Genomic DNA, 72089 nt, shown 5'->3' with positions numbered 1-72089 from the left:
GATTTGTGATCTTCCCGTCCGGACATGGAGCACAATCGTAACAACAAAATTTCTCCCCCTCTATCTTTTTCCTGCTGTAACCAGGATCACACTTCTCATTACAGAGAGAGAAGGGAGGAACCTACCCTTGAAACAAGGAAATGGCTCTGAGTGAATGTTTAGGAACGCTTGTTTAAAAATATGTAAATAGCAGGGGTGATGACTTGGAGAAATAACAATGATGTTCCTCAGTCAGCTTCATGTGATGCAATAGCTACCTCCATGTTTCTCGGCCACTTGTATACAGAGGTACACTGCCTTCAATACTGGAAGTAATACATAGCCATCGTGAATAGTGGTAACTGACAGCTACTGTATGTCTTCCAATAATTTATCTGTTCCTCTTTTGAATCCATGAATTTTGGTGGGCATCTTTCCATCATTTGGTAGAGAATTCTCAAATGTTACTATGTGCTTTGTGAAGAACTACTCCCTTTTACTTCCTAAAAAGCAGTGCCCAAAGCTAATGATGGGGGTAAAAATTGAGGAAAACATGAATGTGCTTAAAACCAAGAATGATGTCTGGTAAGGTACCCAGTCAACTATCTGCAATGTGCAACTATTGCTGTACTCCAGGGCTGATAAGTGTCATTTAGCCCATCATTGGCTTGTAATGTCCTTTTGTTCATGGAATGGTGGTGATAGTAAGAAGGACCCATTAGGACATTTATTTCCAGGAAGTACAGCCATTATCCCCACTTTTGTTCTATGGGATTTGGCTCCTATTTAGTCTTTATCCCAACGCTTGTGAATGTTGCCTGGTCAATCATCTTTCTCTGATTTGTATTCCAAACTCTCAGGTTTGTGCAGCTGAGATACCCTTCTTGTCCCCAGAGAAATAGAAGCATTCTGGAGAAGTCACTAGGTGCCTCAACCCCTAGTGGTAAGATGTCATGCTGCTTCCCCCGGGGTAAGAGGAAAGGGTCCATGCTGAAATCACTGAAGGACTAGCCTCCTTCCCACTGAAATCACAAGGTTCCTTGTTTGACAGAGGAAGGCACCACCATTGGATGCTTTGCCTTCCATTGTCAAGACTTCCTGTTTTCCTTCTGGAGGAACCCAATTGCTATTTGTTAACAATTCCATTTGCTCTTCTAACTCCCCCAAAATCAGTTTGTGCTTTTCATTCTCTGTAAACCTCAATAAATTTGTCATTGCAGCATTATCCAGCAGTGCCTGAGCATGGATCTCTTTTGGTGGGAGATGTTTTATTAGCCATCAATGCTCTATTTTCGAGTGGGTGGGTTTGGTGGTGTTGGGGACATTTGCTGCTGGGTTGGGAAATGCTAATCCTCCCCAATGCTGTGCCCCCACTAAAAAATGACTTGTTCAGATGCACTCAGACTTTATAAAAGCCTCCATTGGAATCAGTGAAGAATTTTAAAAAGTCCAATTGCAGCGTGTGTGTGTGTGTGTGTGTGTATTAGAGAGAGAGAGAGAGAGACCTTAGCTAGACCTACCTTTTGTTCCAGGGGAGAGGAGTGGAGACCTTGCGTTGGGATTAATGCGAGATCTCACCCCTGTTTATACGTAAGGTGCGACGACCTCAGGAAGAGAGGCATCATGCCTGCTATTTTTATTTTTAAAGGGAGAGGAGCGCACAAATGCTCATGCGCTGAAGGTAGGTGCTTTTAAAATTTTCATTTCATTTCTCCGCTCTCCCACCCTAACCCCGATGGGCGCAACTCCCGGCTCCACGCAAGTAATCCAGCTAAGCAGGGTGAAGCCACAGAAACGGGCCAGACGTTCCGTGGTCTTGGGCTCAGCCCAGGTCCGCAGAAAAATCAGGCACAAAGGGGAGGGCTCTATCCTGGGGCAAGGGAGGGATGATCCCTCCCTGATCCAGGGATCCCCTGTGGGTCATCTGGATGCACAGGGATGATCCCAGGGTTCACCCCGGGATATAGCCTGGTCTAGCTAAGGCCAGAGAGAGAGAGATACATACACATACAGCTCTAGCCTTATGTGGGTTGGATGAATTGCCTTCTGACAATATATCCAAAAAAAAATATGTTTACTCACTGGTATCTGTGTTTGGTTTCAATGGAACTTACTCCAAAGTAACTGTGCATTGGATTGTATCCTTCTCTCACCTTAACCTGGGCCCCCCAAACTACAGATACATATTTCCCAGTCAGAAAGTCTCTTTGGCATCAACAAGACATTGGCCCTTTCTATACCTAAGGGTTATCCCAGGAAAATGGAGGGGTCATCCCTGCCTGCTCGCGGGATCCCCTGTGTGTCATTTGGATACACAGGGGTGATCCCGGGACAATATCGGGGGGGGAAAGACAGGTGTAGAAACGGCCTTAGTTCTTGGCAATATAAGATTGAAATGTCAGTCCCTTTTTCTTTTAATGGAATATAAACAATGCCTCAATTCTTTCAGACTAGTGGAAGTCTTCTCTACAAAGTATGACTGACAGGAATGGGCCACACTCAATAGTAAGGGGTCCCTCCACTTCTCAAACTGATTAAAGTTCCACATTGATCAAGAACTGTGTTGGTTCATAGGTAATGCAACAAATCCATACCTGAGTGAAATACTTATGCCACTGAATTCTGTCGTCATTAATGGTGAACTTTTTGGCAGGAGGAGCCTTTGGATCCAGCCTTCCCAACTTAACTCTGGCATAGGAGTTATTTGGGAAAGTCACCAAGTTTGTAATATCAAATCCAGCCACTAATTCTCCATGTTCATTAAATTTAACTTCATCTCCTGCATTATTGTTGAACGAGATCCTCTGAATCAAAGAGTGAAGCTAAGATGAAAGAAAAAGGGATCAGAGTGATTAAAACAAATGTTATTTCAAATACCTTTTCAAGATAGAATGAGACGCATGTTTAGGAATGAAGTAATGTTATAATCTTTTTAATTTTTTTTGCTTTTTTAAGATCATCAGTTACTGTCATAAGGCTATTCATGATAGAAAAAAAGAATTATTTCCTCTCACAGCATTTAATTAACTGTTGGTTAAGTGACAAAGATTTCCAGATGGCCTCTATTTTAGTGGGCTTCACAGGGTCATTAGGCAGATTTGTGGAATATTGGTCTTTCAATGGGTACCAGTCATCATGCATATTGTAACTGGTTGGCCTGTGCCATTCCTCTCCTGGGATTGTTTTAAAATGGAAATCTCCTAAAGATGAGAGTGGCTTAGACACAGCTGGCAGCAACAGAGGCCATAGCTAGACCAAAGGTTTATTCCTGGATCGTCCGGGGGTCAAAGCTGTTCATCTAGGTGACACACAGGGGATCCAGTGCTCAGGCAGGGGCAAACCCTGCATGATCCCAGGATAAACCTTAGGTCTAGCTGTGGCCTGAGACAAAACCAGGAAAGAAAGCTTAAGTTAAATAGATTGGTGATCAATATGAAGGGGCCTTCCTGCAGCTGGAGTGACCTGAAAACTCTGAGGCAGATATGAAGCCAGGATTGTCAGGCAAAGAGCTTCACCAGATACCTGTTTGGTATTAAAGTCAGCATTGTGTCAGTGTTTCCCTGTCAGCTGGCCAAGCTAGGACCTTCAGGTCTGCAGCCACACCCTTGTTCTGCCTTATGCTCACTTGCAAGTTGCCAGGGTTCTTTCTATGTCTTGGACCCCCTGAGTAACTCCTTAAGGAGCTCCGTTTCCTTAAGAGTCCCAGATTCCTCCCTTTTACCCTACTTTCCAGTGACGTGGGGATTTGGCTGTAGACATGGGGTAAGCGACTGTCCATACCCTTATGGCTTAACATAACAGTTCAGTATTTAACTAAACAACCAAATTACAATATATGTATTTAGTCAACAGAGCTGAGCGGTACAAATGCATTAAAAGAAAAGAAAAGTTGCAAAAACGCAGGTTCTTTTACCCTAAACTGCACCTAATGTTCTTCAAGCTGCATCTTTCTGCTCCTTCCTTATAGTGTGGTCTGGATGGCTCTCTCATTCTTTTATACCCTCTTCCCCTCAAAATGAAAGTAACTTAACAGTCTGAAATGAAACTTAACCAGGGAATTAATCTTAACTGTAGAAATGAAACTATCCTCTCAGGGATGCCTCCTGCCAACAGAAAAACTCATGAAGTTTAGGTCCCAAACCTTTATAGTGATAGAAACACTCTGTTTATGATAACAGATATTTGCACCTTTGATGGCCAGAGCCAGTTTGCCACTGAATACCAGTGGTTGGGATCAAAAGCAGAAGAGTACCCTTGCCTTCATATCTTCCTTATGAACTTTCTAGTGGCTGGACGCTATGGGAACAGGATGCTAAAGTAGCAGGAGCACCTGACCCTCCCCAATAAAATTCAATGCCTTTATTAGGGATGGGCGAACAAGTGATGACTAAACCACTAGGAGTCTCTGAACATTGTCTTACTGTCATTTTGTACCCAATTCCCATCTATGTTTGAGATGATTGCTCATCTTGCACTAACACAAAACTGTCACAAATCAAGTAGCGATCCAATGGGAGGTTTGTGCAAATCTTCCCAAACCTGCCCCAATATCCACAAAATTCCTTCATAGACTTAAGCAGGTTGATTCAGTCTACTAAGAAAATATGTGCAAATTGAACTGGGAATTGGAATCGAGAAGACATGGAGCATGTGTTTGATAATTCTTGAATATTTGTAGTGAATAATTACTTGTGCTCATTTTCAGATTCACCTTCGATGCCTAAGGCGAGGCACGCTTGAATAAATTGTGAACAAAAACAATTATTTTTTATTTATTTATTTATTTATTTATTTATTACATTTTTATACCACCCAATAGCCAAAGCTCTCTGGGTGGTTCACAAAAAATTAAAACCATTAAGAATGTAATAAAACATCCAACAATCTAGAAACCCAAATACAAAATACAAAAAGCACAACCAGGATAAAACCACACAGCAGAAATTGATATAGGATTAAATTACAGAATTAAAACAGCAAAGTTTAAATGTAGGTGTTAAAATAGTGAGAAAATAAAAAGGTCTTCAGCTGGCGATGAAAAGAATACAGTGTAGGTGCCAGGCGGACCTCCCTGGATAGCTCATTCCACAGCCGGGGTGCCACAACCGAGAAAGCCCTCCTCCTAGTAGATTCTCCTACATCCCTACCTTTTATGATAGAAGAGTTATGACAAAGAAGTATATCCCACTTTAGATACAAGGGTGGAGGGGAAAGAAGGGATCATTTTAGCTTTATCAGTTGTTGGTATTGATAAGAGAACTTTCAAAATCATCCCTGGACAATAAATAAGGCTGTAAATATTTGTGACATCAAAATCTGAAGAGTAACAGAAGGAATTATTATTATTATTATTATTATTATTATTATTATTATTATTTATATAGCACCATCAATGTACATGGTGCTGTACAGAGTAAAACAGTAAATAGCAAGGCCCTGCCGCATAGGCTTGTGGCGATTCGGCTCGCTGACCCCCCCCTTGCCTGGCTTCCAGCGACCAAAGCGAAGCCACCTTCCTCTGGGTACAACCCCAGCATGACTCCAGAGTGAGGACACATCGTAGAATAGCCATGTTGACCTTGCTCCAGCAGGAAAAGTTGGGTTAAGTCCCTGACTTTTCCGCTGTGTATCATCATCTCTTTGCCCCACAGTGGCAACGAATTGGCAGCTGTGTCATATAATCACCGCAGCTCTGATTTGGAGGCACTGTGGGGCAAAAATGACATTTAGACAGCCCCAGGTAAGTAAATTGAGAAACATAAGTGGGATGAAAAGGAACGCTCAAGCTTTGCAGAAATTGGGGGTTGTTATACTTGAGTATAGTTGTCCCTCCATCAAAGGGCATTCATGTTATAAAAGAAGAGCTTTCTAAGTAAGGAAACACTACCTGCCAGGGTTCCACATTCTGAGGGGCCCATCTGCCCTCATCCTCCATTGCTTTGTGGTTGGTTCTAGATGAGTACATGCCATGAAAAGCATGTGCCAGAGCATAGACAGCATTATAGATACTGTAGCTGTGGCCAGTCATGCTCATTTCAAAGAAAGGGGCAGTAAGGCTCTCTAGCCTCTCCTCTCCAGAACAGGATTCACTCGATTCATTTGGGCCATCAGGATTTGGAATGGAACAGTCGAATGCTTGCTCCCAGAAATCTTTGATAAACCCACCACCATTTGCCCGAGATGGGTGGATTGTTTGGAGAAATTCTTGGAAGCCTTGAACTTGCTTGGATTGAATTGTGAAAGAGATGCTACCATGGAGTATCTGCATATCAAAAGCCTTTTGAAGGGGATGCAATGTGATATCAATTTGAGCTGTCATAATCCACACTTTCCCTCTGGAGCTCATCTTCTCATATTCAGCAGCTATTAGAGAAGGCAAAGTTCTTATCAATACAATACCCTTCAGCCGTGCAAGGGATCTATTTTCTCCATAAATAACAACTGCGTTGGCTTTGCTCTTCAAGAAAACAGGAATATTAGTAAAATAGAGATTACTTAGTTCATCTAAGCTGAGAAAATTGGGGTTTTTTGGAACAATATCTGTGAATGCCGAACAGATTCCATTCTGGGAAAGCATCGGCTCCAAGACCTGCAAGAAACGCTCTCCGCCTTCATTATCCGATGTGATGAGCCCTACCCACATCCATCCAAAATGAAGAAGTAACTGGATGATCCCCAGGTACTGAATATCCTCATTGGGAACCGTGCGGTAAAAAGGAGAGTAGTCAGTGTGATCACTTGCTTTTCGTTCAAAGGAGCCATATGAAATCTAAAAAAAAGAAAGAAGGTGGGAATATCTAATGGCTTCCAATCATAGATACATAGATAGATAGATATAAATAAATATTCCCATTTCTAGGGAACATATTGCATTTCAATATAAACAGTTAAAGGAAATTATGCAAGCAGAATAAAAACATAATAAACAACATGGGTTGGAACTTGGATCCAAACTAATTTTGTTGAGCGTAAATCCATTTTTAATCAATTGGACATAAGAGATAACTCACTTGCCCTATTGATTTTCATGGTACCTAGGTTCAATTCACTTAGGCCTCATCTACAACAAGCAGGATATTGCACTATGAAAGCGGTTATAAAAGGCAGGAGCCACACTACTGCTTTATAGTGGTATTGAAGTGCACTAACTACAGTTTGGGGCCCATTGGCACATACCATATTCCACTTTCATATTGCTATATCCTGCTTGGGTAGATGAGGCTTTAGTTTGTATCTAATCCAAAGATGAAATTACAGCAAACATCTTTAAAATAATGTGGGAATTACACAGTTTTGGGAAATTCCCACAACTTATACGAACATATCCTACCTGTGGAATCTTATAAAGACTTAAGATATCTGCAATGAGTGAGGACATCTCAGAATTGAGTCCTCCAATGACTCCTATTAGATTTTTCTTTATGTCACATTTATAGTTAGGAACAAATGTGTGTGATTTGCAGAGCAGGTCCAGAGTGTTACCGTAGGTCTTCCTGGAATCATAATAGCTGTCATAGATGTGGAAGCCAAGTGTGACATTGGGCAAGATCTTGGGATTGTCATTGATCTCATGGACTGCAAACACCAAGGCCAAGATGTGTTGGTAGAACTTAGTCACTACACTGCAAATAAAGTGATATTTTTTCTGTTTCATTGAAGAATTAAAGAGTGCACAAAATAATTTTATCTCAGTACTGGTCCACTATGCAGCTGCCAAACTATTGGGAGAGGGCATAACCACAAAATCTATTTATGCCTGAATCTTATTGGAAAGTTTGATTCACTTTCTTTAATGTGAGTTTTGATCATAGTCAGCATTTCTTGCCAAAGATTAAAATATTCTTCTAGGAAATTTAAAAGAGTGAACGGATGCTGAAACACAGTTCATCTTACGTATCTGTTGATTTTGACAAACATATGCTTTGGTACAGGTGTCATTTTAAATCCTGCAGTTCATACAGCACATTTGAGTACCTTTATCATTTATTTATCCTTTGCAACTTAGAATCCACAGAGGAGAGAAGACAGAAAAAGACAGGAATGTTTCCATATTTGCTGCCATTTTAATTTTGCAAATGCCTTTAAGACAATAATGGTGCAAAAAATCTTGTCCAGAATCCTTTCAGGTCATGCACACCTATCCAAAGGTAGAATGACTTTGAAGTAGAACCTGCCTAGTAGAGTGCAAATTGAGTGCATTTGTCACATAGCACCTTTCCCGACGGCAAGGTTCAACATTTATTCACTTTATTAGCTTATGATATTTCTATGCCACCATTCTGGGACAAACCAAGACAGTTTCCAAAATTTCAGAACATGAAAACCAGAGTCTAACAAGACAGTAGGACACTTAGACTAGAGTCAAATACATGGCAAAAACTGAAGGATGTTGCCAATGTATACTCTGTATACTTGATTCTATGCATTCACTTTTCTTTACAAACAAAATTAGTAGTAAATTTATTCTTTTTTAAAAACAAAACAAAAAACAAGCCACATTTTTTCAAAAGATAAAATACAGTTTGATATCATAGAAGCAGAAAGAATCTATAAAATGAAATTGACATTCATGAGATAATAAATATATATTTATCTATCTCCTTACAATGGAAATATAATCAAATCCTGTGAAGGGTGTTGTTCAAATAAAATTATAGGGAACATATAATTGATATGAGATGCAATTGCACCAATGCTGACTTCACTTGGCTGGTGCCACTCATGTGGAATAAGAAGCTGATCAGTCGGTGCACACTTCATAGTACTCACTGTGCACACTTGGTGAGGAAGGAGGAAGACCAACAGAAGCAGCAGCATCAGAAACCCCAAATCCCTGATACCAACTCTTTCCTATAAATATTGAAATATTTTGGTCACTTCACTGTACCATTATTACTACCTGCTTCATGATTGGTTTGAAGAAACTGGCTTGCTTAGACTTTGAGTTCTGTTAATGTAGTTCCTAAAGAGACAGGTGTCATCCTTATGCTTAGCTTCATGACTGTTCTAAAATTAGGGATTGAATGCTAATAGAGAGGCAATTACGTCAAGCAACATCTAAGCAATTGAAAAGGGTGAACTATGCATACCCAATGACAAAGCCCGGCCTGCTGCTACCATGTGATTGTACCAGCCAGTGGCATAACATGGATTTAATTGATATGGTCCTTGTTGGGCTGTTATTTTTCTTTCTAGTGCCTTCTGGGAAGCCACAGGAACTGTAGCCAGATGAATCAATGACAGTGATTTTGATAATTACAGGGATGATAATAACTTCAGTGATGTTTCTGACGCCCCTCATGCATGAAGGCAACATGCCTGATAATTCTTGCCACAATGTTCTTCTCATTAGTGGGACAGGAACTAGATGTTAAGCTCAGAATAACCTACAGTGATCTTTAGGGTGGGGTCAAGGAGGAAACGGGCATACTTGGAAAATCTTAGGCTTTGTGAAAGATCTTATACTTTGGTTTTTGAGCTTCCCAGCAGGGTGACATTAATCTCACTGTGGAGAAGGAATGCATATATCTCATTCAAAGTTATCACATGGCTCATCTACACCAAGCAGGATATTCCACTATGAAAGTGGTATGAAAGTGGTATATCAAAGGCAGGAGCCACACTACTGCTTTATAGCAGTATTGAAGTGCACTGCAGGATCTACACTACTGCTTTATAGTGGTACTGAAGTTCACTGACAACTGTTGGGGCCCATAACACATCTACACCTGTATGCCCACCCTTCCTGGCACAGTTGGAAAACTCTCTGCTATTATTGTCCCTCTATCTCCTCTATGGTTAATATGATTACAATACTAAGAATAATGTCTTTAGTACATACAATAGCCATTTCCAGAATTGACTTTTAAAAGTAAAACTTCTTTATTGGAATAATTAAATATCAAGGCTGTAGTCATATACTGTCGGGGGTCTATGATGACTATTCCCTAATTTAAGTCCTTCAACCTTGATCAAAGACATCAAGAAGAAGTAACCATAATGGGGAAAAATGTTTTCACCTGTCATGCATGCAAGGTATTTCATTCTACACTTATTTGGTTAAGAGGTGAGATGCTTCCACAAAATAGCCCAAGGTAAGATTTTGTGCAGGACCACTTATTTACATTAAAAAAAATCTTCCTAGGAAACACAGTGAACTAATTCTATCTACAGAGAAAAAGAATAAATATTGGATACTTTAAAGATGCCTCTGTATTATCTGCTTCTTGATGTTCAAATCAGGCCTTAACAAAATAATGTAGCATTTTGGGGAAAAGATGCAAACCAATAACCCAGCACTGGAAACCAAGATGGAGAAGATCTCCACAGCCACCATATATTTCCCTCTTGTGCTTAGGTAGGTTGGAACAAAGGACAGCCAAACACTGCAAAACACTAACATGCTGAAGGTGATAAACTTGGCTTCATTGAAAGTGTCAGGTAACTTCCTTGCTAGGAAAGCTACAGTGAAGCTAAGAATGGCAAGGAGTCCCATATAGCCCAAAACACAATAGAACATGGTGACTGAACCTTCGTTACATTCCACATTGATTTCTCCAAACACTGAGTCCATGTCCAAATTTGGGAACGGGGGAGAACTAGCCAGCCAAGAAGCACAAATGACTACTTGAGCAAGAGAACAGCAAATGACAATAGACTGTGCCAATGTTTTCCCCACCCATTTCCTAAAAATGTTCCCTGGCTTGGAGGCCATGAAAGCTACAACAACAATAATGGTTTTGGCCAAAACTGATGAAACAGCAACAGAGAAAATGATGCCAAAAGTGATTTGTCGAAGGAGACAGGAAATCCTGTTTGGCTGTCCAATAAAGAGCAAGGAGCAGAGGAAGCAAAGAAGAAGAGACACGAGGAGGACATAGGTAAGGCTCCGGTTGTTGGCTTTGACGATGGGAGTGTCCCGTTGCTTAGTGAAGATAGCAAGCACTAGAGCTGTGACCAGAGAAAAGAAAAGAGCCGAAGAAGCTAAAATGATTCCCAAAGGTTCTTCAAAAGAAAGGAAGCTTTTGACTTTATGAATACAGTGATCTTTGCCCTTGTTGGGATACTGGTGTTTTGGGCAGCTGTAGCAAGAATCTTTGTCTGAAAGATGAAAATATGTGAATGTTAAAGCTTATATTATTGTTCTCAAGCATAAAATGCTTTCAAGGAGTCCACCTTATCAAGTTCTCACACTTCATAGTGATGACAGATCCTATCAGAATGTGATTGTAATCATGCATACTGCATTTGCAGTTCTGATGGGAGGAAGACCCTAAACTGATATTCTTTAACAAGCAATGTGATATTAGTGAGACAATGATTGCAGAGAGGCAGCACATTCAGTAAGTTTTCACCTCCCTATAGAAAATATTGTCCTCCCCCTGACACAACACAGACAGACCAGAAGTGGGTAGCAATATTCTGTCTACCTGACCTTCCCTCCTATTTTTGAAAGAGATTCTACATGAGTACTACATGGATTGCTTCAGAACTAGTAGACTGCATGTTCAGCACTTCAGGGCTCTGAATAATAACAACAACAACAACAACAACAACAACAACAACAATAATAATAATAATAATAATATATTTCTTACCCACCTCTCCAATTGGATCGAGGTGAGAAACAACAGCAAGCCTAAAATACTGATTAAAGACATGGTATACACTGTTTAAAAACATCCTTAAAGCATCCTAAAAATATCCTAAGGTGGGTATAGTTAATTTCTTGTGGTCAAACAAGGTTTCGGCCAAGAACATTGATTACAAAATCTACAAGTAGTTTTGAACCTGTAAAAGATAATGAAATTACCTAAGAATTACAAAGAAAGATGTGGTTCTACTTTATATATATATATATATATATATATATATATATATATATATATTCATTGGGGTTTTGTTCACTTTTGTAGTCTCCTTGCTTTTCAAATTTTCAAGTAAATAACAGGATATAATTGGGGAATGGATAATAAAAAACATCCTTTAGCCTCTTTTTCAAATTGTCCAAGTCCAGAAATAGTAGACATGTGTGTCCCCCCTCTAGATTAGACACTGTCATAAACCTCATATAATATTGAATCTGAATTATATATGATGACACAGTAGATGTCCTACCTGTCTGATTTGTGATCTTCCCATCTGGACATGGAGCACAATCATAGCAGCAAAATTTCTCCCCCTCTTTCTTCTTCCTGCTGTAACCAGGATCACACTTCTTATTACAGAGAGAGAAGGGAGTCTCCTACCCTTGAGAAAATAAAATAAAAGAAAAGAAAAGAAAAGAAAGAGCTCTGAGTGTATGTTTAGGGATGCTTGTTTAAAAATATGTACATATCAGAAGTGATGACTTGGAGAAATAACAATGATGTTCCTCAGTCAGCTTCATGTAATGCAATAGCAACCTCCTGCTCATGTTCCTCCGTCACTTGTACACAGAGGTGCACTGCCTTCAATATTGGAGGTAATACATAGCCATTGTGCGTAGTGGTAATTGACTGCCATATCTTCCAAGAATTTATCTGATCCTCTTTTGTATCCATGAATTTTGGTAGCCATCTTTGCATCATTTAGTAGAGAATTCTCAAATTTGACTATATACTGTGTGAAGAAGGGCGCCCTTTTATTTGTCCTGAATCTCCCACCAACGAGCTTCATGAGATGACCCTGAATTCTAGTGTTATGAGACAGGAAGGATGACGGGAGTGCAACAGCACGCATACAGCCTCTGATACTGGAGGTAGTATACAGCCAGCAGCACTAGTAGCCATTTTTAGCCTTCTCCTCCAGTGCTTGTGGGTGTTATCTAGTTGATTGAAGTTGTAATTTTATTTTATTTATTTATTTATTTATTTATTTATGCCGCCATTCAGCCAAAAAAGGCTCTCACGGCGGCTTACAAAAGTATTTCTTGACAGTCCCTGCCCACAGGCTTACAATCTAAAAGACATGACACAAAAGGAAAGGGGATTGGGAGGGAGGAGGAGGAGGGGGGAAAGGAAAGCAAACTCAGGCACTACAATCTTAGTTGGAAAGTTCAGCAGTTACAGTTGGTAGCAGGAGGGAGGGGGCTCTCAGCTGGAGCTGGACCCAGGCACGGTGGAGAGGTGCCTGGCTGCTGCTTCCTCCCTCTCTGGTGGCCTCTGCAGAGACAGTAGGTAGCAGGAGGGAGGGGGTTTTCAGCTGAAGCTGGACCCAGGCACGGTGGAGAGGTGCCTGGCTGCTGCTTCCTCCCTCTCTGGTGGCCTCTGCAGAGACAGTAGGTAGCAGGAGGGAGGGGGCTCTCAGCTGGAGCTGGACCCAGGCACAGCGGAGAGGTGCCTGGCTGCTGCTTCCTCCCTCTCTGGTGGCCTCTGCAGAGACAGTTGGTAGCAGGAGGGAGGCGCCATCTTTCTCTGAACTGTATCCAAACTCTCAGGTTTGCACAATCTGAGATGCCCCACTTGTTCCCAGAGACATGGGGCCATGCAGCTGAAATCATTAGGTGCCTCAACCCCCAGAGGTAAGATGCCATGCTGTGGCTGAAATTGTTTGAGTCTCTCCTCCCAGAGGGAAGAGTCCAAACTAAAATCACTGAAGGACTAGCCTCCTTCCCACTGAAATCACAAGGCTCCTTGCTTGACAGAGGAAGGTACCATCATTGGATGCTTTGCCTTCCATTGTCAATTGACTTCCTGCTTTCCTTCTGGAGGGACCCAAGCCCGATCACCACCCAGCCGGTGGTGGGAGCCAGAAATAGAGGAGGACATGGCGCATGCTCTGCACACAAACAGACTCATGAGGTGGGGGCAGAGCCAAGTGAATAAAGGCTCGCCTCCATGAGGCTATCGGACTCTTTCAATTTCGGCACCACCCTCCCTCCCTATAAACCAGTATGGGAATAACCAGTCATCCTCTTTGCAAGTGAGGCTGAGTAGGAATTTCCCCTGTCATTCAGTAATGTGCAGGTTTTCGCCTACTCCATACTGGATCCAATTGTTAGAAGTGGAGGATAAATAAGTTAATTATAAATGGCAGGGTTGTGTGGGAATTTTGGATAGTCAGGATAGGGACGGTGAGCACTCTGGCACCTTTATGGTGATTGGCAATCCAGAGGTCCTGCTCCTCGGGGCTTTGAAACCTTCGTGCCAGAATATGGTTTGTCTTTGGGGACCTTCTTGTCTCATCTACTCGACTGTGCAGCCTGAGTGGAGTTGACGTGGGTCGGTCTCTCCAAACACACAAGTGTGGTTGGAAAGGGGGCCGGCTTACCTGATCCCCTGTTTTAGCTGAGTGGCTCGCCGTGGGGACAGGCTAGTCGCCTGAAGAGAAATAAGCTTGATTCCCGCACGGTCCTGCACAGATCCATGGAGGGGAGAATCTCCATGTGTAAATAAAGAGGCCCTATTTAATCCCAAGCTCTGGTGTCTGTGTGTTTATTTCTAGGACTTCCTTCTCCACTCGCAATTGATATTTGTTAGCAATTCCATTTGCTCTGCTAAATCCCTCAAAATCAGGTTTTGTTTTTGATTCTCCTCAAACCTCAATAAATCTGCCATTGCAGTGCTATCCAACAGTGCCTGAGCATGGATCTCTTTTGGTGGGAGATGTTTTATTAGCCATCAATGCTCCATTTTCCAATGGCCAAGTTTAGACTATCACATGGGGAAAAGAAGCCATTGTGGCTTCTTCTTCTCACCGTGCACATGCTGCATTGTACCACTGGGGGTGTTGGGATCATTTGTTGCTGGGTTGGGAAATGCTAATCTTCCTACTCAAGAATCACTTGCTCAGCTGCACTCAGACTTTATAGAAACCTCCAGGGAAATCAGGGGAGGATTTTAAAAAGCCTGATTGCAGATTTGTATATTGGAGAGAGAGACAGAGACTATGGGCTGATCTACACCAAGCAGGATATTCCACTATGAAAGTGGAATGAAAGTAGAATATAAAAGGCAGGGGCAGTATTGAAGTGCTCTGCAGGATCTACACGACTGCTTTATTGTGGTGCTGAAGTGCACTGACAACTGTTGGGGCCCATAACACATCTATACCAAGCAGGATATAACACTATGCAAGTGGTATGAAAGTGGTATATGGTATGTGTCAACAGTTGTCAGTGTGCTTCAATGCTGCTATAAAGCAGTACTGTGGCTCCTGCCTTTTATATGCCACTTTCATAGTGGAATATCCTGCTTGGTGTAGATGTGTCATGGGCCCCAACTGTTGTCAGTGCACTTCAATACCGCTCCTGCCTTTTATATACTACTTTCATACCATTTTCATACCACTTTCTGTCTCTGGATAGTGGAATATCCAGAGACAGAGAGAATGAGAGAGATTTGGCCTTATGTTCAGGATGAGTTGGATGAATTTTCTTCTGCCAATACATTTTTACTCACTGGTATCTGTTTGAGTTTCAATGGAACTTATTTCCATGTAAGTGTGGATTGGGTTTCATCCACCTCTACACCCTAACTCAGGGCCCAGAAAACACAATGGTGCTTAATTCTAAGTAGATACTTATTTCCGAGTCAGGAAAACTCTTTGAACTCAATGAGACTTAGGCCTTAGCTATACCTAAAGTTTATCCCGGGATTGTCCTGGGGTCATCCCTGTTCATGTAAATGACACACAGGGGATCCTGGGAGCAGGCAGGGACTACCCTGGGACGACCCTGGGATAAACCTTAGGTCTAGCTAACGCCTTAGTTCTTGACAAGATAAGATTATAATGTCAGTCTCATTTTTTTTATGGAATAAAATAATGCCAGAACTTTTCCTGACTAGTGGAAGTCTTCCCTATGAAGCATGATTGACAGGAATGGGCCACACTCAATAGTAAGGGGGTCCCTCCACTTCTTAAACTGATTAAACTTCAATATAATTCACTGATCAAGAACTGTGTTGGTTCATAGGTAATGCAATAATATCCACACCTGATTGAAATACTTATGCCACTGAATTCTGTCATCATTAATGGTGAACTTCTTGCCAGGAGGAGCCTTTGGATCTAGCCTTCCCACCTTAACTCTGGCATAGGAGTTATTTGGGAAAGTCACCAAGTTTGTAATATCAAATCCAGCTACTAATTCTCCATGTTTATTGAACTTAACTTCATCTCCTGCATTATTGTTGAATGAGATCCTCTGAATCAAAGAGTAAAGCTAGGGAGAAAGAGAAAGGGATCAAAGAGAGCAAAAAGATTTTTATTTCCAATACCTTTCCAAGATGGAATGTGATGCATGTTTATGAATGAACAAATTTTATGATTTAAAAAATGTTGCTGTTTTTTATGATCATCACCGTCTTGGAATTTTAAGTATTCCATTTAATGTTCTGATTAGTGGGCTATTTGTGATAGAAAAAAAAATTCTTCTTCTCACAGCATTTAATTAACTGTTGGTTAAGTGACAAAGATTTCCTGCTGGCCTCTATTTTAGTAGGCCTCACAGGGTCATTAGGCAGATTTGTGGAAGATTGGTCTTTCAATGGGTACCAGTCATGATGGATATTGTAACCGGTTGGCCCCTGCCATTCCTCTCCTGGGATTGTTTTAAAAGGAAAGTCTCCTAAAGATGAGAGTAGCTTAGACAAGATCTATACCAAGCATGATATGCCACTTTGAAAATGGTTTAAAAATGGTATATGGAGTGTGTCCTAGGCCCCAACAGTTGTCAGTACTGTTATAAACTATTTCAAAGCACTACTGTAGATCCTGCCTTAGACACAGCTAGCACCAATTGAGACAAAACCAGGAAAGAAAGCTTAAGTTAAATGGATTGATGATCAATATGAAGGGGCCTTCCTGCAGCTGAAGTGGCCTGAAAACTCTGAGGTAGATATGAAGCCAGGATTGTCAGGCAAAGAGCTTCACCAGATACATCTGGCTAGACACAGTGCTTTTATTAGGGGTGGGAGAATTAATAATGTTTGAGACTACTAGGAGTCCCTGAACATTGTGTCACTGCCCATTTTATACCTGATTCACATTCATGTTTGAGATCATTGCTCGCTTTGTGCAAACAGGGAAGCTGCACAAATGAAGTAGTGATCAAATCTCCCCCCCGAATTTGTGCAAATCTCCCCCCAAATTTGTGCAAATCTGCCCAAATGCGCTCAAAATTCCTCCATAGACTAAAGCAGATTGATTCAGTCTGCTGAGATTTGTGCAAATTGAACATGGAACGAGACGACGTTACGTATTTGTTTGACAATTTTTGAATGTTTGTGGTGAATGCGTACTTTCATTCATGCTCAGATTCACATTAGATGCTTCAAATGAGGCATGCTTGAATATTTTGTGGAACAAAACAAAATTCTCCTACATACCCAACATTTATGGTAGAAAAGTAATGATATGGAAGTATATCCCACTCTAGACACAGGGGAAAGGGGGAGGGATCAGTGTAAATTTATCAATTGATGGTACTGGTGAGAGAATGAGGTTGTAAATATTTGTGACATTTATATCTAGAAAGTTATAGAAGGAATTGAGAAAAATAAGTGGAACGAAAAGGAGTGTTCAGGCTTTACAGAAATTTTGGGTTGTTATATTTGACTACTGTGTGTCAGACACTGGGCTCATCTACACCAAGCAGGATATTCCACTATGAAACAGGAATGAAAGTGGTATATAAAAGGCAGGAGCCACACTACTGCTTTATAGTAGTACTGAAGTGCACTGACAACTGTTGGGGCCCATTGACAAATACCATAGACCACTTTCATACCACTTTCATGGTGTTATATCCTGCTTGGTGTAGATGTGTCAAGGGCCCCAATACTTGTCAGTGAACTTCAGTACCACTATAAGGCAGTAGTGTAGATCCTGAAGTGCACTTCAAAACTTCTATAAAGCAGTACTGTGGTGTCTGCCTTTTATATACCAGTTTCATATTGGAATATCCTGCTTGGTGTAGATGAGCCCACCATCATAGTGCACTCAGGTTATGACAGTAGACCTTCCTTAGTAAGGAAACATTACCTGCCAGGGTTCCACATTCTGAGGGGCCAATCTGCCTTTATTGCCCATTGCTCTGTGGTTGGTTCTAGATGAGTACATGCCATGAAAAGCATGTGCCAGAGCATAGACAGCATTATAGATACTGTAGCTGTGGCCAGTCATGCTCATTTCAAAGAAAGGGGCAGTAAGGCTCTCTAGCTTCTCCTCTCCAGAACAGGATTCACTCGATTCATTTGGGCCATCAGGAATGAAACAGTCAAATGCTTGCTCCCAGAAATCCTTGATAAACCCACCTCCATTTGCCCGAGATGGGTGGATTGTTTGGAGAAATTCTTGGAAGCCTTGAACCTGCTTGGATTGAATTGTGAAAGAGATGCTACCATGGAGCATCTGCATATCAAAAACCTTTTGAAGGGCATATAATGTGATATCAATTTGAGCTGTCATAATCCACACTTTCCCTCTAGAGCTCATCTTCTCATATTCAGCAGCTATTTGAGAAGGCAAAAATCTTATCAATACAATATTCTTCAGCCGTGCAAGGGATCTATTTTCTCCATAAATAACAACTGCGTTGGCTTTGCTCTTCAAGAAAACAGGAATATTAGTAAGATAGAGATCAATAAGTTCATCTATGTTAATACAATTTGTGTTTTTTGGAACAATATCTGTGAATGCTGAACAGATTCCCTTCTGGGAAAGCATCGGCTCCAAGTTCTGCAAGAAACGCTCTCCGCCTTCATTATCCGATGTGATGAGCCCTACCCACATCCATCCAAAATGAAGAAGTAACTGGATGATCCCCAGGTACTGAATATCCTCATTGGGAACTGTGCGGTAAAAAGGAGTGTGATCAGTGTGATCACTTGCTTTTCGTTCAAAGGAGCCATATGAAATCTAAAAAAAAAAGGTGGGATACATATTTCTGAAATTAAAAGGGACTATCTGATGTCTTCCAATCACAGATAGATCAATCAATAGATATAGATATATTTTTTTACTTATTTCTTTGATAATTTCTTTTTCTTTTCATCTTTTCACATACTGAATTTCAATATGTGAAAAGATTCCCTGCCTCTGGATGTCAGGCATGTGCCAACTTTGTATTCCTATCAGTGCCTCCTGAAAACATCTATATTCCAGGAAGCCTTTCCTTAATGACCAGTTCACTGTAAATTTTCCTTCTTTTAAAATCTATTTTAAAGTGTTTATTCTGTTTTATCTTGTACACTGCTCTGAAGTTTTCAATTGGGAATGGTATATACATATTGCAATAAATAAATAAAATAAATGTTTGTTGGGTCTGCTGGGAAATCGGAGTGTGTTGAAATGCTTCCTCATGCATTGCTTTCCTAGGTGAATTGAGACCCACAACCCCACTTTCCTAAAAGAATCAGCCACGTGACACCAATCCACCAAAGAGAATCATATTTATTCCTTCTTCTGAGCCTCTAATAATGTGAATTAAATAGCAGGTTTTTCTCTTCCTTCCAACATTCTTGAGGGAGACAGAGAACTCAGGTCACCATAGGAAAAGGAGGTCAAGGCTCCTGTATCTTTAGCAGTTAAAAGGGAATTTCAGCAGGTATCATTTGTTTTCATGCAGCACCTGGTGAAATTGCCTCTTCATCGTAACAGTTAAAACTGCATCATAACAGTTAAAGCTCCCTCTGGATTGAGGCAGGGAACAACGTTAGATACAAATACCATAAAATACATAAAACTGATTAAAACATATATAACTAATACGACATTAAAATAACTGTCAAATAACTTAAAATGTGACTAGGTAGGCCTGCCAGAAAAGAACAGTCTTTATAGCCTTCTTGAATTCAAAAAGACTATTAAATTGATGAATCTCTCCTGGCAGGCCATTCCACAGTCTGGGAGTGGCAGAAGAGAAGGTTCTCTTGGTAACAGTTGTCAGCCTAGTTTTGGCTGATTGGACTAAGTTCTCCCCAGAGTACCTGAATGTGCAGGGTGCATTGTATGGGAGAAGGTGATCCTGCAGGTAACCTTCACCCAAACCATATATTAAGGACATGTAGGGCTTTAAGGTATTAAATGTTGTTCCCCACCTTGATCCAGAGGGAGAGGAGTGTCAGAAATAAATAAATAAATTATTGTTGTTGTTGTTGTCGTCGTCATCATCATCATCATTATGCATACCACAATTTCTGTAAATATTCCTTGCTACAAATTTGTGCAAATCATGGCTCATGGACCTAAAAAGAAAGACATGAGCTCTTGCTGTCCACCTGTGAACCATATTGCGACTTAACCTGCATGGTGGGAGTCCAGCATTCAGAGTGCAAACAGGACACCGGGTAATTCACCCATCCTAGTTTAACTTTTGTCCCAGATAAAGCGGTGAGAAAAACATGATTAAAGTTAGAACAATTAAGCACATAGAGGAAAGCACTTGCTGAGGAATAATCAGCCAAACGTGCCTTTTCTTAATTATGAAACATAGAGAATTGCAGCAAATATCTTTAAAATAATGTAAAAATTATATGGTTTTAGGAAATTCCCACAACCTACATAAACATATCCTACCTGTGGAATCTTATAAAGACTTAAGATATCTGCAATGTGTAATGATATCTCAGAATTGAGTCCTCCAATGACTCCTATTAGATTTTTCTGGATGCCGCATTTGTAGTTAGGAACAAATGTGTGTGATTTGCAGAGCAGGTCCAGAGTGTTACGGTAGGTCTTACTAGAATCGTAATAGCTGTCATAAATGTGGAAGCCAAGTGTGACATTGGGCAAGATCTTGGGATTCTCATTGATCTCATGGACTGCAAATACCAAGGCCAAGATGTGCTGGTAGAACTTAGTCACCACACTGCAAATAAAGTGATTTGTGTTTCTTTGTTTCATGGAAGAATTAAAGAGTACAGAAAAGGATTTTATCACAATACTGGTCCACTGTGCAGCTGCCTGACTATACAAATTGGGCATAACCACAAAATGTACTTGTACCTAAATCCTATTGGAAAGTTGGATTCACTTTTTTAATGTCAGTTTTGCTCATCTTCACCATTTCTTGCCAAAAATTAAAACATTAGTTTAGGCTCAAAAAAGGCTGGCACACATTTCATCTTATATATCTGTTGTTTTTGACAAAAATATACTTTGGTACTCTTGTGATTTTATATCCTACAGACCATACAACACGTTTGAGTACCTTTATCATTTGCTTATCCTTTGCAACTTGTAAACCACAGAGGAATGAAGACAGACAAAGGCAGGAAAGTTTCAACATTTGTGGCCATTTTAAATTTGCAAGTGCCTTTAAGACAAGAATGGTCTAAAATCATGTCCAGAATCCTTCTGTCTGGAATAGAATTGCTTTTCACTCTATATTTCAGTACTTTGGCAGTGACCATCTGATATTATATCAAATTATATGATAGAAAATTATACAATAATTAGGGTACAGGGTTCGGGGCGGATGAATCACTGAGGCAGAGAAGGAGGCAAATGTTAGGATAAGCAGAAAACAAATAATAAAAAACTGATCATAGAATCATAGAATAGCAGAGTTGGAAGGGGCCTACAAGGCCATCGAGTCCAACCCCCTGCTCAATGCAGGAATCCACCCTAAAGCATCCCCGACAGATGGTTGTCCAGCTGCCTCTTGAAGGCCTCTAGTGTGGGAGAGCCCACAACCTCCCTAGGTAACTGATTCCACCGTCACACTGCTCTAACAGTTAGGAAGTTTTTCCTGATGTCCAGCCGAAATCTGGCTTCCTGTAACTTCAGCCCGTTATTCCATGTCCTGCACTCTGGGAGGATCGAGAAGAGATCCTGGCCCTCCTCTGTGTGACAACCTTTTAAGTATTTGAAGTGTGCTATCATGTCTCCCCTCCATCTTCTCTTCTCCAGGCTAAACATGCCCAGTTCTTTCAGTCTCTCTTCATAGGACTTTGTTTCTAGACCCCTGATCATCCTGGTTGCCCTCTTCTGAACACGCTCCAGCGTGTTCCCTTTATTAGAGTTTGATCTCAAATATACTACAATCAGCATATTCAGTCTGGTAGTTAGTTTGCATTGGTGTATTTTTGTCTCCCCCCCTTTCATATAATACACACCATAGAACTATATATGTAGAACTATATATGTGGCACTTTTCTGGTTCTAATTTGTACTTTGTGATCTGAGCACTAGATTATATATTCAGGCAGCTTTGTTCCCATGAATTCCCCTTCCCTTTCATTTTATGCATAACTCTCCAAAGGGAGAATGACCTTGAACTAGCAGTGCAGAAATTTGGTGCATTTTTTCTCGTAACTCCCTTGTAGATGATAAGGTTCAACATTTATGTACACTTGCAGGGCATTTATTCAGTTTATTAATTTATTGTAATTCTATGCCATATTTCTAGGACCAAGCAAAACAGTTTCTAAAATTTCAGAACATGAAAACCAGAGTCCAATAAGGATGTAAGACACATAGGCCATAGTTAAAATCTCATAACAAAAATTGAATGATGTAACAGGTTATGTTGCCAATGTGCCCATAATGTCTATATACATGATTCTGTGCATTTCACTTTTCTTTTGAATCAAAATTAGTAGCAACTAATTCATTCATATCTTCACACACACAAAAACGCATATTGTTTTTCAAAACAATCTCCCCCCCCCACCAAAAAAAAGAGGTTAAACCAGTTTGCCATTGTAGGAGCAGAAATAATCTCTTAAATGAAATTGACGAAAAAGATACACAAAAATAAAGTTAAATAATTCCTTACGATGGAAACATCACTGAGTCCTGTGAAGGATGTTGCTCAAATAAGTTTACAGGGAACGCATATGTGATATGAGATGCAATTGCACCAATGATGACTTCACTTGGCTGGTGCCACTCATGTGGAATAGGAAATGGATCAGTCGGTGCACACTTCATAGTACTCACTGTGCACACTTGGAGAAGAAGGAGGAAGACCAACAGCAGCAGTAGCATCACAAACCACCAAACTCCTGATGCCAACTCTTTTCTATAAATATTGATTTTTAGTGGGGTCACTTCACTGTGCGATTTTCACTAGCTGCTTCATGAGTAGTTTAAAGAAGCTGGCTTGTTAAGAAGTTGTGATCTACTAATGTAGCTCCTAAAGAGACAGGTGTCATCAAAATAATGACTTGATTGTCAGTTGGGAGGCAATTATGTTAAGCATCATCGATGCAATGCAAAAGGGAGAATTATACAAACCTAGTGATAAAGCCTTGCCTGCTGCTACCATGTGATTTTATCAGCCAGGGACATAGCATGAGTTTTAATGCTACAGACCTTGTTGGGTTATTATGCGTGTATTTTTTTCTTAGTTCCTTCTGGGAATCCAGAGGAACTTTAGTCAGGGGAATCAACAACAGTGTTTTTTTTGTTATTATAGGGGTGATAATCACTTCTGTGATGTTTTTGTGCTCTCTCACTCAAAGAGGCAACATTCCACAAAGTTCATTTATTTATTCTTAGGCCTCATCTACACCAAGCAGGATATCACACTATGAAAGTGGTATATAAAAGGCAGGGGCCACACCAAGCAGGATATAGCGGTATGAAAGTGGTATATGGTATATGTCAAAGGGCCCCAACAGTTGTCAGTGCACTTCAATACCACTATAAAGCAGTAGTGTGGTTCCTGCCTTTTACATACCACTTTCATACCACTTTCATAATGCAATATCCTGCTTGGTATAGATGGGGCCTTAGAGCAATGGAAACATTAGGCTCATTATCCAGGAGTTTTTGTTGTAGTATGACGAGAAGTATTGTGGCGGCATAGATTTTGGAAGTCTTTGAACTTCTATAAGTTCTATAAGTTCACAACACAGATCTTCAGCATCAATATCTTTGTTTCCATTAGGGGTGTGCACGGACCCCCCACTCCGCTTCACTTTAAGATCCACCATTTTCGGATCGGCCCGCTCCGCCCCGCCCCCACTCCGCCTGTGCCCACTCCGCTCCGCTCGGAGCTCCGGATCGGAGCTCCGGTCCCCCCCATAGGAGGGGTTACCGGGCCCTGCCGCCATCGCCACCCATGCGGCGACAGCGGCAGAGCCCGGTAAGGAGGAGGGGGGCCTGCTGGAATCACGGGCTCAATTGGAGACGCTGACGGACCGCGGACGGAGGCAGGTAAGGGAGAGGAGGACAGGGGGTTACCGGGCCGTGCTGCTGTCGCCGCATGGGCGACAGCGACAGCGGCAGGGCCCGGTAAACCCCACTTACCTTTCCGGCAGAGCTCCGGATCGAAGCGAAGGATCCGCCTTCACCTCGATCCTCTTCGCCACACTCCGCTGGCCCCCCAATCCTCTTCGCCTCCACCTTAAGGGCAGACAAAGCCCCCCGCTCCGCTACTGCTTCTCCGGTCCGATTAGAAGCGGAGCACATCCCTAGTTTCCATTATGCATTAATGATTTTTCCAAATTCTTGCAGTCCTTAAGTACTTCAGTAGATTTTTTATTATGTTTTTTTTCTTAAAACAGAGAATTTGTATAAAACTGTGACCCTTAAAGGTCAGTACTGCTCCCCTCTGAGGTCTGAGCCCTAAGCGGCTGCCTAGTTGACCTAATGGTAGTGCCGGCCCTGTTTGGGGCCAGGCGCTGTCTTTCAGACATACCTAATTCATAGGTGTCTCATGAAGATAACTGTATGAATGGGAGGGTGATGGCCATTGGAATCTTCCTTGTTCTTCCTTGGCCAAATCCAGGGGAGTGTCTATATAGTCTGTTCGCCCTGTCGTGGCAGTGCATTGACACTGTGTCGCTTATATGATACAGCTGCCAACTCTCATCCACATCAAGCCTCTAACCGAAAATTATTGTTTTTTCGCAGTGTGGTTTTGCCACAATTTTTGTTGCTTCAAGGTCACCACATTGTTTCTCAGTCTGTCAGTGGTGGCTTTGATTCAGGTCCAGTCAGTGGGTGTTTCTGGAGGTGGATGCAAACCCAGGGTAAGTCCAGGCTAAGCACAGGAAGATACAGCAGGGAGTGGGCTTAACCAGCTGAATCATCTAAATTTATCATTCCTGCTCTGCAGCAGTGATGCTGAAGGTTTTTGAGGGAACCAGCTGCAAAGCAGCAGCATATAGATCTGCCTGGAGTCTCTGGTCCAAAGTATTGTTCCTTGGGGCAGGGAGCAAATGATTTCAAGTAGGAATGGAGAGCCCCATGAACGTCATCCACCTCCCCACCTCAACTATATGATTCTTGTTCTATACATCAGTCTTATACTGAGAAATGTCTAAAACAAATTTATGTTGGGACCACAATACCATTGTGGCTTGGGACCACAATACCTGATGGAACACCCCTCCTGACATGAACCTACCCATACACTGCATTCAGCATCCAAGGTTCTCCTCCGGGTGCCTACTCTGAGGGAAGCTCGGAGGATGGCAACAAGAGAGAGGGCATTTTCTATGGAGGCCCCCCAACTGTGGAACAATCTCCCTGATGAGGCCCGCCTGGAGCTGACATTGTTTATCATTTCAGCACCAGGTCAAGACTTTTCTCTTCTGCCAGGCATTTAGCAATATGGAATTAGCCTAGTTTGTTTTTGTATGTTTTTGTTGTTTTAAATTGTATGTTTTTGTGATTTAAAATTTTTGTTTATTGTTTTTAAGTGTTTTTATCCTGTGTAATAGGATAAAAGATCCTATCTTTATCCCAGAGAGTCTCAGCTATGGGGCAGTATACAACTGTAAATAATAATAATAAATAATTATCTGAAACTTGGCAGTGTAGGAGAGGTGTGCTTGAGGGTGGTTCATGCTGATTTTGATTTGAGATAGAATGGGCAATAATTAATTATCTATAGGATTTTAACATTTGCTGAGCTCCCACCAGCAGTTTGAGAGGTCTCCTTGCTTCCCCGCACTCCATGGTATGGCAGGAGATTTATTTTGTTATGAAATTTCTCCATTTGTACAGAGTCTTTTGTAAAACAGTTTGCCACATTGATCTGCCTGGATAAAAGGCAGGATAAAAATAAATAAATAAATATTCACAGAGAAAGTTTATTTTAAAGGACACGTGCTGAGTATGTTCACAAATGAATAATTTTCATCACAACTCAAATCCAAAACAGATTTAGAACCGTACACCCTCTGGAGACTCCAACACATGTTGGAACTTGCTCACTATCCCTACACTTTCCCCCACTGATTGGATATGAAGAGCAACAGTGGTGGTGGAAAATGAGATGGTGGACTCAAGGACACTGGGAACTTCCAATCTTGTAACATCTGTGATATGCTGGAAGATATAGGATTTTTTTCTGTCTAAACATGCAGAGGATTGAGCCCTTAGATACACAACACACTGTCTGAGCATCCATCCACCCCTACACCATTCCTGGCATAGATGGCATGCTCTATGCCATCACTTCACTTCTATCCCCTTTATGGTAAGTATGGCAGACTGGCAGGGCCACAACTTCAGTATAAGGAGTGGTGTGGAGTACAGAATAGGTGAAGTAGCCATGTGATTCCTTATGACAGCCAGAGGATTGCCAGACCAGTCAAATGGTTATAGCCCAGGATCAGATTTTATTCAGGCCCACTGAGTGATATTATATAGATACTTCAGAGAAAATGTGATTAACTAATTCTATTAGCAGAGCCCTTGGAATGATATCAGATCATCTAATGCTTGTGTCTTATTAGCTGCTCTCTGTTGTTCAAATCAGGTCTCACCAAAATAATATAGCATTTTGGGGTAAAGATGCAGCCCAATAACCCAGTACTGGAAAACAAAATGGAGAAGATCTCCACAGCTACCATGTATTTCCCCCTTGTGCTTAGGTAAGTTGGCACAAAGGACAGCCAAACACTGCAAAAGACTAACATGCTGAAGGTGATAAACTTGGCTTCATTGAAACTGTCAGGTAACTTCCTTGCTAGGAAAGCCACGGTGAAGCTAAGAATGGCCAAGAATCCCATATAGCCCAAAACACAATAGAACATGGTGACTGAACCTTCATTACATTCCACATTGATTTCTCCAAACACTGAGTTTGTGTCCAAATTTGGGAATGGGGGAGAACTAGCCAGCCAAGCAGAACAAATGACTACTTGAGCAAGAGAACAGGAAATGACAATAGAATGTGCCAATCTTTTCCCCAACCATTTCCTAAAAATATTCCCTGGCTTGGAGGCCATGAAAGCTACAACCACAACAATAGTTTTGGCTAAAACTGAAGAAACAGCAATAGAGAATATGATGCCAAAAGCTGTTTGTCGAAGGAGACAGGAAATCCTGTTTGGCTGTCCAATAAAGAGCAAGGAGCAGAGGAAGCAAAGAAGAAGAGACATGAGGAGAAGATACGTAAGGCTTTCATTGTTGGCTTTGACAATGGGAGTGTCCCGTTGCTTAATGAATACTGCAAGCACCAGAATTGTGACCAGAGAAAAGAAAAGAGCCAAAGAAGCTAAAGTGATTCCCAAAGGTTCTTCAAAAGAAAGAAAGCTTTTAACTTTGTGAACACAGTTATTTTTGCCTTTGTTCGGATATTGGTGTTTTGGGCAGTTGATACATTCATCCATATCTGAAAGAAGAAAATATGCTATTAAAAATATTATAATTACTCTGAGGCTAGGATGCACTTCTCCGGGAATTCACCTCATATACAGTGTTTGCAGCCCTGACAGGCAGACCATAACATTTTTGTTTTATTTTTAAAGACAAGTAATATAATAGGAGTCAGTGGGGTAGAAATAAGAGACACTTAGGTTTTCTTCTTGTTGAAAGCTGCATCCCTCTCCATCCATGACAGTGACAGATTGGTGCTGCCTTCTGGGAACCCCATGAGTAGTAATAATATGTCTACCTTACCTCTAAGAGCTGCTTAAGAGCTGGTAATTGCTACTTACACCTCCAACACCAGAGGTCTCTGTCCCAATTGTGGTTCTGGGGAAAACAGGGCCTGAACTCTAATGCACAATAAACATGTTCTTTAACTTCTTTTTCAAATTGCCCAAAGTCCAGCAATGATGGACTTTTATATATCATCTGTCTTATACCTTTTGTCATCAATTCCACATTGTTGTCTGGATATGTAATACAAATTATATTGGTTAACAATATAGCTCCTACCCATCTGGTTTGTGATCTTCCCTTCTGGACAAGAAGCACAATCGTAGCAACAAAACTTCTCCCCCTCCTTCTTTTTCTTGCTGTAGCCAGGGCGACACTTGTCATTACACAAAGAGAAGGGAGGCACCTGCAGTTAAAGAAAAGAAATTGCACAAAGACTACATTTGGGGAACGTTGCTTTTTCGAAAAAGGATGTGCTGGCAAATGACAGGGGTGATGACATGGACAAATAACAATAAGGGTAGTTTTTAGCTCTGCCACCCATCCTATTTTGACAGGACTACCTTGGGTAGGACTACCTTGTAACATTAAAAAAATGTTCTTATAGCTATGGTGAATCAGACCAATAGCATATTGAGCCCAGAGGTCTGTGGGAAGCCCAAAAGAAGGATATGTGTGCAACAGCACTCTTCTGCTCATGTTCGACAGCAACTGGTGTACACGAGCATACTGTCGCCAATACTGCAGGATACATATAGCCATCATGACAAGTAGCCATGGATAGCCTTCTCCTCCATGAACTTGCTTAATACCTTTTTAAAGTCATACAAGTTGGTGGCCATCACTACGTCTTGTGTTAGCAGATTTTGTAATTATCTATCTGCTGTGTCAAGTGTCTTCCACCATTCACTTTCATGGCATGACCCTGGGTTGCAGTATTATCCACTTCCTCCACACCATCAATGATTTTTTACACCTGTATCATCTCTCCTCATTAGCACCTTTCCCCTAAGCTAAACAGTCTCAGACATTCTAACTTTAGCTCAATGAGGACTTGCTCCAGCCCCTTGGTTATTTCTGTTGCCTGTTTCTCCAATAACCTTTTAGAGTGTGGTGACCAGAACAGTACACAGTATTCCATAGATTTATATAAGGTCAGTATGATGTTAGCACTTTTATTTTCAGTTGCTTCCCTAACTTCCTTTTTCACAGCAGCCACACACTGGGTTACCCTTTTTCACTAAAGTATTCACCACAACCCCAAGATCTCTGTTTCACTCAGTCATCACCAGCTTGGATTCCATCAGCACATACATGAAGTTTGGGACTCTTTTTAACTAGAAGTGCATTTCTGCCACACCAGTCACAGCCTGGGCATGGGGAAGCCTTTGCAGGTGGGGGAGAGAGAGGAGACGTGTCCACCAGCTATTGGCAAAGCACTGCATAGAGCCACCAGGCTGGGAGGGGTTTATTTGTATATATAAAGCTGACTTTTCCCTCCCAGTCTCCTCTTCGTTGTGCAGTTCCCTCCCTCCCTCCCTCCCTGTAGGCAGTGTGAGCTTTCTGGTTGCCATTGGGGGACCAAGTAGGAAGCTTTTACGCATGTTCTGAATTGCTCATGAGTTTTTTCGCCTACTCCACACTGTAAGACAGCTAGGAGGTATTAAATAGGTTGAATTGTTGATTCTCAATTTGGTCACATTTGTTATAGGCAGCTAGGGTATTCCAGAGAGGAATTTAGGATTGGTGAGCATTCAGGCACTGCTATTGTGATTGGTAAGTTCTGAGGCTCTCAGCTGTGAGCCCCGCAGCTTAGCTGGGAGATAAGGCTTACCTTTGAGGACAACTCTTCTCAACCACTCAGAGCCCTGGGGCCTGCATCAAGGTTGACACTGGAAGGTCTCCCTACCCCACAAGGGGTAGGCCTGTGGGGAGGGAAAATGTGGCGCCGCTAACCCACAGGCCATGAATGGCTCACCCAACTTAGATGGGCCTGTTTCAGGCCTTATTAGATGCCCTATAGGGTATCACCCCCTTTGCAGATTTTAAATAAATGCGGCCCTGTTTAAATCAAAACTGTACATGTCTCATCTCTTATTTATCGACCTACGTGTCACAATGATGACTACAGTCTGAGAAATTGACAATGCAATGTGGATCACTTTGCACTTGCTTACACTTCTAAAAAGGTTGATCATTCAGTGACTAAGAACTGCATCAGTTAAGAGATAGTGAGGCTATTCCCACACCTGAATGAACTGTTTATTCCACTGGATTGTCTCAGCAGTAATGGTGAACTTCTTGCCATTAGGAGCCTGTAGATCCAGTCTTCCCACTTTGACTCTGACATAGGAGTTATTTGGGAAAGTCACCAAGTTTGTAATATCAAAGCCACCGGCTAATTCCCCATATTCATTGAACTTAACTTCATCTTCTGCATTATTGTTGAATGAGATCCTCTGAATCAAAGAGTGGAGCTAGGCAGAAGAGAAGGTGAAACAGTGGGATTATAAAGTGTTGTAATTACAGTATATTTATTTACGTGTGTGTGTGTGTGTGTGTGTGTGTGTGTGTAGTATTCAGGTTGAATTTTTCAAATAGCTTTTCTAGTTGGATTTAGATTCTTGCTTTCTGTGAGAAACCAGGTTCATGAATGTTCATGAAGTAATTTTTGATGGGGAAAACAGATGATGACGATGGTGGTGGTGGTGGTGGTGATGATAAGTCCTCTAATGAAACAGATCAGCAGGAGATTCAGGACAGAGAAGAGCACCACTTATCACAACATATAATTATTTTTGGATCCTTCTGCCCGAGATGTTATTACGGCTTCTTGCTTTGATGGCTTAAATTGAGGATTTGACAGATTCATAAAGGAAAGGTCTGTCAATGGCTACATGAGGTTCAGAGAAACTATACCACTGTAAAACAGCTTCTAGGGCCAACAACAGAAAAATCAGATGGCCTTCATATTTTCATAGTGAACTTCCAAGGGGCAGCTAACTGGCCACTATGGAAATTGGATGCTGGAATAAATGGACCACTGGATCCTACCCAATGAAATGCAATACTTTTATCATAGAAGATACATAACAATGGAAAATATTCCACTTTAGATACAGGAGAAAATGTGATTGGTGCGACTTTTCTCAGTTGGTGGTGTTGATAACTTCAAAAATGTTTCCTGAATAATAAATGAGGCTCTAAATATTAATGACATCAATATCTTGAAAGTCACTTAGGGCTCATCTACACCATGCAGGATATTATGGTATGAAAGCGGTATATAAAAGTCAGGAGCCACACCAAGCAGAATATAGCGGTATGAAAGAGGTATATAATATGTGTCAAGGGGCCCCAACAGTTGTCAGTGCACTTCAATACTGCTATAAAGCAGTCGTGTGGCTCCTTCCTTTTATATACCACTTCCATTGTGCAATATCTTGCTTGGTGTAGATGAGGCCATGGGGATTTGAGGAACATAAGTGGGACAAAAAGGGAGTGCTCATATTTTTCAGAAATTGGAGGTGTTATACTTGACTAGTGCATGCCACACCATCAAATGATACTCAGGTCATGAAAATAGAACTTCCCCAATAAGGAAACATTACCTGCCAAGGTTTTACATGATGAAGGACAAAACGTTTCTCATCTTCCATTGCTCTATGATTGGTTCTAGATGAGTACATGCCATGAAAAGCATGTGCCAGAGCATAGACAGCATTATAGATACCGTAGCTGTGGCCAGTCATGCTCATTTCAAAGAAAGGGGCAGTAAGGCTCTCTAGCCTCTCCTCTCCAGTACAGGATTGCCTCAATTTATTTGATCCATGGGCATTTGGAATGGAACAATCAAATGCTTCCTCCCAGAAATCCTTAATAAAGCCATCCCTGTTTGCCCCAGATGGGTGGATTGTTTGAAGAAATTCTTGGAAGCCCAGAACCTGCTTGGATTGAATTGTGAAAGAGATAGCACCATGGAGTACCTCCATGTGAAACATTTTTTGAAATGTAAATAATGCAATATCAATTTGAGCTGTCATAATCCACACTTTTCGTGCAATTGTCATCTCCTCAAATTCAGCATCCGTTGGAGCAATGAGTATTCTAACAATGAGAATACCCACCAGCCGTGCAAGGGATCTATTTTCTCCATAAATGACAACTACATTGGCTTTGCTATTCATGAAAACAGGAATATCATTAAGATAGAGATCGATGATCTCACCCATGCTAAGGAAATTGATGTTTTTTGGAACGATTTCTGTGAATGCAGAACAGATTCCATTCTGTGAAAGCATCGGCTCCAACATCTGCAAGAAACGCTCTCCACCTTCATTATCCAATGTGATGAGTCCTATCCATTTCCATCCAAAATGAAGAAGTAACTGGATGATGCCCAAGTATTGAGTATCCTCATTGGGGACCATGCGGTAAAAGGAAGAAAAATCGGTTTGATCTCTAAATTTTGGTTCAAAGGAACCATATGAAATCTGAAAAAAGGAAAGGGTTGTGTGAGGGGGCACAGACAGTTTAGAAATTGAATATGAGAATGTGAAGACTTCTTTAGGTTAAAAAAAGGGTTTGATAACATCTGCCCCTTTTCATCTAGAAAGATCCCCAAGGTAACATATGATATTTATACATCCCTTTAAACCTTCAAATTATAATTACATGTACGTATTTTCTTCCTCTTTTCCTAACCGATACTTTCTTCCAAATGTGTTTACATTTCTGTATGTAACACAAACCTGATTTCCTTTTCTTTATTAGTCACTCTGTTCGGACTTCATCACTGCATATGTGAAGCACTCAATTCCCACTAATATATTATTTACACACACACACACACACACACACACACACACACACACACACACACACATCTATCTATCTATCTATCTATCTATCTATCTATCTATCTATCTATCTATCTATCACATTTTACACTTGTCCTTTCACTGCACATTTACCTATTTAGTATCTGTTCATCTTTCCCTTAGGTTTTCATGTACCTGGCTGAATTGGTTTTATCTACAAAACTGTAACTGCGCTCTAACTGCAGAGTGGATGCAGACATTAAATAGCACTACTTCTTACTCACCTTCACTGTCTGAACTGACTATTGAATTTACTCTCTAATTCATTTCGCTTATTGATTGGTTTAGTTTGATTTGTACACCCACGGTGGCTAGTTCTCAGTCCATAAGACAACCTGTCCTCCTATCCCGTTAGTCCAAAGACTACTCTGAACTTTTGATTTGAGGCTTTGTCAAAATCTTTTCGGAAGTGCAAATATATAATGTCAACTGCATCAACCATGTCCATGTGCTTCCTGAAATGTTTGAAGCATTGTTAATTTTTGGAGACTCCCCTTTGCACAAGTCAAACTGATTCTTCTTCAGCAAATATTTATTTATTTATTTATTACATTTATATCACACCTTTCTTTTCACCAAGGAACCCAAGGAGGCATACATTATCCTCCTCCTCTCCATTTTATCCTCACAACAACAACCCTGTGAGGTAGGTTGGGCTGAGAGTCTGTGACTGACCCAAAGTCACCAAGAGAGCTTCTATGGCTGAGTGGGGACTAGATCTCCTGACTCCCAGTCCAACAATCTAAACACTGCACCACACTGACTCTGTCTCTTTAGGTCATATGCTTGATTATTCTAACTTCAGTTATGTCATTCACCAGTTACTGGATCCATTTTTTAAAAAGTGCAGTCCAGCTTAAAAATGCAACTGTCTTGCAAATAAAAGGGCATATTAAAGAACAGTATCCCACTTTAGGCACCAGATATTGGAAGAAAGTAAAAAAGAAGAAGAAGAGTCCATTAGTTTGATATCATTGAATGATGGAGCTGCTAAGACAACTCTCATGAAAAATAAATTAATTTTGGGCTTTGTAGCAATATCTATGGAAAGAAATGGAATGAATTTGGGAAGATGAATCAAAACAGATGAGCAAACCCACATACTATTGAGATCATTCAAGGGCCTTCTTATTACTCCATATCGCACCACCTCAATATACTAAGGCCATGACAACAGTGTTTTGCCCTTGAGGAAACAACTTACTAGGGTTTCATTCTCTGAGCTGACAGTTGGAGGTATCTCCAATGTTCTGTGGTTTCCTTAATGTGTGAGTGGTATGAAACCATTGTATCACCATGTTGACATCGTTGCAGAAATTTTAGTTCAGATTTGTATTCAAAATATGGGCAGGACAGTTCTCCAGTTCCTCCTCTTTAGTGTATGTTTAGTTTTCTTTTGTGGGCATGGGAGAGTGTGGTCCTACTGTGCAGTTGAATGCTTTCTCCTTAAAATCATTCAGTAAACCTGCAGTGGCATGACTCAGCCATAAAGCACATGCATTGCATACAGAAAATTCCAAATTCAATCCCTGGCATTTCCAGGTAGCCCTGGAAAAAATCTTGCCGGAAACTTTGGAGAGACACTACCAGACAGTGTCTCAATGTTACCACATTACATCAGCATAATTTTGAGAGATTATTAGGTCAGGTCCACTTGAGAAAGCACCTCCAATTGTGGAAGTTCTAGCAGTCATAGCATTATTATTATTATTATTATTATTATTATTGTTAATAATACAATCATTAATACTATATTTTATTTGTATGTAGTGTTAATATTATGAGTAGTACTAGCATGATTAGTATAACTTTTTTTATTTTTACATCAGCTTTCAGGAAGTTTACATTAAAAGATGTGCTAAATAATTAAATGCAACATAAATAATAATAATAAAATCAGTCAAAACCCCTTTCAAATAGTAGGGGTTGGATCCAAGCTAATCTAGTTACTCATGATTTCTATAGAAATCAATGGGATTTAATTCATTACTAATTTGTCCCAATGATTTTAATAGGAGCTACTGAAGGTTCAATTAACCTAATCTGGATCCAGTCCAAAAACCAAATGGCAGCACCCATCTTTTAAACACTGTAGGAATTATACAGTTTGCAAAATCCCCCTACAAGTCCTACCTGTGGAATCTTGTAAAGACTTAAGATGTCTGCCATGTGTGAGGATGTATCAGAATCAAGTCCTCCAATGACTCCTATTAGATTTTTCTGATTGCCACATTTGTAGTTAGCAATAAATATCTGTGATTTGCAGAGCAGGTCCAGAGTGGTGCGATAGGTCATCCTTGAATTGGAATAGCTGTCATAGACATGGAAGCCAAGCGTGACATTGGGCAAGATCTTGGGATTCTCATTGATCTCATGAACTGCAAACACCAAGGCCAAGATGTGCTGGTAGAACTTTGTCACCATGCTGCAAATAAAGTAATTTGCTATTTCATGAGAGAATTAAAGTGTGCAACAAAATTATTCTATCAAAAAATTGGTCCACTCTGATGGTCTCTGAATCAGCAAAGATTGGTCCTAACTACGTCCAATTGGAAATTAGGATTTACTTGCTTGAATGTCAGCTTCGTCATCTTTAGCATTCCTTGTCAAGCTTTCATCTATTCCTCTGGGGAATTTAGCATACTGAACAAGAGCTGCCACATATTTCTTCTTATGTATCTGTTGTTTTAGATGAACTTTGGTAGTGTTACCAGGTTATTCTAGAGTTCATACACCACATAGTACCTTTATCATCTAGTCATCTTTTGCAGTTTGGAACCCATGTAGGAATGAAGATAGACAATGATGGGAAAACTGGAACATTTTAATCCACATTTTAATTTAGCAAACTTCTTCAAGACATGAATGGTGCAAACATCTGTCATGAATACTTTAATCAGCTCATTTCCATTCTATAGTACATCTCTTTGCCAGAGAGTAGCTCCATTTAGAGATATGAAATGAAATGTCATGATAGAAATTCATGAGAATAAGGTATCATTTCCCCAATCCCTAAATCAAGAGTATTTGCAGGTGGTGAAGTGTCAATGTTCATCAAGAGTAGGGTTCATGATCTTTCATGACTAAGTGCTATTGGATGAATTGGATAAATTCTTGAGAAAAGGATGATGATGATGATTTATACCACACCTAGAATACTCTAGGTGACATGATGATTGGGATGAGAAGCTATCTAAATATACATTAATATGAAAACAGACAGCTAACGCAACAGTCAAAGAAAAAGCAAAAATGGACACAACCATTTTAAATACTAAGAGAAAATAGATGTATTTTCAAATGTAAATATTGTTTCACCCTGCTGTGGAAGACATTAAATAAACAATAGATATTAAACAAAACTCATTAGGTTGGATCCAATTCGTCAGTTGCACACAATAACCTTTGACATCAATGAGAGAAATTAGTCAAGCTTACTGATTTCAATGACAGATAAGTCTGGATCCAACTAAATGATCTGAATAATTCTATTGTTAATGTGGTATAAAAGCCATCAGAGCAATACACCAGCTCTTATCTCACTGTTTGCTTCTTTGTTAAGAAACATGGATTTGAGGTAAGATCAACACTTAACTTACATACCTGTAGGCTGCAATTATAGGGTAGTACCTAATGTTAGTTGTATGTAGAGTAGACCAGTTGAAAGGAATGGAACTGAAGTGAGTCACAACTTAAGTCTCATTGATTTTAATGGGTGTACTCTACATAAGACTAACATTGGATACTACCCCTTGCCAGCAGTAAGCACAATTGAACTCAGTGAGATATATTTTTGAATAGACACATATGGGATGGTACAATTAGTCTGTGAAATAATAATAATAATAATAATAATAACAACAACAACAACAACAACACTAATAATTCTTATAAATCTCTTTCTTCTTCTTCTTCTTCTTCTTTTTATTATTATTATTATTATTATTATTATTATTATTATTATTATTATTATATTACGGAATTCACAACTACAAGATGTAGTGATGGCCACCATTTGGATGACATTAAAAAGGGGTTGGATAAATTCCTGGAGAAGAAGGCTATCAATGGCTACTAGCCCTGATGGTTATGTGCTACCTCCAGTATCGGAGGCAGTAAGCCTCTGTGCACCAGTTGCTGGGGACCATGGGTGGGAGGGTGCTGTTGCACCATGTCCTGCTTGTGGGTCCCTGGTTGACAGATGGTTGGCTGCTGTGTGAACAGTGTGCTGGACCAGATGGACCCTTCTAATGTTCTTATGTCAAAGCACTATGGCAGGGAAGAGTTAGTGTAGGCAGAAAAAAGCATGAGAAATACAATAATAATAATAATAATAAACCTTGTAAATTAAGATTTGCAGAGGAAAGTCACAAGTAAGTACAAACTATACAATCTGAACTCTGCCTGGTTCATCATTTTAAAACCAGAAATAAAATGGGTCGATACCACATTTGGCAGAATTTGTTCTGAAATATATTTGAAGCAACTTGTTGGGTCCAGGTCGATTGCATGCTCACGGGAAGATGATTTTCCATGGTCTTTGTTCTGCTTATTTTATAAGGGACTTTTCTGACAGTGTGCAAATTTGGTGCAATTAACAACACATAAAAACTACCCTATCCCTAAACACTTTCTAAATGGTAAGGTGTGTATCTCACTATGGGAGAATGCGATCACATAGGCTGGATGATGTAACAGGTCTTGAAGCTCACACAGCTATAATATCTGTGTCCTAGATTCTGCACGTTTTCCTATTCACAGCAATGCTTTTTCAAAAACAAAACAAAAATAAAAACGTATTTTTTCCAAAGGGAAAAGAGAGAGAGAGTTATGAATAGCAGTACTAGAAGTTTAAGAAAAAGGGATTTTGATACAAAGCCAGATAAATATAAACACTTATCAAAGAATTATGTGGGTTTGAAGAATAAACATATTGGGAATGTAGGGGGAAAAGAAGAGATGGGGAGGCAAAATGTAGAATCGGTAGAAAACATTGAAATAAAAAGAGTTAGTGCCCTTTTACTTTGGAATTTGTTCTGAAACATATTACAAGCAAAATGGTTTTCCTGATAGCTTGTAAGCTGATTTATCAGGGTGTTTTGTTCCATATATATATATATATATATATATATATATATATATATCTTCATTTCAGATAATGCACACTTCTCCAATGGATGGATGGATATTACCCACAGCCACACTGTCTAATTGCACAAATCAATAACAGCAAAAACTAAAAGGTACTTTGGTCCTAGTTTGGAATAATATCTCAAGACGATTTTCAGGATGTTTTATTCCTCTTCCTCCTATCAGATAATGTGCACCACTCCAAACTTAGGACAATATTGAACTGGAACTAGCCTCACAGTGAGCAAATCTTTTAGAGTTTTCCACGAACCTCCTTCTAGGGTAGAGTGCAAAGACAGCACAAAGTTTAAAGGACATAACCGGTTTTGTTGTTAATGTGGCCATATTGTCCGTATACAAGACTCTGTGCATTTCGCTTTTCATAGCAACCAAATGTAGGAGCAAATCATTCATTCATATCTTTACAAAATATATATATCCTCCTCCGCCCGCCCCCAAAAGATCTAAACAGCTTGCTGACATATAAGCAGAAAGAATCTGTAAAATCAAATTGACACTAATGAGACACTTGGTGGGAAGCGTGGAGATCCTTACAATGGAAGCGTAATCAACTCCTGAGAAGGGTGTTTATCAAATGAAATTATACTGAACACATAATTGATATGAGATGCAATCGCACCAATGATGACTTTATTTGGCTGGTGCCACTCATGTGGGATGGGGAGTGGATCAGTCGGTTCACACTTCATAGTCGATGCTGTGCACACTTGGTGAGGAAGGAGGAAAACTGCCAACAGTAGTAGCAACATCACAAAGCCCGAACTCTTGAAGTCAAGTCTTTCCTCTAATTGTGGATTGTTTTCTTTCTCTCTCTAGAGCACCATTATTCCAAGCTGCTTTGTGGCTGGTTTAAAGAAGGTGTCTTGGGTAAAGGCTATATTAGCTCAATGGATATACTTCTTAAAGAGGCTGGTGTCACCCTTAGCCTCAAAGTCTCTTCTAAAATTATACCTTGAATGCCAGTCAAGAGACAGTTATTTCAAGCCTCATCTATACAACAAAAAGTAGAACAATACAAATCTAGTGACAAAGCCCTGCCTGCAGCAACAACCTAATGGCACAACACAGTTCTTTTATTTATTTGTGATATAAACATGGTTGAGTCTTTCTAGTTCCTTCTGGAAAGCCGCAGGTGCCATACCCAGGCAAATCAATTAGAGTCATTTTAATAATTACAGGGTTGATAATCACTTCTGTAATGTTTTTGGACTCCCTGTCATATCATTAGTACTAGAACTGCAGAGACAAACATTATTGTCACAAGTTATTTGTTTGTAGTGGGACAGGAACTGGTCAGTGAGTTCAGAATAACCTAAAGTGATCTTTAGGTTAGATGTCACAGAGAAAGAAATGGTTCATCTTTGGAAAACCAGTGAAAATGCTTCATTTATTTGATCTTAGAGTTTCTTTGGATAGTAGTTTTCTGAACACCAGGCTGGATAAGGGATGCATACATCTATTTTAAAGGTGTCACAGTTATGATCAGCAATAAAAGCAAACACAGGAAACTGTCTTATACTGTGTCAGACAATTGGTCCATCTAGCCCAGAAGTTTTTTCTCTGCAGAGCAACTTCCATCTCTCCCACGCAAAACTGAGGACTACATGCTGGACTCATAGCAACATCCCAAATCTCATGCCCCACAGAAAAGAAATATATTTTCCTCCTCTGTGTTTAGGCTTTAAAATCTTTCTAAAAATTGGTAACCTCCCTCTTAATACATATTAATTTATTTTAAAATATTTGACTCCATTAGTCCATGTCACCCTTTTTGACCACCCTCATCCCAGAATGTTCCCTCCTCTTCCCAAATGTCCCTCCCTCCTCTGGCATACCGTATTTCTTCGATTCTAAGATGCACTTTTCCCCCTAAATAAACAGCTCTAAAAATGGAGTGTGTCTTAGAATCGATGCAATACGGTAAGAGGAAAAGAGGAAGCTCCTGCAGCAGCCTCAAGCCATGCAAGCGAGGAGGAGCTGCTTGGGTAAGCACCTGGTTTTTTGTTAGTCAAATTTATTCGTAAGTCCCATCGATTTCCATGGGACTTACTCGCATGTCGTCATCCCCTGGTGCACAGACAAGTAAAGGGCGGGACTGGAGAGTTAAGCATTTTAGCTCCTTAATTGCGTCTTCTACTCTCTCTCCCCTCCAGAAAATATTGTTTACTCTTTGTTTCAACGCCCCCCTTCTTCCCGCGCAAACGGCGGTTTCTTCTCTCACAGAGGGAAAAAAGAAAACGACACAACCAAGAGAAGAAAGCGCGGAGGGGGGGGGAGGAGGTTGTCTGGGCAGTGAGAGAAGTATTTCTTCGATTCTAAGATGCCCTTTTTCCCCAAATAAACATCTCTAAAAATGGGGTGCGTCTTCGAATCGATGGCATCTTAGAATCGAAGAAATACGGTAGCTTGTTTGTTCCTAAACTGGACTTGACTTCTTTTCATGCAGTCAACATTTTGGTCTACTTATCTTTTCTTCCAGACATGGGGATTTCTAAACCACAACCTCACCTTTCTATAACCTGGTCCTAAAGCTTGCTGCAGTTCAGATTTAACCAAATTTGAAGTAGACCCCTAATTATTATGAAATGATACTGATGTCCATAGTTGAATTAGGCCCCTCCACACACCCCATCTCCCATTTACATCAAAGTCACAAATTTTGCTTTACAGACTCCCAAGAATAAATCATTCAAGAGTAAAATGTGTTTATTTGATTTATTAACCAAGAAGACAACAGATAGATTCTCTGGAGCAGGATCTTTAATGCTTATTCCTAAAGATCCATACCCGACCAGTGTCGTGGAAATCAAGAACATCACAAAATTACTGATTCATATGCTTCATTTTATATACACATCACAACCCCTTCATTTGTTAGCAATGTAGGAGGAGAACAGGTGTGATCCTTCAACACATAAAGAGCAGACTAGGGCCACAGCTAGACCTAAGGTTTATCCTGGGATCATCCAGGGTTCGCCCCTGCCTGAGCACTGGATCCCCTGTGTGTCACCTAGATGAACAGGTTTGACCCCTGGATGATCTCGGGATAAACCTTAGGTCTAGCTGTGGCCCAAGTTCAGACTTCACAGTTCAGTAACTGAAAAATCAAACAGAATAAAGACAGATTCTAAATAAGAACCTTGCTATTTCTAGTCGAAAAACTTGTTTCCAATGGTGAACAACCAGATGCTTGTGTATGAAGCCCACAAGTATGGCATGACAGCAACAATCTTCTGCCATTATTGTTTTTCAACAACAGGTAAGTTGGAAACATTCTGCCTCTGATCCAGGAGGCAGTATAGGATCACCATGAAAAGTTGCCATTGGCTTTACATGCTATGAACTTGTCTAATCTCTACTTCAAGCCTTTAACACCACTTTTTAAGACTTTATCCTTATCAGCTGGTCCCTTTTATTCAACTCAGGCTGCACCAAAATTATGTAGCATTTGGGGAAAAAGATGCAACCTAACAACCCAGCACTGGAGGCCAGGATAGAGAAGATCTCCACAGCTACCATGTATTTCCCTCTTGTGCTCAGGTAGGTTGGGACAAAGGACACCCATACACTGCAAAAACCCAACATACTGAAGGTGATGAACTTGGCTTCATTGAAACTGTTGGGTAACCTTCTGGCTAAAAATGCCACAGTGAAGCTGAGGGTGGCGAGAATACCCATGAAGCCAAAGACACAATAAAACATAGCAACAGATCCTTCATTACAGTTTGTTATGATTTCTTCAGACAGTGAATAGATGTCCACATCTGGAAATGGGGGAGAAATAACCAGCCAAAGGATGCAAATTCCTCCTTGAAGAAAGGAACAGGAAAAGACAATAATATGGGCCAAACTTTTCCCCACCCATTTTTTAAAAATGTTTCCAGGCTTGGCAGCCATGAAAACCAAAACCACTGTAATGGTTTTGGCCAAAATAGAAGAAACAGCAATGGTAAAGACAATCCCAAAACCTGTTTGTCGGAGGAGGCAGGTCACTTTATTGGGTTTTCCGATGAACAGCAAAGAGCAGAGGAAGCAGTGCTGGAGGGAAATGAGGAGAACATAGGAAAGGCTCCTATTATTGGCTTTTACAATGGGAGTATCCCTGTATTTAATGAATATTCCAAGCACCAGAGATGTGATCACAGAGAAGAAAAGAGCCAAAGAAGCTAAAACAATTCCCAAAGTTTCTTCAAAATGGAGAAAGTTTAAAATCTTTTTGACACATTGGTCTTGGGCCTTGTTTGGAAAGTGATCTCCTGGGCAACTGGCACAATTCTCCATGTCTGAAAGAGCAGTAGATATCTTGTTAAGTCTGCAATCCCATATCCACCTAGCAGAGATTAAGACCTAATGCTAGCAACGGGATCCATAGGATTGTGCTATAAATCAACTATATTCAATACAATAAAAAACCCTACACTTTATTAAAAAGACAAAAAGAAAAAGAAAATCAAGAAGATCATTATTTTAAAGTCCAAGTTGATATCCTGGTGATATCTGTAAACCGCCCAGAGAGCCCTGGTTATGGGAGTGGTATATAAGTGAAATAAATAAATAAATAAATAAAAAATCCTGGTAATCGCCCCGGGATCATCCCTGAGTGTCCATATGACGCACAGGGCATCCCGGGAGCAGGGAGGGAAGATCCCTCCTTTGGCCAGGGATATCACCTTACAGTTGTAGCCCACTTTTTCTGGGTACAGATTGTGTGGCCCATCATCACTGGTATGTCCCGGCTCCTCATGAGTAAACATGCGGAGCCAGGAACCGGGCACGGAGCTCCTCAGGAGCTCTGTGCCCATCAGGGGTGGGATGGGGGGACCTGTCATTCGAGTGCTCGTGTGCTCCTTTACCTTTAAAATGAAAAATTCAAAACGGTGGCCATGATGTTGCATGCCACGTGTAGATAAGGGTGACAGTCTCACGATCATATAATCATGAGATGTTCGCCCTCCACCCACCTCGACTAGCCATGCCCCAAATGAAATGGAACATTGAGAAACAATAGTTTTCTTCCAGTACAAGAAGAATACAAGAAATGAAATGAAATAGAAAGCCATAACTGTGACTACAAATAGACCACCAACTTCTTTTCTGAAGTCACTTTTTTCCCCTTTTTTTGGGCAGAGGTGTTTTGCATTTTTTCTTTAAACTGCTCTTACTCAAAAATTCACCAATCTTCCTGAAAATGTCAGGAAGTGTAGAAGAAGCACATCTTTCTAAGAACTGAAACTGTCAGAAATTTTGTAAAGGTTATTACAATGCTCCTAATAGTCATTGAACATGGTGGAATGCTGAATTTACTGATTAATAGGGATGTGCTCCGCTTCTAATCGGACCGTAGAAGCAGGAGCGGAGCGGGGGGGCTTCGCCTGCCCTTAAGGCGGAGGCGAAGAGGATTGGGGGGCCGGCGGAGCGTGGCGAAGAGGATCGAGGTGAAGGCGGATCCTTCGCCTTGATCTGGAGCTCCGCCGGAAAGGTAAGTGGGGTTTACCGGGCCCTGCCGCTGTCGCCCATGTGGCGACGGCGGCAGGGCCCGGTAATCCCCCCCGCCCTCCTCTCCTTTACCTGCCTCCGTCCGCGGTCCATCAGCGTCTTCAATTGAGCCCGTGGATCCAGCAGGAAGTCTGGGCCGCTTGCGGCCCAGACTTCCTGGTGGAACCGCGGGCTCAATTGAAGATGGTGACGGACCACGGACGGAGGCAGGTAAGATCCCCCTCTCCCTTGGTCCCTTGCCGGGCTCTGCCGCCATCACCGCATGGGCGGCGATGGCGGCAGGGCCCGGTAACCCTCCCTATGGGGGGGGAACGGAGCTCCGATCCGGATCCGGAGCTCCGAGCGGAGCGGAGTAGGCATAGGCGGAGTGGGGGTGGGGCGGAGCGGCCCGATCCGAAAATGGCAGATCTGAAAGTGAAGCTGAGTGGGGGATCCGTGCACACCCCTACTGATTAATCTTAATGTGACTGTAACTGCTGTGGCCGTTATAATTCTTCCCAGTAATAAGATGTAGCCTGAAAAGTGTTGAGCTCAAACAATATTTGCAAAACTGAATGGAATCAGAATACCAATATACCTTTCCAGCATAGGGTAGGGTGACCATATGAAAAGGAGGACAGGGCTCCTGTATCTTTAACAGTTGCATAGATAAGAGAATTTCAGCAGGCATCATTTGTATGCATACAGCACCTGGTGAAATTCCCTCTTCATCACAACAGTTAAAGCTGCAGGAGCCCTGCCCTCTTTTGTATCTGGTCAAGAGGGAAGGGCTCCTGCAGCTTTAACTGTTGTGATGAAGAGAGAATTTCACCAGGTGCTGCATGCATACAAATGATACCTGCTGAAATTCCCTTTGCATCTTTAACAGATACAGAAGCCCTATCCTACTTTTCATATAGTCAGACGCAAACAATAGGAGAAAGGCATTATAGAAAAAAAATACTTTCTTTAACTTTACTTTCATAATTAGCTAGGGCAAATTTAGTCCATCAAGTCTCAGAGAATGTTCTTTATGAGTTCTTAATAATGCCACATTTCCTACCCTCCTGGTTTGAGATCATCCCATCAGGACACAGTGTACAGTCATAGCAGCAAAATTTCTCCCCTTCTTTCTTCTTCTTGCTGTAACCAGGAAGGCAATTGGTATTACACAGAGAAAAGGGGGGGACCTGTTCTTGAAGAAAGAGAGAATTTCACATTGAGAAAATATTTAAAACATGTTGCCTTGCAGTTAATCGACTGATAAGCAAAACAGGCCTGATGATAATCTCACCCAACAGCACATCAGTGACCCATTAAATGAGTACTACCCTAACTATGATTGTAACTTGTGAAGAATATTTTTTCCATACTTGCCAGATGATCTGGCTCACTAGCCAGAAAGATTTTTATTATTTATTTATTTATTTATTTATTTCATTTCATTTCATTTCATTTCTACACCGCCCAATAGCCAACACGCTTGGGGCGGTTCACAAAAATGAAAAGATAAAAAATTAAAAATGCCAGCCCAAACTCACAATATTATCCTTGTCCATCACAAACCGTTAGGGATGTTTTGTAAGGGCTTTTCCTGTCATGGTTTAAGTTAGAGCAGTACACAATGAACCTTTCAAAATTCTCCACTCTATTTGTGTGCAGCAAAATTGGGGTGGCAATTTCACTTAGGACATGGCTAGACAAGGGCTTATCCCAGGGGTCATCCTGGGATCTTCCCTGTGCATCCACATGACACACAGGGGATCCCAGGAGCAGGGAGGGATGATCCCTGCCTTTCCCTGGGATATCGCCCTACCCGTTTTTCTTGATTTTTCCATGGTCTCGGGATGATCCCGAGACTGTGGAACATGTGGTGAGGGCCTGGGAAGTGGGCACGGAACTCCTCAGGAACTCTGTGCCCATCAGGGGTGGAGTGGGGGGAGCACGAGGTTGTTATTTTTTACAAACACTTACATTTTTTGCAGGAGCACTCCTGCACTCTACTCGGATTAAAACAAACAAATAAAATGGCGGCTGTGATGTTCTCTTCCTTCCTGGACATCACGCACCACATGTAGATAAGGGCAACGATCTCGCAATCATAAAATCGCGAGATCATCACCCTCCACCCCTCTCGTCTAGCCATACCCCTATTTGCCTTAGAGCTACTGCTGATACTTGAGAATCTGCCATCATTTCCCAACCTGAGTTAACTCTTTGTGCCACTCAATTCTTTCTTCATCAAGGGTGAACATGTTAGCTGGAAGAACCTGAGAATCCACCTTTCCCACTTTCACTCTGAGATAGGAGCCATTAGGGAAAGTGACCAAGTTTATAATGTCGAAGTGAGATGATAATTCTCCATGTTCATTAAATGCAACCTCTTCTCCAGCACTGTTGTTGAATGAGATCCTCTGAAGCAATGAATGGAGCTGCATGGAGAGAGAAATAAAAGTCAAAGAGCCTAACACGTGTTAAAATAGTCTCAATGTCCTTGATGCTTTTTCTTTAGGAAAGACCCAGCATATGAATGTAACTATTTTCCTTTCAAATGATGGACAATAACCTGCATTTCATCTCTCTAAATTGGGAGCATGGACACACAAATGGAAAATGTGGTGCAGTATAACCAAGTGTTAAGTGATGCACATTGGGGCAAAAAAGCCCAACTTCTAGTATAACCTGATGGGATCTAAGCTAGTGGTGATTGATCAAGAAAGAGATCTTGTGGCTGTGGTGGACAGTTCAATGAAAATGTCAATCCAGTGTGAGTGGCCACTATAAATAAGGCAAACTCCATATTAGGCATAATTAGAAAAGGAATTGGGAGTAAAACCGCCACTATCATATTGCCTTTATATGAATCCATGGTGTAATCACATTTAGAATACTGTGGACAGTACGTTTAACCACATGTTAAAAAGGATATTGTAGAACTGGAAAAAGTGCAGAAAAGGGCAACTAAAAATGATCAAGCGGGTGGAATATTTTCCCTGTGATGGAAGCTGTGATTGTTTAGCTTGGAAAAAAAGGAGGTTAAGGGGAGACCTGATAGAGGTGTAGAAAATTATTCATCGTGTGGAGAATGAAGCTGATTGGTGAGAGATTCAGGACAGATAAAAGGAAGTACTTCTTCACTCATGCATATTTAAACTATGAAATTCACTACCTCAAGATGTAGTAATGGCCATCAATTTGGATGGCTTTAAAAGGAGGGTGTTGGATATATTCTTGGAGGAGAAGGCTTTCAATGGCTACTAGTCCTGCTGGCTATGTGCTAACTCCAGTATCAGTAGAGATACACCTGTTGCTAGGAAACATAGGCAGGAAGGACCTGTTGCATTTGTGTCCTGCTTGTGGGTTCCTGGTTGGCAGCTGGTTGACCAATGGACAAGATGGAACCTTGGACTGATCCAGCATGGCTCTTATCTTCGTAATAAACAAGAGAGTGGTGATACATGAATCACTGTAGCTTTATCAATTGATATTGCTGAAACAACTTCCAAAATTACACAACATGAATGTGTAATTCAGCAATAGGGATGTGTGAGAAATTCACTCTGTCAAGTTTCTTTTTTATAGATTTACCCAATTCACACCTTCTGGACCTGAACACAGCCCAAACCCAATTTGCACCTGCAAATCCATACCTATCCGCAATTGCAATACATTCTGCAAAAGTAAATAAAAATGAAATGAAATGCATTTGAGAACAGGCACACATTTGAAAAATGTGCAAAGGAGAATGCATACATTTTCAAAATGTGTACAAGTGTGTTTTAGTAAATGGTAGCATGTGTCCTTAAATGCATACAGTATAAAAAATGGGTATGCATTTACACACACACCTTTTGAGTCTAACGCCTTCAGATTTGCACCTGTGGGTAAAGTAAAAGAAGGCCTTCTTGGTGGTAACTTCCTGGCTCTGGAGCTTCCTGAAGAGGGTTCACATCATTATTATTATTATTATTATTATTATTATTATTATTATTATTATTATTATTCAAGCAGTCCTTTGGTATGTAAGTGGGTTTATTGGGTGGGATGCAGTTTTTACATTGTTTTTGTTGTGCTTTAATGTATTCAACTTGTTATTGTTTTTTATCAAGTTTTATTTCTGAATGTAAGCCACCCTGAGTGCCATTTTCTTTTGCAGAATGGTGGGATACAAATCGATCAAGAAACTAACAAATAAACAGCATACAATGAGGTTGACCTCAAAAAACCCTGACAATCTTCAACAATCTTCTCTATTTGGCTATAAACATATTATTGTCACATTACTATGTGGTTACTGGTGATGAAAGAATATGAAGACATGACTGAGATAGAAGGGTGGTGTGTATAGAATTTGAGATTCAGCTGTATACTGACTATAGTTGCATGTCTCACCACTGCCTGGTATCCAGGTCATGACTATAGATGATTGTAAGATGAGAAATTACCTGCCAGGGTTCTATATCTATAGGGACTAGTCTTCTTTCCTCCTTCATTTCTCTGTGTCTGGATCTAGATAAGCATGTGATGTGCAAGGCATATGCCAGAGCATAGACAGCATTATAGATATTGTAGCTGTGACCAGTCATGGTCATTTCAAAAAAAGGCCCAGGAAGGTCTGCCAACCTCTCCTCTCCAGTGCAGGTTACATCTGTTGGTTCATGATAATTTGGCATGAAACAGTCAAATGCTTGCTCCCAAAACTCTGTGATAAAGCCATCTCCTTTTGCACTATAAGGATTTATATTCTGAAGAAATTGTTGGAAGCCTAGGGGCTCCTCTGAGTGAACATTGAAGGAAATAGCACCATGGAACAGTTGGATGTCCCACATTTTAAGTAATACATGGTATGCAAAATCAATCTGGGCTGTTGTAATCCACACCTTACCAATAGATGTTTTCTCTTTAAATTTTATCCCACTCAGAATGGCTGCCAACCATCTGATTATTGCAGTAGCTCCATACAAAACAACAGCTTTGGCTTTTTTCTTCCCCAAAACCGGAATACTATTCAAAATGTAATTGTTCATTTCACCAATGTTCCATATAGGTATATCACTTGGAACTCTATTTGTGAAGGCTGAACAGATTCCATTCTTGGAAAGCATTGGTTCCAAGACCTTCAAGAAATGTTCTCCACCATCATCATCCGAAATCATGAGCCCGACCCATTTCCATCTGAAATGCATAAGTAATTGGACAATTCCAAAGTACTGAATAGCTTCTTTAGGACACATATGGTAAAAGGAAGAGAAATTGGTCTGGTCATTCATTAGTGGTTGAATGGAGCCATATGAGAACTAGGAAAAGAATAAAGAAAGAAAATTAACAACTATTGTACAGTAAGTATAGTTGGAGTACCTGGAGACCTTTTCAAACAGTGGCTACCATCAACACAACATTTGTAAACCGCCCAGACAGAGTAAATTACATTTCAGACCATTACGATCAAATATGCATTTACCTGTGAGTTTCATAGTTGACATTAGCACTTCCAATGCTTTGAAAGCTTCCTCTCCAATCTCCATTCAGATTTGGACTTATATCCATCCTTCATGATATGTATTTCATTTTAGAAAACTTCTCTCTCTCTCTCTCTCTCCCCTCCACTATTGACATACAAACCTCCTTAGAGCTTCACTTCTTAGAATACTAACCACATCAAAATTGAAGTAATACCCAGGCTGTAGCTAGACCTAAGGTATCCCAGGATCATCCCAGGTTCGTCCCTGCCTGAGCGCTGGATGCCCTGTGTGGCACTTAGATGAACAGGTTTGACCCCAGGACAATCCTGGGATAAACCTTAGGTCTAGCTATGGCCCAAGTCTCTGGCTCTAAACTCCATATACGTGAACTATTGGTACTCACATTATACCTCAATACAGCTGGAGATATTTCACCTACATTTGTTTTTTCAACTTTACCTCTCTCTTTTTATGAATAATACAATTTCTCCCATGAGGGGAGGGGGTGTCCCTGAATGTAAGATTTGTGGAAATTCCCCAGGTACTCTATCCTGAGATCCTACCTGTGGAATCTTGTAAAGACCTACGATATCTGCCATGTGTGAGGAAGTATGAAAGGTGAGTCCTCCAATTATTCCTATTAGTTTTTTCTGGATCTCACATTTGTAGTTGGGGACAAATCTATGTGATTTGAAAAGCAAGTCCAAAGTGGTACGGTAGGTCATCCTTGCATCAAAGTAGCTGTCATAGATCTGGAACCCAAGAGTGGCGTTGGGCAAAATCTTAGGATTCTCATTGATCTCATGGATGGCAAACACCAAGGCCTGGATGTGCTGGTAGAACTTTGGCACCACTCTACAAGAGAAGATCCAGCAAACAGAATGAAAAAAAAAGGCACAATCCAGCAAAGATTGTCAAAATTAGGTCCCTTTGGCCACAAAGGAAATGTATCATACTTACATCACCTTCACAGTTCTCACAGGATAACATATATAAATGGTATTTCTGAGGTAAGGAACATCTCAGCCTTTATCCCAAACAGTAATTATAATATATCAAATCACATACACTGTGGAAACATCTACATAACTGAAAGAGTATTTTCTTAAACATTGCCTTCAACATCTCCAGTATTTTTATCTGAACATTCAGTTTTTCTTTCACTAGTAGGTGCAATGGTAACAAAAAATGATTTTTTCTCCTTTAAAAATATTTTGACTACAATGATTACCTAGTATTGTTTATTTCAAAATGTCCGCTATAAAGATTTACTACAATATAATCAAAATGGTCTTCCAAAAACAATCACAATAGTAATAATGAGACCAGTACAAATTTGCCACTTGCATCAAGCAACAAATCTATTTATTCTAAAGTGCTTTCCCCCATTGTTCCACATGGGGAATGATTTTGTCCCTTCTAACCTTGAGATGAAGTTAAGGATGGGGCTACTTTTCAAGACAAGAAGACAGTGAATGGAAGGCTGGCTATTCAGTTGCAGAGTGTAAAACCAAGTGAAAACATGCCCACTCACTCTCATGAGTACAGGCATGGAAGAGCCACCCACCAGTTTTTCAGGGCTAAGTAGGAATTTTTTGAGGTGTCCCCACAGTTAGCTAATGAGATCATCTGTTGTGCCTAGTTCATGCTATCATTGGGTAAGATGCTTGCTTGTACATGCTTTAGCCAATTGGTTTAATCCGGCATGGGCTTGGAGGGGCTTTATTATAGGCTGCCTTGGTGAATAGCCTGAGACATCTGTACAATGAAGAGCCACTCATCCTAACAGCTCCTCACAGCTAGCCAGCATGAATATATACAGAAGGTTGGCTACCTTCAGCCTCGGGGAGTCACATCCCACCTTGGGCCCTTACAATCATGGGAGTATGTTATTTCCTCAACACCCTTTTTTGTGTGCTAGTGAGGTAGTGAGGTAGCAAGCTGATTTGGCGCTCAGACACAGGGTATAATAACTTTCTGAAGAATAGTAGCCACCAATTTAGATGGCTTTAAAAGGGCGTTGGATAAATTCTTGGAGGCGAAGACTATCAATGGCTACTAGCCCTGATGGTTGCATGCTATCTCCACTATTTGAGGCAGCAAGCCCATGTGTAGCAGTTGCTGGGGAACATGGGGGGGAGGGTGCTGTTGCACCATGTCCTGCTTGTTCATCCCTGGCCGATTGCTGGTGGGTCACTGTATGAACAGAGAGATGGACCCTTGGTCTGATCCAGTATGGCACTTCTTATATTCTAAGGTTCTTAAGAACAGGGGATGCACTAAAATATTTTTATCCTGGGGTTCACTGCTTTCCCCCCCTCATTGTAGATTATGTTAAATTAAATAAACATGTGTCCATTTAATCTTGTCTTCATTCCTTGGGGTAGGGGGAGAGATGCTACAGCAACATGTTCTCCCCTATGTGGAATCATTCAAGCTGCTCATTACATTCCAATCAAATGCAGATGCTTTCCACCACTTCAAAATGAAATTTCAGCTACATAACTTTACATATCCAAACTCTCTAGTGATTTTCACCTTTGGCTGTTTTCCTCTAGTTGTCCTCAAAACCTATACCAATGAGAATAATCAGTGAGACTGTCAGTAACCCCCTGAACCCACTAAGAATTACTTATGAATAGGCATATATAGGATTGCACTGTGAGATTTTCTTTCTTTAATTCATGATTTTATTACATTGTTAAACATGGTCTTCCTTTTTATTGCCTGTCTTATTCACCAGCTTCCCCTCTAAGTAAAATAGAAAGGACCATATAAGTCAGGATTCTTTACAGTGGGATACCGAGCTTCTCTTCCGAAGGGTGGTTCTTAAAGGTAACATCAGGTAAAAGAATTTCAATATGAGACACAATCCCTCCAAAGATGATTTCATTTGACTGGTGCCACTCATGCCTGATATGTTCAGGATCATTCCCGGTGCAGTTTAAATGCTGTGCTTTACAAGGCATGTGAAGGAGCAGTAGAAGAATCAGAAACCTCATCTTCCTGATGGCAAGATTTCTTTTGGGATCTGGACTTGCTTCTAAGAATCTATAGCACAGGTGGGCAGAATTCACTCTTATTAGCTCTACTTTGTTACTAGAAACCCAAATTCCATCAGCCAGAGACAACTGCAAAATATAGTCATTTAGAATTAAAAAACAACCTGAGTGTGATGTTTTACTGCTTATGCCTCTGTTATTATTAAGTATAAGGTGTTAAGTTTTGCAGAGTTTAAATTAAGTACTCATTCTGTGTTTGTTGCAGATTGGTAAGTATAGGTCATAGAAGAGTTAATGAGTGCTGGATGGAAGGAGAGTGCTGATTGGCTGTGAGAAGGGGAGGAGTCAGAGGACTGTGTATGGTGGCAGTGGAAGAGAGAAGGTTGGGTTAAAGGTGCTGATCTGTGCTGATGTGTAGGGGCCTAAGCGGAAGTAGGCAGGCCACAGGGACAGAGTTGGCATCTCTAGTAGGGATGTGCATGGACACCCCTCCCCCGATCCTCTTCACTCCCAATCTGCAAATTGTGGATTGGGCCCACTCCATCCTGCCTCGATCCACCTAGGGTCCACTCTGCTCCGCTGCGGAGCTCCGGCTCCAAATCAGAGCTCCGCAGCGGTGGGGAGTGGCGCCAGGTAAGGCCCCCTCCCTCCTCCCCTTTACCTGTGCCCATCCCAGCTCGGCCCAGCTTCACTAGAGCCCGCGGCTCAACCAGGAACTGTAGGCCCCGATTGCAGCCTACACTTCCTGGTTGAGCCGCGGGCTTTAGTGAAGCTGGCGACAGGCCGTGACGGACGCAGGCAAAAAAACCCTCCCCCTTACCTGGCTCTGCAGTGGCGGCGGCGGCAGGGCCAGGTAGCCCCCTCCCTCCTCCCCCTTACCTGCATCCATCCGTGGACCTGTGGCTTCTTCAACTGAGCCCAAGGACTCAAACAGGAAGACCAGGCTGCAGTTGCGGCCTAGTTTTACTGTTTGAGTCCTTGGGCTCAGTTGAAGCAGCTGCGGGACCGCGGACGGATGCAGGTAAGATCCCCCTCCCCCTTGCCCCCTTACCTGGCTCTGCCGCCATCACTGCATGGGCGGCAGTGACAGTGGCAGGGCCAAGTAAACCCCCTTTACCTTTTTTGCGGAGCTCCGGATTGAGGTGAATGATCCGCCTTCACCTCGAACTACTCCGCAACGCTCTGCTGCTCCCCCGATCCTCTTCGCCTCCGCCTTAAGGGGAGGCAAAGCCCCCTGATCCGCTTCTGCTTCTCTGGTCCAAGGAGAAGCAGAGCACATCCCTAATCTCTAGCCCTGAGGAATGCACCTGAGCTGGGTCCTTTAGAGTCACAAAAGAAGTAAAGTGATCCAGAAGTAAACCCAGTGGAGGGTGGGAGTCACACTGAGCATATCCCAACCCTAGAAATTTGTATTCAGTGCTGGAACTGAACTCCACTCATAGCCCTCTGCACAAAAGTCCACTCCTAAGCATTCTTAAATTCAGTTACATAACTTAGGTTGTAAAAGTCATTTTCTGTTGGAACAAGAAAACATTACTGATCTACTTAAAATCACCCAGAGATTACCCAGTAGATCCTGATTTACCTTCTGGCCACTTTTCATCTACAGCATAGTCATTACCACCAATCTGGTTTGGAGGGCTCACTCTGACAACAGATCCCTTACCTTCAACATCAATGGGATTTCTGAAGAATTTCAGTCAATAGTCACTGATTTGAAACCTGAACAATTCAACAAAAAGGGATTGAGAAATGCTTTGAGCTCTTCAGTCCCTAACTTTACATGTGAATGATACAGTAGGCTTTATTTGACCATTTCAGATTCACATAATCCCTCCTTCCAAGAAAGCCATTGCAACTTTAGGTAGATGAATCAACAGCAGTCAGTTGGATAATTACAGGGTAGATAATCACTAGTTCAAAAATGTTTTGAACTTGGGGGGGGGGGGCAATCCAAAATCACAGCCTTTACCATCTTCTCCCCAGAGACATAATGTGCAGAATAAGTATGAAAAGAAACAACAGGAGCTACAAAACTTTATTGTTTATCAACCAATCAGGCCATGCACATACAGAAACATGATAAAACACTCTTCTCGGCCAGAGGAAATACCAGAATACAAAGTGCTAATGGAAGGGTTAAAAAACAGCAAGTTAAAATATTTCTTAATCCTAGGCAATATTTGCTAACATATGATATTATATTGACAAATTTAGGCCTAATCTACACCTGCAGGCCTTCCAGGACAGGGGAGCGAGGATCTCGGGCTGTCCAGCTTCCGGGATTGTCCCCCAGGATCCTAATGCCAGCGCGTCCTCCAGAAGTGGACATTCTGGCATGGTGGGGTTTTGCTTTTAAAGAGAGGAGACATTGCACAATTGTGCAGGCACAATCCTGCACCAATTTTTTTTAAAACAAAACAAAACAAAACAAAACAAAAAACAACAATCTGAAAACTCGGTGCTGAAAACTGCTGAGACCCATCCTAGGAATGGCAAAAATGCTCCCCCCTCACCCCCGATGGCCATGGACTCCCCATGCAAAGCTCTATGCCTGTTGGGTGAACCCCGCTACTTGCAGGGAGGAGGGATGGACCTGGGAGTAAGTGCTGCACCACCCGCGGACCTTGAGATCTCCCAGGACCATGGGAAAAACCCAGTCCCAGTTACCCCAGGACAACTGAGAGCTTTTCTCTGTGATGGCCATCTCTACAGCATACACACACTCGAAAACCTGCACACTGACCAAAACACTGTGTCCCTTCCTTCTCATTTAAAAGTCTTCCTCACTGGATCAGTGGCTGACGGAAGCAGGGATATCTAGCATTCCTCTAGAGGCAAAAAATATAGTTTTCTGAAGAGACAGTGCCCTAATCCTTCCTTCTTCTCCTTGTGGCTTCCAGAGTGCTTCCATTGAGCTGTTTCTGATGCAGAAAGTGGGACCTGGAGCACTTCTGCTGGTGGGGCAGGGGTTAGAATAGTGCAGGAATAGGATAGGCATTATTTCCTAACTCAAATACTTCTTTGAGCCTAGCATCACATGCCTCTGAAGTTTGTTTCTTGCCCTGACACTGGCCAGCTTTGCTGGCATTATATGTTGGAAGCCTACATAAGCACACGTGATTTGCACCTTTCATATGGGAAGTTCTTCGCCGATCTGTTGAGATGTTCTTTGGCTTATCTCTACATTTGTTTCTTTGTAGGAAAAGCCTTCATATCTCCTCCAGTGTTTGCTTTAGGTGAACTCTGGTGTCAATGTAAAGATCAGTGGACAAATGCATAATATCCTTCCTGCAAATCCCCAGTTTCAGTTGGTACAGTTCAAGGATGTTGACAAGGTGCTTCGACAAGTCCGCGCAACCACCTCTGTACTGGACACATGCTCTTCTTGGCTAATAAAAGCCAGTAGGGATGGAACAGCTGGCTGGGCCAAGGAAGTGATTAATGCCTCTCTGCGAGAGGAAATGGTCCTAGGCTGTCTGAAAGAGGTGGTAGTGAGACCACTCCTGAAGAAAACTTCCTTGGACTTGGAAAATCGTAGTAACTACAGGCCCGTAGCAAATGTTCCATTCCTGGGCAAGGTCCTTGAGCGGGTGGTTGTGGGCCAGCTCCAGACACTCTTGGATGAGACTGATTATCTGAATCCATTTCAGTCGGGTTTCAGGCCTGGTTTTGGCACAGAAACAGCCTTGGTCTATGATGACCTATGTCGGGAGAAAGACAGGGGGAGTGTGACTCTGTTGATTCTCCTTGAGTTCTCATTGGCTTTCGATACCATCAACCATGGAATCCTTCTGGAATGTCTGGCTGAGTTGGGAGTGGGAGGCTCTGTATTGCAGTGGTTCCTCTCCTACTTGGCGTGTTGGCTCCAGAAGGTGGTGCTTGGAGAACATTGCTCGGCCCTGTGGTCTCTCCAGTACGGGGTTCCGCAGGGGTCAGTCTTGTCCCCCATGCTGTTTAACATGTACATGAAACCATTGGGTGTGGTCATCTGGAGTTTTGGAGAGCGTTGTCATCAGTACGCTGATGACACGCAGCTCTACTCCTTTTCATCTTTATCAGGTGAGGCTGTGGATGTGCTGAACCGGTGCCTGGTTGCAACAATGGACTGGATGAGAGCTAATAAACTGAAACTCAATCCAGACAAGACTGAGATGCTGCTGGTGGGTGGTTCTTCTGACCAGATGGGGGGTGTTCTACTGGTTCTGGATGGGGTTGCACTCCCCCTGAAGGAGCAGGTTCGTAGCTTGGGGGTTCTTCTAGAACCATCTCTGTCACTTGAGGCTCAGGTGGCCTCAGTGGCACGGAGTGCTTTTTACCAATTCTGGTTGGTGGCCCAGCTATGCCCCTATCTGGACAGGGATAACCTAGCTTCAGTTGTCCATACTCTGGTAATCTCCAGATTAGATTACTGCAATGCCCTCTACATGGGGCAGCCTTTGAAGATGATTCGGAAGCTGCAGCTTGTGCAGAATGCAGCAGCCAGATTGATAGCTGGAACAGGGAGGTTTGAGCATATAACACTGATTCTGGCCCGCTTGCATTGGCTGCCTATACGTTTCTGAGCCAAATTCAAGGTGCTGGTTTTAACCTATAAAGTCCTACATGGCTTGGGACCGCAATACCTGATGGAATGCCTCTCCCAACATGAACCTACCCGTACACTCAACATCTAAGGCCCTCCTCCGAGTGCCTACTCTGAGGGAAGCTCAGAGGATGGCAACAAGGGAGAGGGCCTTTTCAGTGATGGCCCCCTGACTGTGAAATTATCTCCCTGATGAGGCTCGCCTGGCACCAACACTGTTATCTTTCAGACACCAGTTCAAGACTTTTCTCTTCTCCCAGGCATTTAACAGCATTTAACAATGCTAAGTTTGTTTTTTAATGGACCCCACAACTGTTGTTTTTTAAATGGATACTCTTGTTTTTATACTGTTGTTTTTATGTTTCTGATGGTTTTTTAAATTTTGTATACTTTTTAATGTTTACTGTTTTAACTTTTGTGAACCGCCCAGAGAGCTTCGGCTGTGGGGCAGTATATACATGTAATAAATAAATAAATATAAATAAATAAATACTTGAAGACAAATCCTTTCAACTCTCTTTTAAATTTCTCTTCAGATAGATTTTTTTGTGGCATGTGTAAATGTAAATCATGCGTTAACCCAAAAACTAGAAATATGATCCCTTCCTATATTGCTTTCTGCTACTATTATCTTTAAAGAATATATCCATAAAATTTAAGAATGAATCAAGATGCAAAAAAGGAAAAATATTGTAAGATTTGAAGAAATAAATATGTTGCTGAAATCATAAGTGTCTGTAAAATTACTTGCTCAGCTCCACTTAGAGTTTAGCATCACTATTTCATAGAAATTCAGTAGGAGACTTTTCAAATATGGTTGATGTTGTTCCTTATTAGTTGTTCTTTGCTGTTTAGTTCAGGTCTAACAACAATTATATAGCATTTTGGGGAAAAGATGCAACCCAATAGTCCTGTGCTGGAGACCAAGATGGAGAAGATCTCCACAGCCACCATGTATTTTCCTTTTGTGCTTAGGTAAGTTGGAACAAAAGTTATCCACACACTGCAAAATACTAACATACTAAAAGTGATGAACTTGGTTTCATTAAAAGTATCTGGCAATTTACGAGCAAAGAAAGCCACAATGAAGCTGACTACAGCCAGAAATCCCATGTAACCAAGAATATAATAGAACATGTTGGTTGAACCTTCATTGCATTCTACTATGATTTCTTCAGACATAGAGGACATGTCCAAAGTTGGGAATGGAGGATCTGTAGATAGCCACACCATGCAAATACTTGCCTGAATAAATGAGCAGCAGAGAACAATAGAATATGCCAGTCTTTTCCCCACCCATTTTCTTATCTTGGTTCCTGGCTTAGTGGCCATGAAAGCCAGGACCACTGTGATGGTTTTTGCCAACACAGAAGAAATTGCCACTGAGAAGATGATACCAAAAGCAGTTTGTCTTAGATGGCAAGAGATCAACTGAGGTTGGCCAATGAATAGTAAGGAGGAGAGAAAACAGAGCAGGAGGGAGACAAGCAGAGAGTAAGTGAGATTCTGGTTGTTAGCTTTGACGATTGGAGTGTTATGGTGCCTAATAAAGATGCTAAGCACCAAGGCTGTAGTTACAGAAAGAGCCAGAGCAACAATAGCCAAACTAATGCCCAGGGGTTCATCATAAGACAGGAAGTTTAGGTCCTTGGGAAAGCACTGGTTTCTCTCCTTATTTGGGTATTGATCTTCTGGGCATTTGAAGCAGTCATCCGTATCTTGGAGGAAGGAAGGTGGGAAGGATATTTCAGACATGCAAGAGATTAATTCTTTACTAGAAATTATTCTGGTGCTTGGAATCTGATTGCACAATAATGAAACAAAATCTATACTATACATAGTGAAAACAACAAACTCATTGGGTTTAGGGGGAAAAATGTGGAGTGCTTACAAGTTCCTGTTTTCCTGGTATGGATAGGATGAAGTGGACAGTGTCCACAAAAACCTGTGCCCTAATAAATAAAATCATTAGTCTTTAAGGTGTTACAAAATTCTTTGTTCTTGCTCCTACAGACTAGCATAGTTAACACTCCAAAAATGGTTACCTACAACTATGGCCTTAGCTAGACCTAAGGTTCATCCCAGGGTCATCCCTGCCTGTTCCCAGGATCCCCTGTGTGTCATGTAGATGCACAGGGATGACCCCGGGAAATCCCAGGATAAACCTTAGGTCTAGCTAAGGCCCATGTCTCATATTATTCTGGCTTTCATATCATATAGCCTCAGGTTGAGCCAAGCAGGAAGTCAACTTAAGCAATGCCATAATCATTTATGGTCCCTTTCTCCCAAATAAACCTTACCGTCAAGTGAAGACTGATGCTGCTGATATAACCTGCCAAACACACTTTTAAGATATATGGGCAAGGAAGACTAGGGAAATGTTTGACTGATCTGGTGGGGGAAACGGGCTGTTAAATCATGGTGATCTTAACTGAATTGCAGATCAGTCTTCATATGTATATGTGTGTTGGTGGTTCTGATTCACCCCACACTTGTTGCCTCATGGCTCTGTTTTTAGTGGGGTGATAGTGCCAAAATGAAAAAAGAAAGTAAATGTGCAAGGGCTTCTGGGTACAAGTAGGGATGTCCTTTGTGGTGAAATCTAGCCCTTGACAGACTACGTTTGAGCATCTAACTTGGTTCGTATTTCCAGCCAAGTCACTGCATACTGGCTATTCTGCAACGCCTGGCTTTGCCTGGGTGTGGGGAAGCATTTGTGGATGGGGTGGAGGAACAAGACATGCCTTCCTGCTATTGGTAGGGCACATCCTGGCATTGAGGTAGGGAGGGGAGCAGGAGTCCTTAAAGCAGGACTCACCCCTTCCCACCTCCTCTTTTGCTGCATGGCTCCCTCCCTCCCTGTAAACAGGGTGGGCTTTCTGGTTGCCATTGGGGCCAAGTAGCATTTTTTTTACTCATGTACTGAATTGTGCATGCATTTTTTCACCTACTCCACACTGTAAGACAACTGGGAGTATTAAATAGGTTAATCTACTTTAATTTGGTCACATTTTATTTGGCGCTATGTATGGACATCCAGAGAGATTGATAATTGGTGAGCATTCACTGGCGCTGTTCAAGGTGACTGGTAAGACCTGAGTCTCTCAGCTTTGAGCCCAGCAGCCTAGCTAGGGAGATAAGGCTTACCTTTGGGACCAAACCTTCTCACCCACTCTGAACCTGGTGGTCTGAGTTGGGGGTGACAAAGGAAGGACTCCCTTCCCCACAAGAGGAGGCCCATGAGAAGGTGAATGGTCCAGTGCCTGCCCACAGGCCATGAATGGCTCGCCCGACCTGACGGGCCTTTAAGCAGGCCATACTGGATGCCTGATAGGTTCAACACCCTTTTCAGATCATTAAATAAATACAAGGCCCTTTTTAATCCCAGCTATTGCTATCTGTCTCATTATTTATCTACCTACGCACCACAAATAGAAATGTGCATGAATTGCAAACACATTTTGCATCATTTATTTTACTATTTAGTACATTTTTCTATAACACCTCATAGTCCTAACCCTCTGGGCTATTTATAGTATGATGTCCCCTACCTGACTGGTTTGAAAACTTCCCTTCTGGGCACGGAGCACAATCATAGCAACAAAATTGTTCCCCTTCCTTCCTTTGTTTATTGTATCCTGGATAGCAATGGTCATTGCACAAGCCAAGGGGCATAGTCTACCCATGAAACAGAAAAGGAAAACAGGCATTGCAATTTCTAATTTGCTTTTTGACTTGTAACTCACAAATTGTTGCATTGTCCCCTGGAGTCTTTCAGAACAGTTCAGGGGAAAGAGCTATTTCATGTAATAATGACTGAAGCAGGTCTTCTACCCATTATTATTATTATTATTATTATTATTATTATTATTATTATTATTATTCTGCCTTTTTTCCAATACTGGGCCTCAAAGCAGCTTTGCAAAATTTTAAAAGATATGCTGACAACTGACAACTGTTGGGGCCCATTGACACATACCATATACTGCTTTCATAGTGTTATATCCTGCTTGGTGTTGATGTGTCAATGGGCACCAACAGTTGTCAGAGCACTTCAGTATGACTATAAAGCAGAATTGTAGATCCTGCAGTGGACTTCAATCCTGCAATAAAGCAGTAGTGTGGCTCCTGCCTTTTATATACTGCTTTCATAGTGGAATATCCTGCTTGGTGTAGATGAGCCCATAGAGTGACTCAGGCAGGTCTACAATTTTTTTATTTATTTTATTTTATTTTTATTTATTTATTATATTTTTATACCGCCCAATAGCCGAAGCTCTCTGGGCGGTTCACAACTTAATTGCCATGTTTCATCTCACTTCTCTCTGGAGATGCTAGCCAGCCACAGTACAGCCCCTTCCCCAAAATCATCGTGATGTTACTCATTGGAATAAAGCAGGCAACATCAAATGTTCTAGAGTGTGCCACCAGATAAGTGGGTGGAAAATTGGGAGGGTTGCCTTAAATCAGTGGTGGTGAAGCTGGCTGACTTACATTTTAGGGGAAGATTCCATCCCCTCTCCCTCCAGGTTTAGGGTGACCATATGAAAAGGAGGACTGGGCATAATCATATAAAAATCATTTTTCACAACAGTATAATCTACAAGTCCTTACTTGTGAAAAGACGTCTGCAGAAATACTTCTAGCAAGGTGATTGCCTCCTATGATAATCAATGGTGACTGAGGAGAATGGCATTCAGAACCCCTCCTTATGCCCTTATGTTGTATGCTTTTATCATTATACATGTGCACAGGCCCTAGTGCCTTCATGCAAAAATAAAAAGTTTTAAGACTTATATATGGGCATAGGCCCTTGTGGCAATGCACCTAATTAACTTTTAAATATAAAATATAAATATATTTCTATGTTATGTGTTGTCCCACAAATGCAACTTAATGCATTTTTAATATTACAGCCCCTTGAAGAAGGCATACAAATGACACCTGCTGAAATTCCCTTTTCTATACAACTGTTAAAGATACAGGAGCCCAGTCATCTTTTCCATATGGCCACTCTATCCAGGTTGTGAAGCAGCAGCTTGAGGGAGCAATGCCAATTGGGTATGGGTGCTCTGAGGGCTGAATGACATATTGGCCTGGTTCAAACAACATGCTAAACCATGCTGCTTAACCACAAAATGGTTAAGGGAATGCATTCCCTTCACCATTTTGTGGTTAAGCAGCATGGTTTAGCGTGTTGTCTGAACCAGGCCATTATTTTAAATTATGGATGGGAAACTTGCAGCCCTCCAAATGTTGGTTGATTACAGTTCCCATCATCCACCATCATCACCAATGGTGAGGGATTATGGGAGTTGTAGTCCAACAACATCCAGAGAGCCACACATTCCCCATCCCTTCTTTAAAGACATAGCTAGGAGCTACATTTTCCACTTTTTTACACTAATTTAAGTGCAGAGGACCCAATCCATACTGGATCCCTAGCTTTGGTAGTATAGGGGCTTCAAGTTCCACTTGCATTTCCTATTGCAAAGAAGGGATCCATACGTTTGATTGCTACTTCTTTAAAGGAATATGTAGTTTGGCCCTGAGGGAGTCTGAGGGCTTCTACACACACTAGAGAGGATGATAGGGTTGACAAAGGCCGTAGCTAGACCTAAGGTTTATCCCAGGATCATCCCGGGTTCATCCCTGCCTGAGCGCTGGATGCCCTGTGTGGCACTTAGATGAACAGGTTTGACCCCAGGACAATCCTGGGATAAACTTTAGGTCTAGCTATGGCCATAGAGTCTTTCAAGAATCCAGGGATATTCTTTTATAGAATAAAGACAGCTAGAAGCCAGTCATTTCTGGGCGTTGTGAGGATATCTGCCACTCCAGATGACGAAAAGTAAAACAGCAACAGCCACAGCATAAGAAAAGATATTGCTGATGTTTCCCAGCTGATGTGCCCCTTAAAATTCTTCCAAAATCTCCTCTGAAAAATCAATGACCCCACCTCCATTTTTCCCATCTGTAAATCCATTTTCCCATCTGTAAATGAGAAGGAGATTTCACCAAGAGAAACAACACATTTCTGCATAGAACCACACAAGCTGAAATGGATTCACGTAATGCTTGAATGAGAAAGAATGGAACTCAATGTCTAGTTAACTGATTTGCTGGCTATATCTTCACATTCAGGATTTAGATTTGAGTAATTTTGGGGACTTCTATAAAAATGGCTTGTTTTCACCTCAACTTATTGTAATTAAACAAAATTCCATGTTCCGTCACACTAATTTCAAATCTCAGTTCGTTCCGTCTTTTACCTCCTGTTTTGCTTTATTCCTGAAAATGCCTAAGCCATTGACTTAAGATATGGTGTCCATGTCCAGGTGGTTTCAAAATGGCAGAACACAGCACAAACTATTACCCGGTCTAGCTTTCATATCTTTCACAAAGGGTATCAGTACTTTATGATCCTTCAAAATTGACGTGTACATAGACATTCCCAACTTTTCATTTAGCTTCTGTAGATGTTTTCAGTTGCAAACTAGATCTTGAAGGCAGGTGAGCAGGTCACACCAGTTCCCCTGATCGTTGTGTACTACACACACACACACACAATTATATAGGGAACAATGTTTGAGAATCTTGTGATTGAAACCAGCCAATCAGGAAAGAACGGTAGTGCACTATGAAGCCTTGAGAGCTAAAATCATTGCAGCTGCATGCTAACATCCCGGCCTTAACCATAAGGAATGTAACAAAATGAAATTCACCTAGGAGGTTGTAAGGGATTATTAAATCTTATTGGCCTTAAGCACTAAAATGGGTCATACCTGGTTAAAGTGGTGGTGCCATGTAATTATCTTCTCATTAATGGAGAGCTCTTTGCCTTTTGCTTGGGGATCCATTTCCCCTACTTTAACCCTTACAAAGGATTTATTTGGGAAGGTCACCCAGTTGATGATATCAAATCCAACTTCTAATTCACTATTGTCATTAAAAAATATCTTGTCACCACCACTACTGTTAAATGAAATCCTCCTCAGGAAATGGTGTAGCTGCAGTGGTAGAGAGTTAGAGGTGTATTACACAGAAATACTTTCTCACACTTCGAGAATTGAAGGTTCATAACACAGAAATGTAATTTAGGTTCTGCTTCCTCGCTTTGGGATATGCTTACAATTTTCCTTGAAGTGATTGGTTTTTTTTATTTCCCTTGAAAGCAAAACCCTACTAGATATGCTTCCTAGTCAATGAAAATATCATTAGCACAAGTCTGGAAATGTACAGATTTCCAAATACAAAATGCATCCAGTCTATGGGCTCATCTACACCAAGCAGGATACTGCATTATAAAAGCAATATGGAAGTGGTATATAAAAGGCAGGAGTCACACTACTGCATTATGGCAGTACTGAAGTGCACTGAACAAGAACACACTTCCTTCCTTCCCAGAAGTGCAATGATATATAGAATTCTAAAGAATTGACTGTATAAGGAATTAGCAAAGAGAATATAAGTAGTCATCATAAATTCATAATAATTTAATGTTACATGTGCACTTCACATTGATCTGGAGCTCCCTTGACCCAATCCAGATCAAAATTTAGCGGGTCTGGATTGGGTCACTCTGCTCCAGATTCGGTCTTTGTGTGGAGTGTGGGATGTGAACCTGGGCTGTTCAAATACAAGAGCTTAGTGAATGAGAGCCAGTGTGGTGTAGAGGCTAGAGTGTCGGACTGGGAGTCAGGAGATCTGGGTTCTAGTGCCCATTCAGCCATGAAAACCCACTGGGTGACTTTGGGCCAGTCGCAGACTCTCAGCCCAACCCACCGCACAGGGTTGTTGTTGTGAGGATAAAGTGGAGAGGAGGAGGATTATGTGCACTGCCTTGGGTTCCTTGCAGGAAAAAAAGGAGGGATATAAATGCAATAATAAATAAATAAAATATTCCTTGAAAGTTTGGTTAGCATGAGTGAATGCTCGGAAAGCACATGTTTGCTTAATAATATAATGATTTAATTTGCTTATTCAATTAAAACATACACAAACATGCACATTAGCATTACCTGTATATGTTGCGATTTAGAAGGCTGAAAGCAGTGTCCACCTGCTGTTGATCTATGTCTGGTTCTAGATGAACACATGGCATGGAAAGCATGTGCCACAGCATAGACAGCACTGTAGATGCTATAGCTTTGGCTGGTCATGTGCATTTCAAAAAGAGGCCCAGGAAGGCTCTCCAGCTTCTCATCCCCAGTGCAGCTTTCTCCAGTCCCCTCATCCACATTCGTGTCTGCAAATGAACACCCAAATGCCTGCTCCCAGAAGACCCTGATAAAACCATCATCATTAGAGTAGGGGCGCAAGTTGAGAAGGAAACCTTTGAAACCCTGCACTTCAGAAGACTGAATTGCAAAGGATAGGGTACCATGGAAGACTTCTATATCCAAATCTCTTTGAAATGTTTCCGATGAGAAATCTGAATGGGCTGTCAAAAGCCATACCTTGTTTATAGGCGTCATACTAAGCAACATCAACCACTGCACATCCAACATGGTGTGTGTCTCTGCATTTACAACAACTACATCAACATTTGTTTGGTTTAGAGATGTGATCATATCCTCAAAGTCATTTAACATCGTCGTAACATCCAAAAAACCACTGTGGATTGGTGTTCTTTCCGTGAAGGCTGTGCAGATCCCACTCTGGAAAAGCTGGTGTGTCAAAGTCTGCACAAACTTGTCTCCTTTATCATCACCCATGGCAATGATCCCAATCCACTTCCATTGGAAATGCAGAAAAAGCAGGACAATCCCAGTGTACTGATATGCTTCACTGGGGACCATCTTGTATAGAGAAGGAAACTGTATTTTGTCACTCCGTGCTAGAGAAAAGAAGGAATAGGTGACCTAAACCAGAGCAGATGGATTTTCATTACTTGGTTGCAGTAATGATATTTAGACACTTTCTTAAATCTATCATACATCCTATTCTTGAAGAAATTCATTGATGTGTTCATGGAATTATAAGAACATAAGAACATGCAATCCTCTTCGTATCTAGCACTTGGGCCACAGCTAGACCTAAGGTTTATCCTGGGATCATCCAGGGTTTGCCCCTGCCTGAGCACTGGATCCCCTATGTGTCACCTACATGAACAGGTTTGACCCCTGGATGATCCAGGGATAAACCTTAGGTCTAGCTAGGGCCTTGGTCAAATGTGCCTGCTATGCAGCTACATTCTCTGATTCAAAAATGGCAGAGGTAGTTTTGAAACTTTTCATGGATGGGCTGCTGAAATTGTTCCAGTTTTGATGGAGGAAGAATTAGTATTTTTAAAAGGGTACAACAGAGGCTTCAGTGTTTTCTTTTTTCTTTTTTGGGTATTGTTTGCCATCACTTTCCTAGTCCAAAACTATTATGCCTGATAATGCTTCTATGGAAAGCTCCTAATCACGCAGGGGAATGACTGAAATCCCAGAGGTGATCTACACTACTGCTTTAAAGCACTTAAAAGCACTTTGAAAACATTTTGAAAACTGTATACGGAGTGTGTCCTGGGACCCAACAGTTGTCAAAACTGTTATAACGTGCTTTAAAGCAGTAGAGTAGATCCGGCCCTTGGCCTCATCTACACCAAACACATAGTTAGCAGGGTAAGGAAACACCACTGTGCAGGTGTGGATTGAGAGACTAGCTCTGGTGCCGTTAAAAATGATTAAAATCTTTAATAGTTGTTGTCTGTGTCTGGAATGCTAGACGTTTCGGATTTTGTAAATAAGTTTTAAACTGTGTTAATCTGATTGAGGAAGGATTATTTTTAATCCAAAACATTGAGCATTCCAGAAAAAAGACAACAAATATTAAAGAGTTTAATCATTTTAACGGCACCAGAGCTAGTCTTTCAATCCACGCCCTCATCTACACCAAGCAGGATATTCCACTATGAAAGCGGTACATAAAAGGCTGGAGCCACACCAAGAAGGATATAGCAGTATGAAAGTGGTATATGGTATGTGTCAATGAGCCCCAACAGTTGTCAGTGCACTTCTATACCACTATAAAGCAGTAGTGTGGCTCCTGCCTTTTATATACCACTTTCATAGTGCAATATCCTGCTTGCTGTAGATGAGGCCCTAGATACAACTTCTATCAATGCATTTGATCAACCTGTAAGTGAGTAACTAGGCTTATTCTCTCTTTATATTATGGTTTTATACTGTTGTTTTATACTTGAATTATCTTAATTTTGTAAACTGCCCAGAGAGCTTTGGCTATTGAGCGATATAGAAATGCAATAAATAAATAAATAAATAAATAAATATTCTGATCTAATCTAAACCTCCCTGTTGTGACATAATTGAGAACAGCTCCTGGTTTTAACCTATAAAGCCTTACATGGATTGGGACCACAATACCTGATGGAATGCCTCTCCCAACATGAACCTACCCGTACACTGCGCTCAACATCTAAGGTCCTCCTCTGGGTGCCTACCCCAAAGTAAGCTTGGAGAATGGCAACAAGGAAGAGGGCCTTTTCAGTGGTGGCCCCTCAATTATGGAAACATCCTGTTTATGCATTGGTCTAATTTTTTAAGGTCTGCATGAAAATTTGTTCGCTTTTTCCCCAAGTGTACACTCTATTGTACACTTTTTCATATATACACATTTTGTAGCTTTTTTATTCCTTACAGATTCTGGCAGAAATTTCAGAAAACGACAGCTTTTGAAATCTAGCTGATTTCTACTTTGCATTCAAGTTCAGGAAGTTCAAATTTGGTAAGACTGCGTTGAACTGTGAACCAAAGGAATTACTCACCCATTCCTAATGCTCACTCACCTTACCTGTGGAAACTTGTAGAGGCCTAAGATGATGGCCATGTAAAGGGACGTTTCAGAGTCAAGCCCCCCAATGACAGCTACCATATTCTTCTCAGCATCACACTTGTAATTGGGGAAAGTCTTCTTATGACGAGAGACAAGATTCAGGGTGTTTTGATAAGTCATCTTTGCACTGAAGTAGCTTTCATAGATCTGGAACCCTAATGTGACATTGGATAAAATCTTCGGATTTTCATTGATCTCCTTCACAGCAAATACCAAGGACAGGACATGCTGGTAGTTTTTTGGCACAGTGCTAAAACAAATGTCACATTATGCATATGATGAATATTGTACCCTTCACAGAGGCCAGATCTACACCAATCAGGATATGAAACATTGAAAACGGTTTGAATACTTTATATGGAGTTTGTCCTGAGCCCCAACAGTTGTCACTACTCTTATAAATCATTTTAAAGCAGTAGTGTAGATTCTGCCAGACTTCTTACACTTATATATTGTACCTAATGGAGTGTAACAAGTGCAAAAGCAAGGAAAACCCCATGGGGGAGTAAAAAATAGCCAAAGGCAAGGGTGGAACCAAGTAATCTTCAAAAATAAATATTTGCAAAAGTTTTTGCAAATATTTATTTTTGAAGATTACTTGGTTCCACCCTTGCCTTTGGCTATTTTTTACTCTCCCTAATGGAGTGTATACTGTAAATGTGTGTGTGTGTGTGTGACCGTCTGTCTATCAATATTTGATACAACAATATGTGCAATCACATCAAGATGCTTTTCTTTACAATGTAATGGTTTATTACTAGGAACATGTGCATAGATTGGAAGAGGGAAGCATGAATGATATTAACATATTGAAAGTTGTAGCAAACCATGTATGTGCAATGTCCCACTATTATGGAATATCAATCAAAATTTTCACAGGTACAGTCATGCTAGATTCTTTTTGCAGAAACTACAAAGACCGTTGTGCCACTTCCAGGATGAACAACTTTATTATGACTTAAACTTTTCTGGTGTCGGGTCCATTCTTCACCAGATGTATCAGCAGGTGATTCTAGGAGAGAAACCTGAATGAGGAATATTTCTGTAGCACCCATAGCCATTTTTTCATCAAAAATATTTTCCAAATTATTTTTAATGGGTTGGCTGCATGTATATTCACACTGCAGTACTTTCTTACATATGCCAGAAGACACTCTCAATGCAAGAAATGTTCAGTAGTGATCTATGATGCACTTCTTCCAGTTAATCTGAACTCAATACTTTTATAATGAATGCTACAGACATGCAAAGTATAACTGGACAAACACAATGAAAAGATATCAAAGTGCTCTTATTCATAATGATACTCATAAGAACTTAAATCAAAGAATCATTTAAGTGGCTACATTGGTTTTAAATACAGAGAAAGCCTTAAACAATACTGAGTAAATTGGGAGTATACATTGGAATCTCATGTGTTTTATACAAAGCCAAGTCAAGTTGAACATGTCCATCTATCTACACCAAGCAGGATATGACACTTTGAAAATGGTTGGAAACAGTATATGGAGTGTGTCCTGGGCCCCAACAGTTGTCACTCCTGTTATAAACCATTTTAAAGCAGTAGTGTAGATCCTGGTTTTGTCACAATGTGCATTCCATTCAAAGGAACATAGACCACATTCTCCATCAGATGTACAACTTAGGGCCAAACTACATATGTTTATAAATGCCAAAGAAGGATTTCCCCCAAATACCAACGTAAGAGGAGGATTTTTACTCAGAGCTACAAGACAGGGGGAAATGTTAAATTATCTGTAAGAGAAAAATGAGTGGGAGAAGGAGAAGGTCTTCAAGAGAGGGAGATGGAATGATGGGCAGTGTGGTGTAGTGGCTAAAGTGTCAAACTGGGAGTCAGAAGATCCGGGTTCTAGTCCCCACTTGGCCATGGAAGCTCACTGGGTGAGTTTGGGCTCTCACCCAGTCACAGACTCTCAGCCCAACCTACCTCACAGGGTTGTTGTTGTGAGGATAAAATGGAGCAGAGGAGGAGGATTTTGTTTGCCACCTTGGGTTCCTTGGAGGGAAAAAGGCGGGATATAAATGCAAAAAAATAATAATAATGGGGAGTGAATGAGTGAGTGAGAGGTGAGGTCAATCAGTTGAGAAGAAGAATTAGAGGAAAAGAAGTATGGTGATAGAGAGGGCTTATAGAAAGGGGAATTAGACATGATGGTTGGGTCATTTTATTAACCCTATTCTTTATTGAATAACTGTGTGTTCTTGGATGTTATCTTCTCTAAATAAATACAACAATTGTCAGCTCAAATACTTGATGTATTCTGGGTAGATTCCAGGGTAAGATCTCACCCCTTCATCTTTACAACCAAACTTATTTAAAGAGAATCCTATTGCTCTAATTCAGTAGGTATTGTGGTTGTTTACAATGGCTACATTTAGGTTAAGTCTGGATCCAGAAGACAAACGAGGCTACCAGATACTTAGGTAGGTGTCCATGCCTGCTTCATTACTGGTAATTATCACCCCTCAGTTGCTGCAATTTGCATTTTTAAATAACTTCATATTAAATGCAAACCACCTATTCAATGCCATGTCTGGTGAAGTCCTGAATGTCAGTTAGCTTTATGTTGGACATCCCTAATCCAGGAAGAGAAACATGTGTATGTCTTTGTTAATGGAGTTCTGCTGCTTTGAAGTGTTGTAGTTGTTGTTTTAAAGCAATAACATTTGGAATCAAATCATAAAATCATAGAATAGTAGAGTTGGAAGGGGCCTATAAGGCCATCGAGTCCAACCCCCTGCTCAATGCAGGAATCCACCCTAAAGCATCCCCGACAGATGCTTGTCCAGCTGCCGCTTGAAAGCCTCTAGTGTGGGAGAGCCCACAACCTCCCTAGGTAACTGATTCCATTGTTGTACTGCTCTAACAGTCAGGAAGTTTTTCCTGATGTCCAGCCATAGAAGTATCATTGTGTCTGATATTTGGAAGACAGGAAATGGAATTGGCTGAGAGGAAATCATTTATTAAATGTATCTACTGTTTCCACTCTGTAATCATACTCAATGAAGTTGTGGCTGGGAGTGGTAAATTAGGGTGACCATATGAAAAGGAGGACAGGGCTCCTGTATCTTTAACAGTTGCATAGAAAAGGGAATTTCAGCAGGTGTCATTTGTATATATGGAGAACCTGCTGAAATTCCCTCTTCATCAGAACAGTTCAAGCTGCAGGAGCTATACTAGAGCGACCAGATTTAAAAGAGGGCAAGGCACCTGCAGCTTTAACTGTTGTGATGAAGAGGGAATTTCACCAGGTTCTCCATATATACAAAGGACACCTGCTGAAATTCCCTTTTCAATACAACTGTTAAAGATACAGGAGCCCTGTCCTCCTTTTCATATGGTCAACCTATTTACAGTAAATTACTTTCCAAAACTTGAAAGACAGATTTTAAACCAATAAACTGTATAGTTGTGTACTACAACAATTACACAGAAATGCCCAAAGCCTAACAAATCACAGCAGTAGAAAATTGGGAATAATCAGTATGAAAGGCCTGACTTGAGTAATTTGAAAGTGTACAGGAATGATGGACAGCTGGGTCAGTGTAGGGAGCATAACAGCCCTGATGATATTTGGAAGTGAAAGCAGGCTAGAAAGTATACAATATACAAGACTGCAGGTGAAATAGAAGTGAAATGGTGAAAAGAACAGGACTAGGGTGACCATATGAAAAGGAGGACAGGGTTCCTATATCTTTAACAGTTGTATTGAAAAGGAAATTTCAGCAGGTGTCATTTGTATATATGGGGAACCTGGTGAAATTTCCTCTTTACCACAATAGTTAAAGCTGCAGGAGCCCTGCCCTCTTTTAAATCTGTTCACTCTAGTATAGCTCCTGCACCTTTAACTGTTGTGATGAAGAAGGAATTTCACCAGGTTCTCCATATATACAAATGACACTTGCTGAAATTCTCTTTTCTATGCAACTGTTAAAGATACAGAAACCCTGTCCTCCTTTTCATATGGTCACCCTAAACAGGACAGACAGCAAGATAAAAAAGACAGTATGAATTAAAGCACAACCTCTAACAGAACCACATTTTCCATTGCCTAAGAGATTATTTGGGGGAACCTCCCTCACTATTTACCCATATAAATAAACTGTACATGTCAAATAAGTGGCCTCCTATCACTTCAATGACATGCAATCCATCCACTATCACCATATTTCAATTCTGAAATTTGTGTTGTGGTGTTTTAAGAAGAACTTGCATTTTTTTTTTTTTTGAAAAAAAGAGAACCAATTCATACAAATAGCACAGAAAGTTTCATTTATGCAGTCATTGATTTATTCAAAACATTTATGCCCTGACTTTTCTTAAAATGCCCAAGGTAACTGTTTTCTGAATGTTCTATTGCTCTTCATATCTAGTGGTGGTGATTACTAGGGTTTGGACAATTGTTAAAGAGAAAAAATAAATGATTCCTTACGCATATATGTCCGCAACCACTGTATTTGGGTTTTCTTTGAAGAGAAACGGAGAAAATTGGGGTGTGAAGAGTTGTGAAGCCATCCCACCAATGATGAAGTCCCCTGGCTGGTAATACTCATGTTGGACATGGAGAGGGTCATTCATGCTACAGAAAGTAGGAGGTGACTTGCCTTCAATTTCAGGGAATGCTAGCAGAAGCAGCAAAAGGAATAATTCCAACATCTTAAGGGGGGAAAACTGCTTCTCGGGATACTTTGTCCCCTGGTTCAGTCTAAATCATTATCAACCAGTAGTGTACTCTTTGCCCTCATCATCTCTGAACGATCCCTAAAAAGAACAAAAGCTCTGAATGGCACTAAGGAGTTTTATATAAACTTTCTGATGCTTCGTTATTTCATGGGCTCCAAAAAGCCTTGTGCGCATTTGCCAAGACAAAGACTAAATCATTGGTACTTTGAGATAATTATGTGATTTGCAGTCTCCAGAGCA

At 41.1% G+C, this 72089-nt stretch overlaps 4 protein-coding genes and 1 pseudogene across 4 annotated transcripts in view; all 5 read right to left on the bottom strand.

The window, feature by feature from the left end:
- LOC134405800 (vomeronasal type-2 receptor 26-like) overlaps positions 1-9295 on the bottom strand; it is a 10990-nt gene extending 1695 nt beyond the window's left edge. The window contains exons 1-5 of the mRNA XM_063137053.1: positions 9069-9295; positions 7310-7601; positions 5867-6748; positions 2574-2801; positions 1-121 (exon numbers count right to left, since the gene is read on the bottom strand). The exon at positions 1-121 is cut by the window's left edge and continues 6 nt beyond it. Of these exons, the coding sequence (XP_062993123.1) occupies positions 1-121; positions 2574-2801; positions 5867-6748; positions 7310-7601; positions 9069-9295 (1750 nt within the window). The remainder of the gene's footprint in view (positions 122-2573; positions 2802-5866; positions 6749-7309; positions 7602-9068) is intronic.
- Positions 9296-10177: 882 nt separating this feature from the next.
- LOC134405799 (vomeronasal type-2 receptor 26-like) lies at positions 10178-20805 on the bottom strand. Its single transcript, XM_063137052.1, has 5 exons — positions 20479-20805; positions 17944-18819; positions 15896-16123; positions 12097-12223; positions 10178-11079 (listed from the first exon to the last, which is right to left on the bottom strand). Exons 1-5 carry the CDS (start codon positions 20803-20805, stop codon positions 10178-10180), a joined length of 2460 nt encoding a protein of 819 aa, XP_062993122.1.
- Positions 20806-26576: 5771 nt separating this feature from the next.
- Positions 26577-32177, bottom strand: LOC134406187 (vomeronasal type-2 receptor 26-like). Its single transcript, XM_063137480.1, has 4 exons — positions 31359-32177; positions 29997-30224; positions 28027-28153; positions 26577-27478 (listed from the first exon to the last, which is right to left on the bottom strand). Exons 1-4 carry the CDS (start codon positions 32175-32177, stop codon positions 26577-26579), a joined length of 2076 nt encoding a protein of 691 aa, XP_062993550.1.
- Positions 32178-41159: 8982 nt separating this feature from the next.
- LOC134405798 (vomeronasal type-2 receptor 26-like) lies at positions 41160-48487 on the bottom strand. The gene is made up of 4 exons (XM_063137050.1): positions 47699-48487; positions 45458-45685; positions 44317-44443; positions 41160-42061 (listed from the first exon to the last, which is right to left on the bottom strand). Exons 1-4 carry the CDS (start codon positions 48485-48487, stop codon positions 41160-41162), a joined length of 2046 nt encoding a protein of 681 aa, XP_062993120.1.
- An 8622-nt stretch (positions 48488-57109) lies between these two features.
- LOC134405797 (vomeronasal type-2 receptor 26-like) lies at positions 57110-71744 on the bottom strand (annotated as a pseudogene).
- Positions 71745-72089: the final 345 nt, after the last annotated feature.

The sequence above is a fragment of the Elgaria multicarinata genome, chromosome 11, assembly GCF_023053635.1.
Source record: "Elgaria multicarinata webbii isolate HBS135686 ecotype San Diego chromosome 11, rElgMul1.1.pri, whole genome shotgun sequence".
Taxonomy (NCBI): Eukaryota; Metazoa; Chordata; class Lepidosauria; order Squamata; family Anguidae; genus Elgaria; species Elgaria multicarinata.
The sequence above is the reverse complement of the archived record's forward strand: the minus strand, read 5'-3'. Positions and strand labels throughout refer to the sequence as shown.

Bases quoted from the DNA above. Each gene is read 5' to 3' on its own strand.
- LOC134405798 (XM_063137050.1), bottom strand. From the start codon at position 48,487: ATGTGTCCTAAAGAAGCTATTCAGTACTTTGGAATTGTCCAATTACTT. The intron at 45,686-47,698 runs GTAATTTCTCAT...CTCTCCATGCAG, and splicing joins TAGATATAGAACCCTGGCAG to CTCCATTCATTGCTTCAGAG. The intron at 42,062-44,316 runs GTAGGAAATGTG...CTGCTCTTTCAG, and splicing joins GATGATCTCAAACCAGGAGG to ACATGGAGAATTGTGCCAGT.
- LOC134405799 (XM_063137052.1), bottom strand. From the start codon at position 20,805: ATGAAACAAAGAAACACAAATCACTTTATTTGCAGTGTGGTGACTAAG. The intron at 18,820-20,478 runs GTAGGATATGTT...TTTTTTTTTTAG, and splicing joins GTCTTTATAAGATTCCACAG to ATTTCATATGGCTCCTTTGA. The intron at 16,124-17,943 runs GTAATGTTTCCT...CTTTCTCCCTAG, and splicing joins AGAATGTGGAACCCTGGCAG to CTTTACTCTTTGATTCAGAG.
- LOC134406187 (XM_063137480.1), bottom strand. From the start codon at position 32,177: ATGGTCCCCAATGAGGATACTCAATACTTGGGCATCATCCAGTTACTT. The intron at 30,225-31,358 runs GTAATGTTTCCT...TCTTCTGCCTAG, and splicing joins ATCATGTAAAACCTTGGCAG to CTCCACTCTTTGATTCAGAG. The intron at 28,154-29,996 runs GTGTGGGAATAG...CTTTAACTGCAG, and splicing joins GGAATAAACAGTTCATTCAG to GTGCCTCCCTTCTCTTTGTG.